Source organism: Mustelus asterias, unplaced genomic scaffold, assembly GCF_964213995.1.
Source record: "Mustelus asterias unplaced genomic scaffold, sMusAst1.hap1.1 HAP1_SCAFFOLD_288, whole genome shotgun sequence".
Taxonomy (NCBI): Eukaryota; Metazoa; Chordata; class Chondrichthyes; order Carcharhiniformes; family Triakidae; genus Mustelus; species Mustelus asterias.
The window spans coordinates 490,985-563,073 of record NW_027590253.1 but is presented as its reverse complement, the minus strand read 5'-3'; the positions used below and the strand labels follow the sequence as shown (position 1 = coordinate 563,073).

At 47.0% G+C, this 72,089-nt stretch overlaps 2 protein-coding genes across 2 annotated transcripts; one reads left to right on the top strand and one right to left on the bottom strand.

Moving 5' to 3' along the window:
- Positions 1-14,814: 14,814 nt before the first annotated feature.
- Positions 14,815-57,110, top strand: LOC144486091 (uncharacterized). Its single transcript, XM_078204201.1, has 5 exons — positions 14,815-14,909; positions 15,059-15,346; positions 16,132-16,185; positions 18,381-18,674; positions 56,968-57,110. Exons 1-5 carry the CDS (start codon positions 14,867-14,869, stop codon positions 57,108-57,110), a joined length of 822 nt encoding a protein of 273 aa, XP_078060327.1. The 5' UTR covers positions 14,815-14,866.
- Positions 57,111-69,268: 12,158 nt separating this feature from the next.
- On the bottom strand, positions 69,269-71,568 carry LOC144486090 (uncharacterized). Its single transcript, XM_078204200.1, has 3 exons — positions 71,557-71,568; positions 70,169-70,896; positions 69,269-69,922 (listed from the first exon to the last, which is right to left on the bottom strand). Exons 1-3 carry the CDS (start codon positions 71,566-71,568, stop codon positions 69,592-69,594), a joined length of 1,071 nt encoding a protein of 356 aa, XP_078060326.1. The 3' UTR covers positions 69,269-69,591.
- Between the last annotated feature and the right edge of the window lie 521 nt (positions 71,569-72,089).

Genomic DNA, 72,089 nt, shown 5'->3' with positions numbered 1-72,089 from the left:
TGTTCACATGTTGCTATTCATCTACTGACATAAATTTGATTTTTTTTCAAAGTTTTTATGAATTACCTTCTTTAATTACCCACATCTCTTTTCCAGCCAGTTCCAGGAAATTACCAATTTCTTTTGTAATGAATTCCTTCCCCCAGCGACACTTCCCTGGAGCATGATATCTATTAAATGAAGCAATAAAACTTTCAGATTCGAGAATGCATTCACCACCATTAAAGTGTAAACAGGTGAATTGAAAATATGACCCCAACGGCTTTGTTTTAAGGAATGGAAATGTGAATGTGGAATGAGTAACAATGGGAGGAGATTATACTGATAATGATAACCAAAAAGATCTCGTTTATTTTTCGGAAAACCATAATCAAAATGTTACTGGAGCAAGAGAGTTATTTGTCTTTGGAAACTAATATTGTGTCATTCAAATGGAAACAGCAAGCTAAAGATAATTCGGGGTCAGGACAAAATGATTGCGAATTCAGAACAATGGTACTTGCACAAACCACGAGCCCCTGGAATGTCGAAGAGTATGCAAGATGGTAGGAGGCTAAGTAAAAGATGTTTATTCAGCTATTGAGAGCTCATTGCCTTAAAATCTGAGCAGAGCAGACAAAGTGCAGGGGGCTGAAAGTGGGTCCAGAAAAGAGAGGGCATGAGGTATATTAGCAAGTCAAACTCAGGGAAACAAAAGTTTATTTTTAAAAGTTCAGCAACTTCACAGCTGCACCTGCTGTTCTGTTGCTGAAGTGTGAATACTGAGTGACATCATCCGTGATTAAAGTTTCCAGCAGGAACTCGCTGGTGCGTTCTCCCTTTTATATCAGCACTGTAGGCTCATAGAATCCCTACAGTTCAGAAGGAGGCCATTCCGTCCATCCAGTCTGCACCGACCGCAATCCCACGTAGGCCCTATGCCCATAACCCCACATATTTACCCCATTATTACCTCTAACCCAAGCATCCCGGGACACAAAGGGGCAATTTACCATGGCCAATGCTCCTAACCCGCACATCATTGGAGTGTGGTAAGAAACCGGAGCACCCGGAGGAAGCCCACACAGAAGATTAGGGCCAGTCAAGGACAGGAGTGGGCCAGTCAAGGACAGGAGTGGGCCAGTCAAGGACAGGACTGGGCCAGTCAAGGACAGGAGTAGGCCAGTCAAGGACAGGAGTGGGAAGTTGTGCGTGGAGTCTGAAGAGATAGGAAAGGCACTAAATGAATATTTTTCGTCGGTATTCACACTGGAGAGGGACAGTGTTGTTGAGGGGAGTACTGAGATGCAGGCTGTTGGACTGGATGGGATTGATGTTCATAAGGAGGAGGTGTTAGCAATTCTGGAAAGGGTAAAAATAGATAGGTCCCCTGGGCCGGATGGGATTTATCCTAGGATTCTCTGGGAGGCTCGAGAGGAGATTGCAGAGCCTTTGGCTTTGATCTTTGTGTCGTCATTGTCTACAGGAACAGTGCCAGAAGACTGGAGGATAGCAAATGTTGTCCCCTTGTTCAAGAAGGGGAGTAGGGACAACCCTGGTAATTATAGACCGGTGTGCCTTACTTCTGTTGTGGGCAAAGTATTGGAAAAGATTTTAAGAGATAGAATTTATAATCACCGAGAAAGGAATGATTTGATTAGGGATAGTCAGCACGGTTTTGTGAAGGGTAGGTCGTGCCTCACAAACCTTATTGAGTTCTTTAAGAAGGTGACCAAAGAGGAGGATGAGGGTAAAGCGGTTGATGTGGTGTATATGGATTTCAGCAAAGCGTTTGATAAGGTTCCCCATGGTAAGCTTTTGCAGGAAATACGGACACATGGGATTGAGGGTGATTTAGTGGTTTGGATCAGGAATTGGCTAGCTGTAAGAAAACAAAGGGTGGTGGTTGATGGGAAATATTCATCCTGGAGTTCAGTTACTAGTGGTGTACCGCAAGGATCTGTTTTGGTGCCACTGCTGTTTGTCATTTTTATTAATGACTTGGATGAGGGCGTGGAAGGATGGATTAGTAAATTTGCAGATGACACTAAAGTCGGTGGAGTTGTAGACAGTGCGAAGGGAAGTGGCAGGTTACAGAGGAACATAGATAAGCTGCAGAGCAGGGCTGAGGGGTGGCAAATGGAGTTTAATGCGGAAAAATGTGAGGTGATTCACTTTGGAAGGAGTAACAGGAATACAGAGTACTGGGCTAATGGTAAGATACTTGGTAGTGTCGATGAACAGAGGGATCTGGGTGTCCATGTGCATAGATCCCTGAAAGTTGGCACCCAGGTTGATAGGGTTGTTAAGAAGGCGTACGGTGTGTTAGCTTTTATTGGTAGAGGGATTGAGTTTCGGAGCCAGGAAGTCATGCTGCAACTGTACAAAACTCTGGTGCGGCCGCATTTGGAATATTGCGTACAGTTGTGGTCGCCGTGTTATAGGAAAGATGTGGAAGTGTTGGAAAGGGTGCAGAGGAGATTTACCAGGATGTTGCCTGGTATGGTGGGAAAATCGTATGAGGAAAGGCTGAGGGGCTTGAGGTTGTTTTCGTTAGAGAGAAGAAGGTTAAGAGGTGACTTAATAGAGGCATACAAGATGATCAGAGGATTGGAGAGAGTGGATAGTGAGAGCCTTTTTCGTCGGATGGTGTTGGCTGGCACGAGGGGACATAGCTTTAAATTGAGGGGTGAAAGATATAGGACAGATGTTAGAGGTAGGTTCTTTACTCAGAGAGTAGTAAGGGCGTGGAATGCCCTGGCTGCAGCAGTAGTGGACTCGTCAACGTTGAGAGCGTTCAAGTGGTTATTGGATAAACATATGGATAATATTGGAATAGTGTAGATTAGAGGGGCTTTAGATTGGTACCACTGGTCGGCGCAACATCGAGGGCCGAAGGGCCTGTACTGCGCTGAAATGTTCTATGTTCTGTGACACGGGGAGAACTTGCAGATTCCACACAGACAGTGACCCAAGCCTGGGTCCCTGGCACTGTGAGGCAGAAGTGCTAACCACTGTCTCACCGTGCCGCCCAAGAATGATTTTTCTCATTATCCATTGGAGATATTGTCAAGTGATTGAAGTTGGAATCACTGTAGACAGCAATCTGTACATTTGATCCAGCTATCAGATTTTGGTCCCAATCGGAATGGAAATGGGTCAATTTTTCTGCCCTCTAATTCTTCTGACAGACATTGTCAATGTTTAATCTTCCATAATGGATGCTGTTAAAGATATTTTAATATTTTCAATTTAGTTGCCTCAATTTCACACAATGGTTCTTTAAAGTTTGAAAACACAATTTTTTAGACACATATTTTATGTTTTATATCTTAACAGCCTTGATTCACATTGTGTCCTTGCTGGGTCAGAAATGAGGGATAAACAAACTACCCAATTTTGCAGCTCTTTGTCTATAATTCTATAAGTTACTGTGAAACCGAGAAAGCAAATTAGTTGCAATCAAAACTTGCACCCAATTACCTCAACAAATTTCACAAGCATTTATCAGGGAATGTTTCACTGTTTATTCCGCAGAAACAGGTGGACGGTTCCCTAACACACAATAAATACAGAGCCAAAATGGTACTTCAATTATTCCTGACTTTGTTAACATCCAGAAGGGATAGGATGGTTCAAGTGATTATGTTCCAAATGACAATATGCTTCTGTTTTACAAACTAAATTTCACACAGATACTGAGAATCATGTGCATAAACATGCGTTCACATTTGTGCATCTCATATTCAGACACACTCTCTGTCGTATTCATGCTGTCGTACACAGACCTGCACACACATATACACACACATGCACACAACCAGACAAAAACAGAAGGAACGCAGAATATCTTACGAATGCACACGCATTTTCGCAAAGACTATCACACAGACGCATACACTCACATCGGCCCTCACACACAGGCAGACACACCGACAGACAAAGACTCCCTGCTCAACACATACTCTCTCTCTCTGTCTCTCTCTGTCTCTCTCTCTCTCTTTCTTGCCCCTTTCCTATAGCACTTCAAACCCATTCTAATTAAAAATCTGTAACCCTCTTCCTTTAATTTGCTCGAAGCCGAATGGGTAATGAATTGCATGGACTCACGACCATTTGAGAGAAGCAATTGCTCCTCATCTCTGCAGTAAACCATCATCTAAAACTAGGATCTCTTGTTCCTCATTGCCCCCTAAAAGAGGAAACATGCTTTGCACGTCTACTTTGACAATCTCTCTGATCATATTGATTACCTCAATTAGATCGCCCTTCATTCTTCTAAACTGGAAGGTGCATAGGCCTAAACTGACAAATCTCTTCGTAGGTCAAACCCCTCATCTCTGGAATCAAACGAGTGAACCTTCTCTGAAGTGCATCCAATGCAATTGCATCCATCGTCATAAACGGGACCAAAACTGTGCACAATATGCTAAGTCCCGTCTCACTAATGCATTGTATAGTAGCAGCACCACATTGCTATTTTTATATTCTATTCCATTAAACTAAATGCCAAGACTCTATTTGCCCTCATTGATAGCTGCTGTACGTGCATATTAGTTTTCTGTGAATCATATACACGAACACCCAGAACCCTCTGCACCAAAACACTCCGAAGTATCTCTCCAATGAGAAAATAATTTGCCTTTGTATATTTTTCCTACCAAGATGGATAACCTCACATTCATCCATGTTAAACTCCATTTGCCAAATTTTGCCACATTAATTTACCCTAAACCTATTCAATTTTTAGTTTCTTATTTAACTGTTACACCTTAGACTCCCACCGATCTTTGTGTCATCCGTAAATTGACGGTGATATCTACAATGCGTGCATCAAATTAATTAACATGGTTCGTAAAGAAATGGAGCTGGAGGACTGATCCCTGTGGCATCCGACTCGATACATCTCGACAACACACAAATAACCCATTTAGACCGAATCTCTGCTTCATGTTGGTTAATCTATCCTCTATCCAAGCTTATAAATCATCCCGAATATCACGTTAAGTAAACATGTGTATTATCATTTTGCATGGCACGTTACAAATACATTTTGGACTTCAGGTCTACATCGACAGGATCTGCATTACCCATTTTACTATTTGCATCTTCGAAGATCTCAAGCAAAATACGGTTTACGTTTCATAACACCGTGCTGGGGCTGGTGAATTGCATTTTCACTTCCTCCACATCCTGCTATTACTTCCTTTAAAATTGATTCGAACAATTTCCCAATGATGGATGTTAAACAAATAGATTCCTACTTTTGCTTCCCCCCTTTTTGAATAAGGATGTTACATTAACATTTTTGATATTCACTGGAACCACATCCACATCCAGTAAATTTGAGAATATTGTAGCAAATGGATGCACTCTCTCCAACGCCATACAATTTAAGGTCATTGACACGAAGGCAGCCAGGCTCTGGGGGCTTGCCTGCCGTCAAGCACAATCGCTCAGTGCATTTTCTCTCGTGACGATGATATAACTTGTTCCCTTTCTATTTTCTCTGCTGCAACTGGACGAGAACATACATGAGATCACGCATAGATTATTCTGCAAAGTTTTTTTTCTCAATATGTGCGAATAAATATACATGCTTTGGTACGGGTTCAGCTAACTTTCACTCTCTTGATCCTCATTTGGGCAAAACGGGTACTCTTACGAAGAACGTTGAGTAGTATGTGCCTGTACTCAGTAGAGTTAGGAGTAATGCGAGGTGCTCTTATTGGACATTGTGAGATTAGGAGGAGGTAAGAAGGGTCCGCTTCTGAGAGGAAGCTCTCAAAGAACAACAAGAACAAAGAACAATACAGCACAGGAACAGGCCCTTCGGCCCTCCAAGCCCGCGCCGCTCCCCGGTCCAGGATTGAATCCTGAATCCAGGATCCCCGCCCAATTTTCCAGCCTATCTACATCCTAATATCCTATCCACCGAGCTGTCCCTCACAGCTACGATGCTTTGTTCATCACAACCTATTAACTCACCCGCACCCCCCAATTCCAGACCATGTGATCTCCAGGGAGAGGCGAAAACCCAGAGTGAAAACCCCAGGGCCAATATGGGGGAAAAAAATCTGGGAAATTCCTCTCCGACCCCCTGAGGCGATCGAAACGAGTCCAGGAGATCACACTGGCCCTGATCAGAAAATGCTTCCCAACCCTATTCATTTCCACTTCTGCTTTACGAACACCATCTGAATTCCCTGCCCCCGAGACAGGTTCCCAACTATCCGCAGTCTCGCTCTGTACTGGCACCAGCAAGATGATCATAGAATGAAGCCTTGAAACGAGAAACAAAGAACAATTAGCCCGCGCCGCTCCCTGGTCCAAACTAGACCACTCTTTTGTATCCCTCCATTCCCACTCCGTTCATATAGATGTCTAGATAAGTCTTAAACGTTCCCAGTGTGTCCGCCTCCACCACCTTGCCCGGCAAAACATTCCAGGCCTCCACGACCCTCTGTGTAAAATATGTCCTTCTGATATCTGTGTTAAACCTCCCCCCCTTCACCTTGAACCTATGACCCGTCGTGAACGTCACCACCGACCCGGGGAAAAGCTTCCCATCGTTCACCCTGTCTATGCCTTTCATAATTTTATACACCTCTATTAAGTCTCCCCTCATCCTCCGTCTTTCCAAGGAGAACAACCCCAGTTTCCCCAATCTCTCCTCATAACCAAGCCCCTCCATACCAGGCAACATCCTGGTAAACCTCCTCTGTACTCTCTTCAAAGCCTCCACGTCCTTCTGGTAGTGTGGCGACCAGAACTGGACGCAGTATTCCAAATGCGGCCGAACCAACGTTCTATACATCTGCAACATCAGACCCCAACTTTTATACTCTATGCCCCGTCCTATAAAGGCAAGCATGCCATATGCCTTCTTCACCACCTTCTCCACCTGTGACGTCACCTTCAAAGATCTGTGGACTTGCACACCCAGGTCCCTCTGCGTCTCTACACCCTTTATGGTTCTTCCATTTATCGTGTAGCTCCTCCCTACATTATTCCCACCAAAATGCATCACTTCGCATTTATCAGGATTGAACTCCATCTGCCATTTCTTTGCCCAAATTTCCAGCCTATCTATATCCTTCTGTAGCCTCTGACAATGTTCCTCACTATCTGCAAGTCCTGCCAGTTTTGTGTCGTCCGCAAACTTACTGATCACCCCAGTTACTCCTTCTTCCAGATCATTTACATAAATCACAAACAGCAGAGGTCCCAATACGGAACACCACTAGTCACAGGCCTCCAGCCGGAAAAAAGACCCTTCCACTACCACCCTCTGTCTTCTATGACCAAGCCAGTTCTCCAACCATCTAGCCACCTCCCCCTTTATCCCATGAGATCCAACCTTTTTCACTAGCCTACCATGAGGGACTTTGTCAAACGCTTTACTAAAGTCCATATAGACAACATCCACGGCCTTCCTTCGTCAACCATTCTGGTCACTTCTTCAAAAAACACCACCAGGTTAGTGAGGCATGACCTCCCTCTCACAAAACCATGCTGACTATCGTTAATGAGTTTATTCCTTTCTAAATGCGCATACATCCTATCTCTAAGAATCTTCTCCGACAACTTCCCCACCACGGACGTCAAGCTCACTGGCCTATAATTACCCGGGTTATCCTTCCTACCCTTCTTAAATAACGGGACCACATTAGCTATCCTCCAATCCTCTGGGACCTCACCTGCGTCCAGTGACGAGACAAAGATTTGCGTCAGAGGCCCATCGATTTCACCTCTCGTCTCCCTGAGCAGCCTTGGATAGATTCCACCAGGCCCTGGGGATTTGTCAGTCTTTATATTCTCTAACAAACCTAACACTTCCTCCTTTGTAATGGAGATTTTCTCCAACGGTTCAACACTCCCCTCCGAGACACTCCCAGTCAACACATCCCTCTCCTTTGTGAATATCGACGCAAAGTATTCATTTAGGATCTCCCCTACTTCTTTGGGCTCCAAGCATAATTCCCCACTTTTGTCCCTGAGAGGTCCGATTTTTTCCCTAACAACCCTTTTGTTCCGAACGTATGAATAAAATGCAACAACTCTCCTGCAACAACTCTTCGCTGCACATGTTCGTTGAGGAAATCTGGAATTAGGGGCACTTTCTAACTATTAATGGAGTGATTCTCTGGGCATGCTCGTCTCAAAATCCAGAGAATCCAGCCAGAGGTCAATGGACCGTTACATGGCCCACCCCCCACCCGCTACAATTCTCCTGGCGAGCGGGATGGGAGAATTCTGGCCATGATGTTTCCATTCAATACTGCGATGAGAGGTACGTTTTTTTCCGTCAGAAGTCCTATGGTCCTTATAATGTTCTTCCTCAAAGAGCAGCCAATGCTGTGTCACTGGATGAATCAAATGCTGAGTTAGACAATTGTTCGAACTACAGGGAATTCAAGTGTTGTGGGGAACACGTGGCAACGTGTAGTTCACACCAAGATTGAAACACCCATGAACTTATTGAATGATAGAGGTGTCTACAATAGCCAAGTGGTTGACGTTGGCTCTTATTTATGTCCATTTGATCCGAATAGCACTTTTCGCTCACCCTAATTTCCTTCCATTGTTGGTAATGTCCAAAGGCCTTCAATAAGAATGTTTCTGTTCTGACTAATTTATAAGATTTCTCAATTTTTCACAAACCTCGACTCTTCATACTTTTCTTGCAACTTCTAGGATCGTTTCCTTCCACCGGCCCACCCCGCCCCACCCCTTTCCCTGCCCCACCGATCTCCACAATTTGAACAGTTGAAATTTTGTTGATTTCCTTTGGTCTGTTTGTGGTTGGATTTCACATCCTATTACCAGTTCCTAGAACTTCTCTTGCTCGTTTTACACGTCACCTCTCCAAACTCATTCGTCAGTTCAGTATTTTTTTAATTTCCTCTCACCTAATATCGCGAGACCAATGTTTACCTGTAAATCCTTTCTATCGGATATGCTTCAGTCAAAATTTGTTATAGATGCCTAACTGTAAGGATGGCTGTCAGCATTTATTTTCCCGAGGAAGTGGTGATGGAAATCCTGCTGCAGCAGCTTCCCATAGTTGCATTGTATTTCGAGTACAGCCAAAGAGCAAATGCTATGGGAAAGTTGATTAACCGCTTGTTTGACTCTCGCTGGAAAACTGAATGCATCACTTTTTCTTCAACAAATTGCTGGCCAATGATCTTCCATCATTCTAAGTCCCTTCACCTTGCTTCATTAGGGAATCCTGACAGTGCAGAAGGAGGCTATTCGGCCTATCGACACTGCACTGACTCTACGAACAGCCCATTCCCCACACACCCCATGCTAACCCATCTAGCTTACAGATCTTTGAAGTGTGGGAGGAAACCAGAGCACCCGGACGAAACCAATGAAGAAATGGAGAATGCGAAAACTCCACATAGAGAGACACCGAGGCCGAAATTGAACCCGGCTCACTGCCGCTGAGCCAGCTCTGTTAACCACTCTGATCTCGAGGGTAAGATCATCGAACTGTAGAAGTTTTGTTTTGCCCTCATCCCCTGGATTGCACTCGCATTGTACAATTTTCTAATAAATGAACTGAAAGTGTGTTGGCGGTTCACGAAGGTCTGATGGCGCCATGTCTCATCGAACTGCGGCCCAGACAGACGGTACTGTGTCTAGTCCAATCTCAGAACTTCATCCCTAACAGGCGGTAAGAACAGGCCATACTGCTGGCCAGCCACACTTGATGCATGAGAGCGCATCACTTGTGTTAGTAGATGCGACAGACGAGTGGCATATCTTCTGGTAGCAGCTGTCAGTGAAATGGGAACAAAGCCATTCTCTCCGGACGAAGGGTTGGAGGGAGTACTTTACCTTGGAGAATGGATTATTGCTAGTATAAAACTTCTCTCAGAAATAAATTTTCCGATATTTTCTTTCTGGTCTGCCATCTGTTTTGGTTTCCAGTGTTCCACTCTTATCAATCATGTCTCTTAGCACCGCCAATAAATTTTCTTATTTATGTTAATTCGGTAGGTTTGATCCAAGAACTACAAAGATAAAATGATCACGCTCAGAGGCTTCAGTAACTCACTGAAATGTTGACTTCTCTTTTGCATTACCGTTCACTCCACTTTTTCTTAACATAAGGATGCAATAATATAATGTCATATAGCCGACCGGCCAAAGGAAAACCCTAAAGCTTTCTATAGGTATGTCAGGAGTAAAAGAATGACGAGGGTAAGATTAGGGCCAGTCAAGGACAGTAGTGGGAAGTTGTGCGTGGAGTCTGAAGAGATAGGAGAGGCACTAAATGAATATTTTTCGTCGGTATTCACACATGAGAGGGACAATGTTGTCGAGGGGAGTACTGAGATGCAGGCTGTTGGACTGGACGGGATTGGGGTTCATAAGGAGGAGATGTGAACAATTCTGGAAAGGGTAAAAATAGATAATTCCCCTGGGCCGGATGGGATTTATCCTAGGATTCTCTGGGAGGCTAGAGAGGAGATTGCAGAGCCTTTGGCTTTGATCTTTGTGTCGTCATTGTCTACAGGAACAGTGCCAGAAGACTGGAAGATAGCAAATATTGTCCCCTTGTTCAAGAAGGGAAGTAGGGACAACCCTGGTAATTATAGACCAGTGAGCCTTACTTCTGTTGTGGGCAAAGTTTTGGAAAATATTTTAAGAGATAGGATTGATAATCATCCAGAAAGGAATAATTTGATTAGGGATAGTCAGCACAGTATTGTGAAGGGTAGGTCGTGTCTCACAAACCTTATTGAGTTCTTTGAGAAGGTGACAAAGAGGTGGATGAGGGTATAACAGTTGATGTGGTGTTTATGGATTTCAGCAAAGCGTTTGATAAGGTTCCCCATGGTAAGCTTTGGAAGAAAATACGGACACATGGGATTTAGCGTGAATTAGTGGTTTGGATCAGGAATTGGCTAACTGTAAGAAAACAGAGGTTGCTGGTTGATGGGAAATATTCATCCTGGAGTTCAGTTACTAGTGGTGTACCGGAAGGATCTGTTTTGGGGCCACTGCTGTTTGTCATTTTTATTAATGACCTGGATGAGGGCGTGGAAGGATGGATTAGTAAATTTGCGGATGACACTAAAGTCGGTGGAGGTGTAGACAGTGCGGAGGGAGGTGGCAGGTTACAGAAGGACATAGATAAGCTGCAGAGCTGGGCTGAGAGGTGGCAAATGGAGTTTAATGCGGAAAAGTGTGAGGTGATTCACTTTGGAAGTAGTAACAGGAATACAGAGTACTGGGCTGATGGTAAGATACTTGGTAGTGTGGATGAACAGAGGGATCTGGGTGTCCAGGTGCATAGATACCTGAAAGTTGGCGCCCAGGTTGATAGGGTTGTTAAGAAGGCATCCGGTGTGTTAGCTTTTATTGGTAGAGGGATTGACTTTCAGAGCCATGAGGTCGTGCTGCAACTGTATAAAACTCTGGTGCGGCCGCACTTGGAGTATTGCGTACAGTTCTGGTCACCACATTATAGGAAAGATGTGGAAGCGTTGGAAAGGGTGCAGAGGAGATTTACCAGGATGTTGCCTGGTATGGTGGGAAGATCGTATGAGGAAAGGCTGAGGGACTTGAGGTTGTTTTCGTTAGAGAGAAGAAGGTTAAGAGGTAACTTAATAGAGGCATACAAGATGATCAGAGGATTAGATAGGGTGGATAGTGAGAGCCTTTTTCCTCGGGTGGTGATGGCTAACACGAGGGGACATAGCTTTAAATTGAGGGGTGAGAGATATAGGACAGATGTTAGAGGTAGGTTCTTTACTCAGAGAGTAGTAAGGGCGTGGAATGCCCTGCCTGCAGCAGTAGTGGACTCGTCAACATTGAGAGCATTCAAATGGTTATTGGATAAACATATGGATGATATTGGAATAGTGTAGATTAGAGGGGCTTTAGATTGGTTCCACTGGTCGGCGCAACATCGAGGGCCGAAAGATCTGTACTGCACTGTAATATTCTATGTTCAATGTTCTATAAACTTCAGCTTCTCACATTCACCCCTATCGATCCATCTCTTCCTCCATCCATCTCACTCTCCCTCCCTCTCTCCATCCATCCCTCTCTCCCCCATCCATCGCTCCCTGCAAAAAAACCATTCACTCAGAACAGCAGCTTCAATCTCATTACCTCAGTCTGTCTTCCAGCCTTTATCAAATCCACTCTGCACCCAGATACTTTACGCCATTAGATATTACAATTCACGCGTTAAAATCTCTCCAATTCTATATTTGTTCAAAGAGATCACAGACAGCTGAGAAATCATCAATTCCAGTCCCATTCTGAGCTATGCGGTATATTTATACTTTTTCTCATTTCACAACAAACCCAACACAACGAGCTTTAGATTTGCTTCTCTTATTATCTTAGTGCCCAGCAGATGGATTAGAGTGAAATTGACTTCAACCCTTCATTGTCTCAGTTTGTCTCTGTGTTTATGAGAGTGCGTTTGATGGTGTGCATGTCTATGTGTTTGTCTGTTTGTCTGCATGTCTGTGAGTGTGTGTCTGTGCTTGTGTTTATGTAAGTCTGTGTTTTTGTTTGCATGTCTGTGTGCGTCCGTGAATGTGTTTGTGTGTGTCTGCCAGTTTGCCTGCAGCTGCTTGTCTGAGATTGTGTATATCCGTATATGTGTTTGTGTGTGTGCCTGTGAGTTTTCGTGTGTCTGTTTGAGTTTGTGAATGTGTTCGTGTGTGTATGTCTTCGAGTTCGCCTATCGCTGTTCCTGAGATTGGTATCGATTCTGTGAATAGGTTCATTTGCATTAAATTGTATTAAAATAAAATAATAGGAACAAGAAAAATATAGCACAATCCTCCAATAAGATCCTTCAGTTGCCTGAAAACATCCCGGTGATTCATATCTCTAAAGCCCTCCCTCATACACCGGCTCTTCAGCCACGTATTCAACTGTATTATCTCCCTGTTGCAAGCCTCACTAGCACGTGGCATGGCGGGGGCGGGGGGGGGGGGGCGGTAATCCTGAGATTACTACCCCAGAGGTCCTGCTCATAGCTCTCAACTTAACTCCCTGAATTTTCTTCACAGGACCTCTTCCCCTTTCCTGCCTCTGTCATTCGTGCCAATATGGACAATGACATCTATCTGTTCACCCTTCCGTTTCAGGATGCCTGTACCTGCTCAGAGACACCCAGGACCCTGGAACCTGCGAGGGACCACAGCATCCTAGAATGTCTGTCGCTGCCACAGAAACGCCTGACTGTGCCCCTGGCTATCGAGTCTCCCACAACTTTAACTCGCTTGAACTTAGCTCGACCCTGCTCTACAGCAGAACCAGTTGTGGTGCCACAGGCCTGGCTACTGCTGGTATTTTCCCCTGAGAGGTTATTCCCCCCACCCCCTCCGCCCCACCACCTCCCCAACAGTATCCAAAACGGTATACTTGTTTGAGAGGGGAAGCGCCACAGGAGACTCCTGCATTATATGCCTGCCTGTCCTGGCAGTCACCCATCTATCTGTCTGGACTTGTGGTGTGAAACCTTCTTGAAGCTAGTGTCTATCACACTCACTTCACCCTGTGTGTTCCGCAGTCATAGAGTCATAGACGTTTACAGCATAGAAACAGGCCTTTTGGCCCAACTTGTCCATGTCGCCCTTTTATTAACCACTAAGCTAGTCCCAATTGCCCACGTTTGGCCCATATCCCTCCATACTCATTTTACCCATGGAACTGTCCAAAATCTTTTTAAAAGACAAAATTGTATCCGCCTCTACTACGGCCTCTAGCGGTTTGTTCCAGGCATTCGCCACCCTCTTTGTTAAAAATTGCCCTTCTGGACCCTCTTGTATCTCTCCCTTCTCAACTTAAACTTATGCCCTCTAGTTGTAGACTCTCCCGCCTTTTGGAAAATATGTTGACCATCAAACTGATCGATGCCCTCGCTATTTTATAGACCTCTATAAGATCAACCCTAAAAAGTCCCAGTATATCCAGCCTCTCCTTATAACTCAAACCATCAAGTCCTGGTAGCATCCTAGTAAATCTTTTCTGCACTATTTCTAGTTTAATAATATCCTTTCTGTAATAGGTTGACAAGAACTATACACAGTATCCAAAATGTGGCCTTACCAATGTCTTGTGCAACTTCAGCAAGACGTCCTAACACCCGTATTCAATGTTCTGACTGATGAAACCAAGCATGCTGAATGCCTTCTTCACCACTTTGTCCACCTGAGACTCCACTTTCAAGGAACTATGAACCTGTACCCTGAGATCCTTTTGTTCTATAGCTTTCCATAACACCCTCCCATTAAATGAGTAAGTCCTGTTCTGGTTCGACCGACCAATTTGGATCACCTTGCATTCATCTAAATAAAACTCCATCTTCCATTCATCAGTCCACTAGCCCAATCCTTGATAACCTTCTTCACTGTCCACTATGCCACCAATCTTGGTGTCATCTGCAAACTTACTAACCACGCCTCCTAAATTCTCATCCAAATCATTAATATCAGTGACAAATAACAGTGGACCCAGCACTCATTAGGGTTAGGCTTAGGGTTAGGGTTATCTCTGCACTTGGACACTGAAAAAAAATAAAAGAATAAGAATCTTACTTGTTTTTGACAAAGAGGGACATTCCCAAACTCTGGGTGGCAACAGCCAGAGGAGTCGCGGGACGAGATTCTCGGGTCGGGAGCTCCGAGGCAGCGATAACTATGGAACCTTGACTGAATGTTCACAGCTTTCCGCCACCTTTAGATTCTCGAGATTTATTTTAAACAATGGGCGTGGCCAAAATTGACGACGTTCGGGCCTGATGTCTTTCAGTTCCGCTCTGAGATCCAGTGTCCCAGAGCAGTCCAGCTCTGCAGTCTCCAGCTCCCCGTCATATCAACCATCAGCTCCGGGCAGCAGAGCGATGGGAATTCTTCTCGTTTTCAGCCTGTGTGTCTATTTACCCAGTGGGTACTGATCACACTAAACTACATTGTGTGGATTGAATATAAAGCTGCCCCAGTCCATCCCAATTACAGACACTGTCTGGGGTTTTAGCCCCGTTGTGTGGTTCAGCTCTGATGATCCTTTAAACTCTCTTGTGTTTAATTTCCAGGATCTTTCAGTCAGTCAGTGACACAGAGCCCGGCAGCGGTGACCAGGAAGGAATGTCAGTCCCTCACCATCACCTGTGTTTTCTATGGTGGATTCTATGCTCGTGCTTTGGAGAGGGCGGAATTCTTCAAACAAACACAGACCGGAACGGAGCGGGAGTGGATCTCCGGCGGAGGGAGATTTGTTGTGTCGGTGAATAAAGCAGAAAAGAAATTTTCGTTGGAAATTCGGGATGTGAGAGTTGAAGACACCGCCACCTATTTCTGTAAAGCTCATTACAAAGGAGACGGCACAGTGATGGGCCTCGGCTTCCCATCATACTAAAACTCTCACTGAAGATTTTCACATAAACAAATGAAAAAGCGGAGTTAATCTTCCCTGAAACCCGCACAGTTCCATCGCACACCGTCAATCCCACAGTCACGTTTATAATGAGGATTTGATTATTACCGTTAACATTCTGAGTGTTTTAAACAAGGAGTGTGTGCGGAAGCTGACATCTTTCCCGGGTTAGGTGTTGATGAATGAAGAATGGAAATGACTGATCCCAGTTACAAACCCAAACAAAAGATGGGATCATCGTCTCTCAGCTGGAACTGGGAACCGCAGTCCCCGCTGTTTAATTAATGTCCCTACATCTCACACAGTATCTGGGGTTTTGATGCTAAATTATAACACTGTGTAAATGGTTAGGAGAGTCACAGTAAAAAGAAGCTGAGCAAATACCTGTGCACAATTACAATATACATTCGCAGGGCCCAGAGAGAGAATTATGGATTGATGTTATTAGCGCTGCAATCTGGATTAATTACATTGCACTTTCCATCACTCACATCTTTCTTTAATATTTTTCTCAGCTAATATGAAGCGACTATCTCCTCCCTGGGGATATTTACTGAGAACGCGGGGCCTCAAAAAGAACAGTTTGAACCGACAGAGACTTCAAAACATTGAATAATATTTATTGATTTAAATCCCCCGAATAATTGGGAACTTCCAAATGACTGTGATGATTTCCCGTCAAGTTGAGTAGTCGGTAGTTCTTGTACGGGGAGACTGAGATCGGTATCACAGTGTACAAATGGTATGATGCCGATGGCTCAGGGACGGTGGTGACTGTCACAGCCGGTAAGTGACTCCAAACCCCGCCGTGTTACAAAATGTCTCGTTTAACGTTCACCGTCATTTTATTATCGTGATCTGTATCGTTTCAGTCCAATGGATACGGATAAGGATCTGTTTACAGATCCGTTACAGATTTTGATTTGGGAGCAGGACGTGATTTAGGAGTCGATCCAGGTCAGCCCTGGGGAAAGCGAATGTGAGACCTGATGCAGAAGGCGGTCAGTGCTGTAGGGATAGTGGTGGTTGTGGGGATGGAAGTGGAGGGGTGGGGGGTGGATGGGCTGTGATGTGAGGGTTGACAGTATTTGGGTCATTATTAGTTTAACGGGCACATCGGGGTTAACATCCATATCAAGGGCTTTCACAATCCTGATAGTTTATAACAAATTATCGGCACTCTGGAATCCACCTTCGGTGTTAATTGTGACCGAAGGAGATCTGCCTGTCTCGAACAGCCCGGCACTGGGATCGCAGAGCTCTCTCCTGGGCAGTAGACTGAAGTCCCTGCCGTGTAATATGAAGAAGCTACCGGTTGAATGAGATCAATGCCACCGCGGACAGTTCATTTAACCGCAGCAGTTCATCCAATAACTGTCCCGGGAGACAAATAGAATAAAAGAGACAACGGACTTCAGACATTAGAGACTCTGTTTAGTTCCAGATTGTATTTTTCAATAGAGAAATCAGTTACTGAAATTAGTGAAATTGTACCTGACATTCCTCTAAACATCCTCCATATAACCAATCACTTTCCTCATTTTCCACCGTCAAAAGAGGCATAATTTAAAATGAAACTAAATCCCCCACACACGAAAACACGTTTGTTTGAAATTAATATAACTGGAGTTTTACCCTTTTTATACTGAAATATTAAACTAAACTGACTTAAACCTATACTTTATTTCTAATGTCCAAAAACACTGAAGAGATTAGTTAAACTACCTTTGTTTCCTGACAGTTGTCATTTACAGAAGAAAATAAATACATCAATCCGAATCAATTCAAAAAGGGAGAGCCAGAATGTGGATCTCGCTGTCACATTGAATGTTTGGAGCAGAGGCGAGTGGTACATTTATGGGAAGACTCGAAAATACTGAAGGGAGAACAGAATAGACCGACAGAGTGAGCTGGATAGAAATGGCCAATTAGATTTCTGAAGGGTGAGGCTGGTCGGGTGTTTCTATGCAGACATCAGTGAGTTAGGCCGAATTGCCTGTTCTTCTGCCGTTTCTATACAATGTAAAATTTAGAGAAAATTCCGCCCAGAGACCGCAGAAGAGAATCAGTTAAAGAGCAAAAAAAGAATTGAACTTGTCAGAGAGCCAGAAGAGGCAGTTCCCAGTGAATAACTGTAAAACCACTGCAGAAACTGAACGGAATAAACCCAACTGACAACTGAGAGACTTTGGGAGAACTTTCCACGATTGCAACGAACCCAAACAGCGCAAAATAAATGTTGAAACCAAATAAAACTGACTGTAAATAGTTCTAAGTAAAGAGAAAAGGAGAAAAAATGTTCCTGATAGTTCGATAGCAGAAGAAAATCAAATAGATGAACAAACAGAGATTCCCGGGAAGTGTTAAACAGATATAAATGAATGACATTTGAGCACCGATGTTCAACATCATTCCATTCCCATTGGAGCTGATGGATGACAGTCATTCCCTGTTGGATCTTGCTGTGCGCTACGACGTAACGCAGCTGGGTTAGTCACTTGGAACGGATTGCCTCACTGATAATAAAATGTTCCCTCGTGTTTGTCTCTTAGGAAGGGAAATAGAAAGTGAAATGTAACATACATCATTGAATCATAGAGTGCAAAAGGGTGACATTCGGCCCCTCGAGTAGATGCAGCCCTTTATAAGTGAAATGCAGTTCTTCCCCTTAGTCATGAATTTTCCCCATAACCCTGTTTTATTCCTGTTCCGGCGCTTGACTATTCCCGTGTGTTTGTCACTGTTGATTCAGCTCCCACCATCTATTCCGACATTGCATTCCAGACCGTTGGATCTTGTTGTGTCAAGAAAACCTCATTTTCCACTGGTTTACAATAATAATAACAGTGAATACAGTTCCATCAGATTTAAAGTGATAATAACACCGAATAAAACTGAGCTACTCCCGCAATTGACACATTCCCCTGGTAAACAGTGACTGAACCACAGAAGAAAACGCTGTTTCTTTTTTTATCCTCCAGATTCTAGTTCCCTGGTGTCGAAAAATCCGCCTCTCCAAACCTCTGCTGCTGGTGACACGGTTGCTTTAAGCTGTGAATATTCAGGTCTCTGTCAGTACACAGTACACTGGTACAGTCAGCCCCCAGGGCAGGCTCTGAAATACCTGCTTCAGACACTCACTTCAGGAGAGGAGAATAAAGAAAATGCTGCCGGGGGGAGAATTTCTGCTTCTATCGATTCTGCCGAGAAAATCAGCTGGTTAAAGATCTCCAAACTGGAACTGAGCGATTCCGCTGTGTATTACTGTGCACTGAGTCAGAGCACAGCACAGTGATACAGAACATGGAGAGAGCTGTACAAAAACCTGGACATGGTGAGTATTACAGACACAGTGATACAGAACACAGAAAGAGCTGTACAAAAAATGAACATGGTGAAAATCACAGACATAGTGATACAGAACACAGAGAGAGCTGTACAAAAACCTTAAAATGGTGAGGTCTGCAGTGAGTAAACTGTTAGAAGGTATTCTGAGAGACAGGATCTACAGGCATTTAGAAAGCACGGACTAATAAGGGACAGTTACCATGGCTTTGTGAGTGGAAAATCATATCTCACGAAATTGATTGAATTTTTTGAAGGAGTAACCAAGATGGTAGATGAGGACAGTGCAGTGGATGTTGTCTACATGGACTTTAACATGGTACCACATGGTGCATTGCTGCATAAGGTTCAATCTCACGGGATCCACGGCGAAGTAGCCAATTGGATGCAAAATTGGCTTGATGAGAGAAGACAGGGGGTGGTTGGAAAGGGTTGTTTTTCAAACTGCAAAATAGTCCAGAGTGCATTTTTCTCACTCAGAGGCTGGTGAGTGTCTGGAAAGATCAGCCAGAGGTAGTAGTGGAGGCGGGGACAATTTTTACTTTTAAAAAGCATTTAGACACTTCCATGGGTAAGATGCGTATAGAGGGATATGGGCCAAATGCGGGCAATTGGGACTAGCTTAGTGGTAAAACCTGGATGGCATGGACAAGATGGGCCGAAGGGCCTTTTTTCAACGCTGTAAAGCTCCATGACTCGAGAGCATTAACACCCCAGTACCGCAGGAGGAAACTGTTACATTGGTACCAACTCATCCTGAACCAGCGTCTTGGCAAATCACATAGCGAGGGCTGCAGATATGGCATTTAACTGAATAATGGGGCAGGGGGAGACAAGGACCTGTTGCATGAAAATTTTTTAAAAATCGACGATGAAGGAGAAGGTTGGACTGCAGGTGAGCGAACATGAAGGCACAGAACATGTGAACATCATATTGCACCAAAATCGTGCAAGAATAGGGAAATTTGAAAACAGAACAAACTTCAGGGCTTTGTATCTTTGAATGCATGAAACATTCTGAATAAAATTAATGAGTTAACAGCACAATTAGAGACAAATGGACATGACTTAGTAGTGATTTCTGAAGTGTGGTTGCAATGAAAACCAGATTTTGGAATTGAAGATCCAAGGGCGCTCAATACTTCAGACGGATAGACAGAAAGGAAAATGAGATGGTGGAATAATGTATATGTCCCCAAACAGTCGGTCTGTAGTTGGGCACAGGAGAAATAAGGAAATTTTGGGGGCTTGTGAGAAAGGTATTGCAATAATTATGGATTATTTTGATATGCATATACATTGGATTTAACAAATTGGCAAGGCTAGCCCCGAGGGAGAGTTCACAGAATGCATTAGGGATTGTTTGCTGCAACAATATGTTGTGGAACCAATTAGAGAGCATTCCAATCGTGGATTTCCACCCTCTGTGGTGGACAGGGCTCTTAGCCATGTCCGACTCATCTCCAGGGCTACTGCTCTCAGCCTCTCTCCTCCCTCCCAGGACCAGGATATTGTCCCCTTTGCCTTCGCTTTTCAGCTCATCAACCTCCTCATTAAAAGAATTATCGTCCGCCATGTTTGCCAGCTCCAGCATGACGCCACCATTCAAGCTATCTTCCCGTCACTCTCCCTGTCAGCACTCCACAGGCACCGTTGCCTCCGGGACACCCGTGTCCACTTCTTCATCACACCTAACAACTCACCTATCGCCAATGGCAATCGTAGAAGATGCTGCGCCTGCCCCTTCACTGCTACCTCCTCGGCATCCCAGGGCCCAAACATTCTTTTCAGGTGAAGCAACGCTTCATATGCACTTCCTTTAATCTGGTCCATGGCATTCGCTGCTCCCGATGCGATCTAATCTACATTGGAGAGTCAAATGCAGACTGGTTGAACGCTTTGCAGAATACCTATGGTCAATCTGCAAGCAGGACCCAGACCTTTCTGTCGCTTATCATTTGAACACACCATCCTGGTTGCCTCTCCACAGGTCATTTCTTTGGTTTGCAAAATTCCAGTGAAGCCCAATGGAAACTGGACGAACAGCATCGCATCTTCAGATGAGGCACTTTACAGACTTCTGGGACTGAACATTGAGTTCCACAAATTCAGAGCATGACCTTTCGCCTCCACCTCCACTCCCTTTCCATTTATTTTATCTAATTTCTTCTTTTCATCATACTCGTCCATTTTTATTACTTTATTTTCTTATTTTTAGTTTTCAACTTCTGAAATCTCGTTTTCAACCCTGCTTCATCTCTCCCCCAAACCCATCCTCCCCATCCCAATAGGGACAACAGTTGCATTCACATACTCTGCAATCTCTGTTTTGCCATTTATCCATCGCAATCTCTTAATGGACGCTCTCAGCACCATTCTCAGCCTTTATCATCACATTTACATTCACTTTGTTATTCTCTCTATGCCATTCGTTTCAACTACATACCCCCGCCCCCCTCCCCCCTCAAGACAGATTCCTGCGGGACACAACTTAACCTGTATTATTCAGCAATGTACATCTAATCTATAATTCGTTGCACCTTAAATTTGGGCACTTTCTGCAGAAGGGGATGTGGTCTTATATTTATGAATGTGAATTCTTTGTATATTACTGTCATAAATCATACCTGACAGCGATATATTTACAGTAACTGTAATTGCAGAATTTTGCCAGCAGATGGAATTGGCACCTTGATGGTTTACATTACATGAAGAAGGCACTGCCTCAATAAATACTACACTGGACCCTAACTTTGCAGTTCTGCCACATGCAGTCCTGAATGGTGATGGACATTTAAACAAGTAACTGCAGCAGGAGCCTCAAACGAAAAGGAAAAGAAACAAGACTGAAACAATTGCTCCTATGTTCAGGCAGAAGATGTTCCATCTCTGCCTTCCCCTGATGCCCCGAACATCACAGATGCCAGTCTCCAAGGAGGTCAATTCATTCAACATGCTACGAGAGGACACAGGTTTAAGGTGCTGGGGGGTAGGTACAGGGGAAATGTTAGAGGTAAGTTTTTCACACAGAGGGTGGTGGGCGACTGGAATCGGCTGCCGTCAGTGGTGGTGGAGGCAAACTCAATAGGGTCTTTTAAGAGACTCCTGGATGTGTACATGGGACTTAATAGGATGGAGGGTTACAGGTAGGCCTAAAATATAGGGATATGTTCGGTACAACTTGTGGGGCTGAAGGGCCTGTTTTGTGCTGCAGTTTTCTATGTTTCTATAACATTGAGGATAGGAACAGGAGTAGACCATTCAGCCCCTGGAGCCCGCTCTGCCATGCAATATGATCATGATTGATCTGTGGCCTAACCTTGTGCTGAAAGCATTGGATACTGCAAAGATTATGGATCCTGACAATATTTCAGCAATAATAATAACGGTTTGTGCTCTGGAGCTAGCTGAGCCTTAGCCAATCTATTCAAGTATAGCTACATCACGGTCACATACACAACAGTGTGAAAATTGGCAGACGTGACCTGTTTCTGAAGGCAGGACAAATCCAACCCGACCAATTATCGCCCAATGCGTCCTCACTCGATCAACGTAATGGTAAGTATGAAGGATCATCTAAAAAAATAATAATAATATAATAATATCAATACTGCTACAACTACAAATAATAGTAATCTGCTCAATGATGCTCTGTTTGGGTCCCACTCGGAGCACTCAGTTCCAGAAATCATTTAAGCTTAGTCCAAATCTAGTGGAAATAGCTGCTTTAATGAGGTGAGGTGAGAGTGCCGGCCCTCGACATCAACACAGCACTTGACCGATTGTGGCATCAAGAAGCCCGAGCAAAGCTGCAGTCAATGGGGATCCGGGGAAAAAAAACATTCCACTGGCTTCAGTCAAACCGAGCACAGAGTAAGATGGCTGTGGCTGTTGAAAGCCAATCATCTCAGTCACAGGGTATTTGCTGAAGAAACTCCTCAGGATAGTGCCCTCGGCCTAATATTCACGCTTCAATACAAGCTCAGAAGTGGGATGTTCACTGATGATTGCACGATGTTCAGCACATTTACAACTTCTCAGATACTGAGGCAGTCCGTGTCCGTAAGAAGAAAGACTTAGAAAACATTCAGGCTTTGGCTGTGAAGTGGCATGTGACATTCACGCCACCGAGGTGACAGGCAATGACCCTTTCAAGTAAGAGAGATTGCAATCATCTCCGCTTGCCATTAATTGAATGACTACAGCTGAAACCCCACTATCATCATTCTGGGAATTGCCATTGATGGAAAATTGAACTGGGACAGCCATGTCAATAATATTGCGACAAAAACAGGTCAGAGGCTGGGAATTGTGCGTGGAGTAACTCACCTCCTGACTTCCCAAACCCTATCCATCATATAAAGGCAAAAGTCAGGATTGTGATTGAATATTCTCCACTTGCCTGGCGTGTGGTACTGAAGCAACACCCAAAAAGCTCGAAACCACCCAGCAAAAAGCAGGCGGCTGGAAGAACACCCCACCAACCACTTTAAACATTCACTTTCTGCATCACAGATGTACAACTCTAGCCGTGTGAACCATATACAACTTGTATAGCAGCAACATAATCCTTTGGTAGCAACTTTCAAACACATTAACTCTGATACTAAAATGGCAAGGGCAGCAGATGCAGGAGAATACAATTACCTGCAAATGCCCATGAAACCTCCATACCGTCTTGACTAGGATCTATATCACTATTTGTTCAGTGTCAATGGATGAAAATCTTGCAACTCCCTTCCCATCAGCACTGTATGTGTACTTACTCATATGGAATGCAACGATTTAAGAAGAGGGCTCACCAGCACATTCCCAAAGGAAAAAATAGAAGTGGCAACAAATCCTACGTTACCAGTGACAGCAAAACCTCATTAAATGATTTTGAACAGGTCATATCTCTGGAACGTTCAACTAGCCCCCACGTCTGTTTGTATTTCAACAGGCCATGTCCCAGCCTCATTACAGCATGTCCTGTCTCTGTTATTCCTCTACTCGGCTCATTATCAGTTGTTCATAAGTGAAGCCAAAGCCTGTTTACACGATGGTTTCTGAATTATGACTGTGCTGAAATGTGTTTCAGTTAATCAGGGCGGCACGGTGGCACAGTGCCAGGGACCCGGGTTCAATTCCCAACATGGGTGACTGTCTGTGTGGAGTCGGCACGTTTTCCTTATGTCTGCGTGAGTTTTCTCCGGGTGCTCCGGTTTCCACTCACCGTCCGAAAGAGGTGCTGGTTTGGTGCATGTTGGCCATGTTAAATTCTCCCTCGGTGTACTCAAACAGGCACCGGAGTGTGACCACTCGGGGTTCTTCACAGTAACTTCATTGCAGTGTGAATGAAAGCCGACTTATGACACTAATAAATAAGCTTTAAATCTTTAATCTGGGAAGAGACTGTGTCTCAATTCCTACTGCAACAGAACCTTTATCTGTGACTCCCATACTGGAGCAACATCCGTCTTGCGTTACACAAGTTTCGGTCACTGTCATTACTCTAATGGTTCATTAGATCTAATAAACTCGACCCTGTTTTAGTTAATGCTGCACAAGTGCATGTATTTGTTTACTCAACACCGTGCCCTGCCTCTGTTATTATTGCATCATGTGATCATTCTAATTTGCTGCATTGTCCATATCTCAGTGTCTATCAGTCTAGATCACATATTAGTAATTATTCCCAATGCGCTAGACTCTTTCTGAGTTTATATCAGTCTAAATATCGTATCTCTAGTCATTAATAACACACTAAATCCTGTCTCAGTTTTTATCAGTCTAGGTACTGCATCAGTAATGATCATTAACACACTGGACTCTGTCTCAGTTTATGTCAGTCCAGATTCTGTATCAGTAATTACTGGTAATGCGCTAAGCTCTACCTCAGTTAATATCGGTTCAGGCCTGTATCAGTAATTGACACGATATGTCTCAGTTTATATCGCGCAAGTAACTGCATTCGGTTAAATTGCACTCGACACCATCTCAGTTTTTCTTGTATTCGTTGATGTCATTCATATTTTTAAAATATTTATTTCATGGGATGTGGGTGTCTCTGGTAAGGCCAGTATTTCGCCTTTAACTTCCTACAAGGCACTCGGCACGACCTCATTTCTATTTCACTGCATCAGGCCTCTGTTTATATTAAAATAGATCCTGTCTCTGTTAATACTCCGCTTGACCAGAACTTAGTTTATGATGCACTAGACCCAATCCCTGTTTATATGACATTTGATCCTGACTCTGTCTATAATTCGCGAGACCAGGTCACTGTTATTACTGCACTATAGTATTCCTCTGTCTGAACTATGGCTACATGAACATTACTCAACGGTTCTGTGAGGTAGAGAGATAATATAATGCATAAATATGCTGGGCTATAAACATCTGTATTCAGCAGGATCTTGAAACGGAAAATATTGGATCGACAGTGTATGCTGCGCAGGGTTTGATATCTATTTTCAATGCATCAGTAGAATGAGCTTTCAAATATCACTTCTTCTTTTCCAGTTCCCAAGACTTGTCTCCATCCGTCAGAGTTGTATCTGTAGGAGGATGCAGAGAATCGTGTTCCCATAGCCACTTTTCACATTATTGCGCATTGTCTAGTGCAGTAATAACTGAGTCCGTGCCCAATATAAAATGAACATGGACATGGTCAAGTGCATCCAGTTTAGTACAGAGACAGGTCTACATTAATAAAAGCAGAGTCATTGTCGATCTCAATATGAACAGAGACATGGTGATGTGTAATATGAACAGAGAGAGCATCTAGTTTATTATAAACAGAAAGTACGTCCAGTGTAATGTGAACAGAGACAAAATCTTCTTTCATATAAACCGAAATAGGGATTAGTTAATTTAACATCAGCAGAGACAGGTCACAGATGAGTGCAATATCGAGACAGGGCCTAGTGTCCCATCAAACATTCCAGGTGTAGCATGTGTTTAGGCACCGAATGTAAAGCTCCCTCCACAGTGCAACATTAAACATTCCCAAGCAGGTGTAGCACGGGATAGATAAAAAGTGAAACTCCATCCACACTATCTCAATCAAGCATTTCCAGCAAATGAAGACTGTTTAGAAACAGTAAAAACCTCTCTACACTGTCCATTGAAACAATTGGACGCTGGGACAGAAAGGGTTAGGTACAGGGAATGATCAAGATACATATTGGAGAAAAGCTCTCTCTATAGATTGAATTAAATCCATTTAGTTAGAGGCCTGAAAATAGACCTGAGAGAATACATTTGCTGGCGTTTGACTTGATGTTGTTGAGTAAAGACAATGACCCATCGTGGAGAGACAAAACAAGACACAGAATCAGAGAGGAGAAAGACAAAGAGAGATAAAGCACATTAAATCGCCGCGTCCTTTTATTTTGTGATTAGAGGGAATCTTTCCTAATTTTGAACGTTGATAATCATAGCTTGGTTTGTGCATATAACTGATGAAAACATATGCCCAAAAAACAATCACAACTGGAATCCAATGATTGATTTGCATGTTCGCCTCTATTTCTGTGCTGTGTTGATGGGGAAATATTTGTTGCGTTTTTGTCAATCAATAAATCTAATCTGGGATTTCTATTTCTGTGTTTATTCCCAATAAACACCTCACTGGTTACAATGAGATGTTCATGGCAGCAAAACCAGATAAACCGTCATTTATTCATTAGTTTCAATTCAAAATAGCGGTTTCTTTTAAGTATATTGACAGCAGGTTCAAAATCAATAGAAACTTCGTGAATACCCATTAGACCAGACGCTATTTAATTCAAATAAAAAAATACCCTCTAATCAAGAATTTGTTCTGAAAGTTCTGATGTCAGAATAAATAAAACATGTCTGAAAAGACTGGTATTCCACTGAATGTCAATTTGATTGATGATTTAATCTACTAAAACTAGACACGTTAAAACATCAGGCAGAGGAGTGACGATAATCGCATTAATCTCAGAGCTTTTAACATATCAATTCTTGCATTTTATCATATTAACATTTGGAAAGGCCTTGCATTTTCATAACGCTTTACCTGACGTTAGGTCGTCCCAAACCATTTAAAACTCACTGATATATTGTCGCTGAAGTTATTCACTGCTGTAATGTTGGACATACAACAAGGATTTGGTGCACAGGAAGCTCCCACAAAGCGAGATGTGATAAATGAACAGTAATTTTGTGATTTTAGTTGAAGAATGAGTGGCCAGGATACTGGGCAGAACAGTCCTGTTCTTTCGAATTTTATCAATGAGATTTTACATTCTGTCATCGGCCTGAAATGAGAATCTGTTTCACCCACTGCTAATGCCCGCTGACCTGCCTTTTTTGTTGTATTACTTTTAGATTTCCGGAAGTCGCAGTAGTTTGCACTGTTCTATTCATTCTCTGGATATGGGCATCACTGACAAAGTCAGCATTTATTGCCCATCCTGAGAAGGCGGTTGCGAACTACCTTTTTGTAATAATTGCCCTCTGGTCGGTTTTATTTATATTTGACTTTCTGCAGCAGCTTTGAAACACCTGAATGGCTGTTTTGTCAATTTCAGAGGCACGTAAGGGTCAGCTTCATCACTGTGGAACTGGAGTCACATGTAGGACAGACAGGCTAAACATAGCTTTTTTTATTGATTCGTGGGACTTGCACATTACTGGCTGGCCAGCATTTGTTGCCCATCTCCAGTTGCCCTTAGAGGGCAGTTGAGAGTCAACCACATTGCTGTGACTCTGGAGTCACATGTCGGTCAAACAAGGTAAGAACGGCAGATTTCCTTCCCTAAAGGGACATTAGTAAACAAGATGGGTTTTTACAACTATCAACAATGGCCTCATAGTCATCAATAGATTCTTAATTCCAGATAGTTTTTATTGATTTCAAGTTCCACCATCTGCCGTGGCGGGATTTGAACTCAGGTCCTCAAGAACATTGACTGAACATTAGGTACATAGAAATTAGGAGCCGGAGGAGGCCAGTCGAGCCTGATCCAACAGTCTTCATGATTATGGGTTATTTCCTATCTCAAGGCCACATTATTGGATTCTGCCCACACCCCCTGATACCATTAAGATCTAATCACAGATCGATTTATTTCTTGAATCTATTCAGTGGCATGACATCCAAAGCCGTCAGTGCTAGAGCACTCCGTATGTTCGCTAGCCTCTGAAGTGAAGAAATGTTTCCTAATTTCTGTCCTAAATTGGCTACCCTATGTCTTGAGACTGCATCCCTGGTTTGAGACTCCCTAACCAGCGAAAACGTCCTTCCTTCATCTCGCCTGCCCAGCCCTGTTAGAATTCGTTTAATTATTCATAACTTCATTTATTATAAATGCACAAATAGACATATACTGCAATGAAGTTACTGTGAAAGGGCCCATGGCCACACTCCAGCGCCTGTTCAGGTACGCTGAGGGAAAATTTAGCATGGCCAATGCACCTAATCAGCACGTCTTTCTGACTGCGGGAGGAAAATGGAGCACCCGAAGGAAACCCACGCAGATAGGGGGAGAATGTGCAGTCTCTGCACAGACAGTGACCCAAGGTGGGAATCGAACTCAGGTCCCTGGCAATGAGAGGCAGCCGTGCTAGTCACTGTGCCACTGTACCGCCCTCATTTGTTATGTTTTGAATGTTTCAATCACAATTTTATGTATTTCAATCAGATCTCTTCCCATCCGTCTAAACTCGAGTGAATACATGAGGTGGAGATGCCAGCGTTGCACTAGGGTGGGTACAGTAAGTCTCGCAACGCCAGGTTAAAGTCCAACATGTTTATTTGGACTCACGAGCTTTCCGAGTGCTGCTCCTTCATCAGGTCAGTCTAGTGAATACAGGCCCGGTCGAATCAATTTCGCCTTATAGGACAGTCCCACCAATCCGGGTATCAGCTGCACTCGCCAGAGTCCCTTTCTTAGGGAGGGAGATCAAATCTACACGCATTACACCAGATGTGGTCTTATGAAGACCCAGCATTACTGCAGTAAGACTTCCCTAATTCCGAACTCAAATCTTCTTGCAACGAAGGCCTTCCTAATTGCTTGCTGCACATACCTCTCCGATTTCATTGGTTGGTGTACAAGGATACCCAGATCCATTTGTACATCACACTTCCAAATATATATTGTTTTGTGCATTACACAAGTATATAACTGTACATTGAACCACGTTGTACTGCAGCTGCCACATGTTCACCCATTCACACAACTTGTCCAGATCACATTGAAGCCCCCCTGCATCCTCCTCACAGCTCACAAGTCACTGCACCCTCCTCATAGCTCACAGTTATATATCGCCAGCCGCTGAGGACATGTTACATTTGATTTCATTATCCAGATCCCACGGTGGCACGGGGTCGGGGACCGGGTTCGGTTCCCGGCTTGGGTCATTTTCTGTACGGAGTCTGCACGTTCTCCCCGGGCTAACGTGGATTTCTTCTGGGTGCCCCGGTTTCCTCCAACAATCCGAAGGACGTGCAGCTTTGGGACATTGGCCATGCTAACCTCTCCCTCAGTGTACCCGAACAGGCGCTGGAGTGTGGTGACTCGGGGTTTTTCACAGTAACTTCATTGCAGTGTTAACGTAAGCCGACATGTGACTAATAAATAAATAAAATAAGTCGGGATCCTGAAGTACCCCATCACTCGCTGACTGCCACTCGGAAAAAGACCCATGTATTTCCATTCTCTGTTTCTTATCTGTCACCGAATTCTACACCAATGTCAATACATTATTCCCGATCCCACGTGCTTTAATTTGACCTACTAATATTGTACGAGGAACCGTCTCAAACGTCTTCTGAAAGTACAAATGCACCACATAGCCTGGTTCCCTCCCCCCTCCCTATTCTATTATTTACAGCCTCAGAAAACGCAAGTATGTTTGTTACGAATTACATATCTTCCTTAAGCCCATGCTGGCTTCACCAAATATTTTGCTATCATGTCTTTGATAACAACCTCCAACATCTTCACTGATGCTAAAGTCAGGCTGTAATTCAACATTATTACTCTCCCTTCCTTTGTACATGTTGGGATTTCATTTGTCACCCTCCAATCTTTAGGAACTGATCCAGAGTGTATAGAATTTTAGAGGATGACACCAATGCACCCAATATTTTCAGGGCCATTTCCATTCATACTCTGGGATGTAGATTCTCAGGGCTTAGTGATTTATCAGCATTTCACCCCATTAATTCCCCCAGCATGATTTTGCTACTAACACTGGTGTTCTTCAATGCCAACTAGCTCTTGGTTCCCTCACATTTCTGGGAGGATATTTGTGTCCCCTTTTGTGAAGATGGAGTCAAGCTTTGTGTTCTATTCATCCAACATTTCTTTGTTCCCCATTATAATTTCCCTGTATTCTGACTGTAAGCTACCTAATTTGTCTTAACTAATCTTTGTCTCTTCAGATATTCAGAGAAGTTTTTACAATTAGTTTCTATGCTCCCTGCCATTTTCCTTTCATATTCTATTACCCCGCTCGCACATTGTGTCTTCTTTTGTTGAATTTTAAAACGTTCCAAACCCTCAGGCTTGTTCCTTCTTCTGGCAATTTTATATGTCTTACAAGTAAGAAGTAAAATTTCCTCTCCTAAAATACATCAGAGAAGAAGATGAGCTTTGGCGAAATATGATTGTTATTAATTAGACAACGTTGTTTGATTCAGCTTAATCAATTAATTGGGCTGGTTAAATATAGAGGGACAGGGTCTGAAGCTAAGTTTTGGGTAAAAGATGGCAGTAATGTTGTGACATTAATTTAGCTTCAGATAGTTGCTGGGGAGGGGGATAGAGAGGTTGGGGAGTGTGTTTGTATTGGGGCAATCTCTCTCTCTCTCTCATCATGTATATATATGAATCCATCTCTCACTCTCTATCTCTCTTTACCCATTGTGTCCAGAGTCTTGTGAAGGTGCAGGCCGGTGGCAGGTTCTGTTTCCTGAAGGACATTACCGAACCTGTCAGATTATTGTGACAATCCAGTAGTTTTCATGGTCACTTTTTCCTCGCGCCGGCCCCACAAATGATCAGATTCATTCAGCTCAATTTCACAATCTGCCTTTGTGTTTTTGTGGGTTCTCTCTCACTTCCTTTTTTCTGTTCGAACTCAATTTCCCAGGGTTTTAGAAGAGGAGGATTTGCAGTTGGGAAACTGAAACCAAATATGATATCGAAACCTGCTGGAGTTAGCCAATTTATTGTAACCTGAATATCATTGTGTTTTGAACATGGAAGGAAAAAGCACCATTTTTAGGGGAGAGAACCTGTACACGTGTTCTGTGTGTGGACAGGACTTCAACCAATCATCCAGGCTTTCGGAACATAATTGCAGTCACAACAGGGAGAAGCTGTGGAAATGTGGGGACTGTGGGAAGGGATTTGATTACCCACCCCAGCTGGAGATTCATCGGGGCAGTCACAGCAGGGAGAGACCATTCACCTGCTCCCAGTGTGGGAAGGGATTCACTCAGTCAAACAGCTTACATATACACCAGAGAACTCACACTGAGGAGAGGCCATTCACCTGCTCCCAGTGTGGGAAGGGATTCATTACCTCATCCCATCTGCTGAAACATCGGCGAGTCCACACTGGAGAGAGGCCGTTCACTTGCTGTGTGTGTGGGAAGAGATTCACTCAGTCTTCAAACCTCTTTATATGCCCTGTTTGCCCTGTCTTTATATGCCCTGTTTGTGAACAGAATTCCCACTCACCTGAAGAAGGGGCTTGAAGCTCCGAAAGCTTGTGTGGCTTTTGCTCCCAAATAAAGCTGTTGGACTTTAAGCTGGTGTTGTTAAACTTCTTACTGTGTTTACCCCAGTCCAACGCCGGCATCTCCACATCATGTTCTGTCTGAGTCAGAGGTGGGAGAAGATTCCATCAAGAGGAAATTGAATGGGAAGCTGAAGGGAAAATATTGACAGCGTTACGGGGAGAGGGTGGAGGATTTGGAATACTGCGTCCAGTTCTGGTCGCCACACTCCCAGAAGGACGTGGAGGCTTTGGAGAGAGTACAGAGGAGGTTTACCAGGATGTTGCCTGGTATGGAGGGGCTTGGTTATGAGGAGAGATTGGGGAAACTGGGGTTGTTCTCCTTGGAAAGACGGAGGATGAGGGGAGACTTAATAGAGGTGTATAAAATTATGAAAGGCATAGATAGGGTGAACGGTGGGAAGCTTTTCCCCGGGTCGGTGGTGACGTTCACGAGGGGTCATAGGTTCAAGGTGAAGGGGGGAAGGTTTAACACTGATATCAGAAGGACATATTTTACACAGAGGGTGGTGGGGGCCTGGAATGTGTTGCCGGACAAGGTGGTGGAGGCGGACACACTGGGAACGTTTAAGACTTATCTAGACAGCTATATGAACGGAGTGGGAATGGAGGGATACAAAAGAGTGGTCTAGTTTGGACCAGGGAGAGGCGCGGGCTAATTGTTCTTTGTTTCTCGTTTCAAGGCTTCATTCTATGATCATCTTGCTGGTGCCAGTACAGAGCGAGACTGCGGATAGTTGGGAACCTGTCTCGGGGGCAGGGAATTCAGATGGTGTTCGTAAAGCAGAAGTGGAAATGACTAGGGTTGGGAAGCAGTTTCTGATCAGGGCCAGTGTGATCTCCTGGACTCGTTTCGATCGCCTCAGGGGGTCGGAGAGGAATTTCCCAGATTTTTTTTCCCCATATTGGCCCTGGGGTTTTTCACTCTGGGTTTTCGCCTCTCCCTGGAGATCACATGGTCTGGAATGGGGGGGTGGGGGTGAGTTAATAGGTTGTGATGAACAAAGCATCGTAGCTGTGAGGGACAGCTCGGTGGATAGGATATTAGGATGTAGATAGGCTGGAAAATTGGGCGGGGATCCTGGATTCAGGATTCAATCCTGGACCGGGGAGCGGCACGGGCTTGGAGGGCCGAAGGGCCTGTTCCTGTGCTGTATTGTTCTTTGTTCTTTGATTGGGAATAGTGAAACTGCTCTTGCAGTGTGTCGATCCAGGCTTGACGGGCTGAATGGCCTCCTGTGCTGTCCCCATTCTATGATTCATACACAAGTTAACTTCTCAGTGTCTATTAGGCCCCACTCGTTCCTCCATGATCAGTTCCAGCATTTCAAGTTCAGATCCCAGTACTTTTTAGTTGGGGGATTGAGGAGTAAAACAGAAATAGGAATGAGAGTGTCGGTGCGCTTATGTTTTTGTATTTCTGTGTGTGTGTGTGTGAGAGAGAGAGACAGTTTCTAAGTGTGTGCAAGTGTCTATTTCAATGTGTGTTTCTGTGTGTGTGATTGTGTTTCTCTGCGTGTGTCTGTGAGTGTGTGTCTGTGTGTGTGTCTCTCTCTGGGTCTTTGTGCATGTGTGTCTGTGAGTGTGTGTTTGTGTCTCTCTGCGTGTGTGTCTGTGTGTCTCTCTCTTTGTCTATGTGTGTGTGTCTATGAGTGTGTGTGTGTGTCTGTATCTCTGTGAGTGCGTCTGTGTGTGTGTGTGTCTATGAGTGTGTGTGTGTGTGTGTGTGTGTTTGTCATGATCTGTTTGAGTGGGGGAGCAGGCTCGATGGGTCAAATGGCCTCCAACTGCACATATTTGAGATTCAAATACATTGACACACATGCATGCTCACACACACACACACACACAGACACACACACACAGACACACACACACACACACAGACACACACACACACACACAGAAAGATATACACAGTATTGACATATTTATTGACCATTTAATGTGACTGAATGCTACACATCCTGGTTTGCCGATGACACAAAACATTAGACAGCATTGTAAGCAGCGTGGCTGGAAACATCACATTGCAAAGAGTTATTCATATTTTGTACATGGACAAAACTGGTGGAGAGGTTTCAGTGCAGGGAAATGTAAACTGACACAACTTAGATTTAAAAGGGATAGAACAACGTACTTTAATAAATGATGAAATGACAGAAACAGTGGAAGCTCCAAATGTCCAGATATTTCACAGCTGAATTCACACAATACACACAGCAATGGATCTGATATTGCGGAATTGTTGTAAATGTGGTTAATCTCAGTACGGAGGCTGTCTTCATGTTACAATGTTAATCTGATCACTCTCATCAAAACAGGATCAACATTTCTGTACAATGTGAGTGAATCATCAGCTCAAATAGTTCAGGTTCAATGTTTAAAATAACCAGTCACTTTTCTGTGGCTGCTTTGGGAATGTCTCTCTACACCCTACCTATGACTGCAACACTACATTCTGCACCCTCTCTTTTACTTCTCCCCAATGTACTCTATGAACGGTATGTTTTGTCTGTACAGCATACAAGAAACAATACTTTTCACTGTATCCCAATACATGCGACAATAATAAATCAAATCAAATCAAAATCCTCCCAATTCTTTCCTCCACGATAGGTCGCAGCATTTAAAGAACACGCCCAGGGCCCAGTGCTGAGTCTGAGGGTATGTGACTACAGTAAGGTGAGTGATACAGGAGGGTCTCACTGTCTGAGGGAGGTGAGTCTTAGCCGGGGGGGGGGCGTGAGTGACCCAGGTTAATCTGACACTCCAGGGACAGTTGGAATGGAGCTTTCCCCCGGGCTGTCCCCTCCCCGTGTCTGCGTGGGTTTCCTCCGGGTGCTCCGGTTTCCTCCCACAGTCTGAAAGATGTGCTGGTTAGGGTGCATTGGCCGTGCTAAATTCTCCCTCAGTGTAACCTGAACAGGCGCCGGAGTGTGGCGACTAGGGGATTCTCACAGTAACTTCATTGCAGTGTTAATGTAAGCCTACTTCTGACACTAATAAATAAACTGAAACTGAAGGTCAAGGTGCTGCTGTGACAATGCACTCTTGTTTAAACACTCTGCAATGCTGAGACTGGGAGAAGTGACCAACAGGGGGCAGCATTGCAGCTTCTGTCCCCCTATTGAAACTGGGATTGTTGCTCCATCTGCTGCACAATCCCAACCCCATCCACTGGGGGCAACCTGGACAATGGCTGCAGACAGACCTCACTGCGCGTGCGCCGCAATGACACCCACCGCCGGCGGCCATTTTGCGTTGCCAAGGGAGACGGCCAGCGGCCATATTCCGTTGCCAAGGGAGACGGCGGCGGCGACCATCTTGCGTTGCCAGGGGAGACGGCATCAATGCGGCGGCGTCCCGCGCGCTGACCTCTGGGAGCATTCCCGTCCCGCACATGCGCACAGGTCGCCCCGCCCCCTCGACAGACCCCCCTGCTGTCCCGCCAACGAGCATGGGCCGGAGTGGGCAAGAGGTGACACTGGGAGGAGCAGCCCCCGGGAGCGTCACAGCGACACCTGGTGGCCAGGAAGGGCAATAGCAGCAGCACAGTCTCTGCCCAAAGGCTTCCCCAGTTCAGCTGCTCAGAGACACTGGGAATGTCTTCAAGTGGAAACTTCAGCTTCTCACATTCACCCCCTGTTTCCTAGACAACCTCTGTAGTGACATCACTAACAACTTGTTCACACTGAAGGCCATGGCAATCTGGACCATTCGGCTTCAAAGCCATTGAGCTTTGAAATTTCAATTGAAATGTTGGAGATGAGAGTTTATCGATGCAAGTCATGTTGCATGTGGAACGCTCATGATGCCACAATTAGAGCGGTGCAGACATCTCACAGGGTTGTGTGACTGGAGGAGATGTCAGAGACGGGCTGGTTAAATATAGAGGGACAGGGTCTGAAGCTAAGTTTTGGGTAAAAGATGGCAGTAATGTTGTGACATTAATTTAGCTTCAGATAGTTGCTGGGGAGGGGGATAGAGAGGTTGGGGAGTGTGTTTGTATTGGGGCAATCTCTCTCTCTCTCTCTCATCATGTATATATATGAATCCATCTCTCACTCTCTATCTCTCTTTACCCATTGTGTCCAGAGTCTTGTGAAGGCGCAGACCGGCGGAGAGGGGGGCTGTGGACGCCGGGGTGACCAGAATCGGGGACGTGCTCGATGAGAGAGGGGCGGGCTGGATGAGTCCCCGCGTGCTGGCTGAGCGCGCGGGGATGTCCGTCTGGCGCGCGGCCAAAGCCATCCTAGACCTTAGGACGGTCGTGCTCGGCCCCGAAACTGCACGCAAACTTGAGACGGCGCAGGCGTGCGGTGGGATCCCGCCTGAGCGTTCCCCTGTTCGGGCGGAATTCCACATTGGCCCAAAGCCTCAGCCCCCTCCCCTGGGTGAGGTGCCCCACAGCCTGAGCCGCCTCGCGGAAATGCCCTCCGTGCCTTTTTCTACCGCGCGGAGGCGTTTCCTGTGCGGGCTGCTGCTGCACACCCTCCACTACCGCCTCCTCGCCTGTCGCCCGGATACACCTTGGCGGGCCTTGTTGCCGCCGGGCGGCGGAGGTCCCCGCTGGAGGTCCCTCTACGGAGGGATCTCCCCCAATTACGTCGGGGACCTGGGGTGGAGGGTGATGCATGCAGCAGTTCCGCACAACCGTAGGATTCACTGGTTCACGGGCTCCGAAGACTGCCCTTTCTGTGGCCTTGTGGAGTCCGTGGACCATGTCTATGTTGAGTGTCTTAGGCTGCACTCCCTTTATGTTTTTCTAAAGATCCTTTTATTGATGTTTTGTTTGCACTTCAGTCCCACGCTCCTGATCTACGGACACCCGGTGCGGAGAGGGGAGGGTCGGGATGGCGACCTCCTCGTGAACCTGCTCCTGGGCCTGGCCAAAAGCGCCATTTACCGGTCCAGGCAGCGGGCGATCGAGGGGGCCGTCCATCCTGACTGTCTTCCCCTCTACCGCGGCTACGTTCGCGGCCAGGTGTCCCTGGAGAGGGAGCATGCGGTGTCCACGGGCGAGGTTGACGCTTTCCGCGCCCGCTGGGCACCGCAGGGGTTGGGGTGCATTATTGACCCTAATAATCACATTTTAACTTGATGTTTTTAAGTTTCCTTTGTATTTTGATTTCTGTTCGGGCTGTTCCCCCTCCTTTTTGGGGAGCTGCCCCTTTTACTTTGTCCTGATTTAATTTGAGTTTGTTTACTTGGTTTGACCTAAAAAGAGGTCTCTCTGAATGAGAATTGAGCTTCAGACGGCCTGAAACGTGCCTCCTCTGGGGCAGCGCCTGCACTTTGTTTCCGGGGTGGGGTGAGTTCACGTTCGCCCGAGTAGCGGGGGGCCCCGGGTCGGAGCCTGCCTACCTGCCGTCTGGCCTGCTTACCTGCCTGCCGTCTGGCCTGCTTACCTGCCTGCCTGCCGTCTGGCCTGCTTACCTGCCTGCCTGCCGTCTGGCCTGCTTACCTGCCTGCCTGCCGTCTGGCCTGCTTACCTGCCTGCCTGCCGTCTGGCCTGCTTACCTGCCGTCTGGCCTGCTTACCTGCCTGCCTGCCGTCTGGCCTGCTTACCTGCCTGCCTGCCGTCTGGACTACCTGCCTGCCTGCCGTCTGGGCTGCCTGCCGTCTGGACTACCTGCCTGCCTGCTTGCCGTCCGGCCTGCCTGCCGTCTGGACTGCCTGACTGCCTGCTTGCCTGCCATCCGGCCTCTGGAGGGTGCGCTCTCCCCGGGGGGAGGGAGGAAGAGAGGACAGAGAGTGACTGGAGGAGAAGGGGGGGGGGGCGAAGGCGTTTGGACTGTCTCTTCTCCATCTGCAGTGGGGGGGGTGAAGACCTTTTTCCTAATTCCCCTACCCACTGCTGCTGCCCCCAAGATTGGTGCACCCCCTCCCCTTTTTCCCTCCTGACTGGGGCACCGGCCTTGTGCCTCATCTCCCTCCCACTGCTCCGACCTCCTCTCTCCCTCTCTCACTCCGGGGAGAGAGCACCTACACCCCTACCCACCTACCCCACCCTCCCTTATTTTTCCCTCCACATATACGCCCTGCCGTACATCTGGGCAGTCTCGGGGTGGGTGTAGCACTCCCTTGATACCATGGCGACATCACCAGCGTCGCCGGTGGCAGGGCCTTCTCGGCCCACCTATGCGGGCGTGGCGGCTGCCAGAGCCCCCGCCGCTCCCAAGGCCCTGCCGCCATTCTCCCTAATCACGCGGCAGCTCGGGGTGAAGTGCTACGCCCACCCCGACATGTCTATCGAGGCCTGCGTTAAGGCAATGGCTGGGGTTGTCGGCCCCTCAGCCATTGTCGCGGCCTCAAAGATGTACGGCCGGGCTGTATTCTTCCTGAAGGCCGAGCGGGCGGTTCGCCTCGCCCTGGAAAAGGGGCTCACGGTGGGCGGGACGTTCCTGGCGGTGGACCCATTGGGGGCCACCGCCCACAAGATAGTAATATCGAACGTCCCGCCCTTCCTACCGAGTGAGCTCCTCCTCCCCCACCTCCATCTACTGGGGGAGGTCAGGTCCGGGGTGCAGCCGATCCCGCTCGGCCTTCGGGACCCCTCCCTCCGCCACATATACTCCTTCCGGCGCCAGGTATTTGTCCGCCTGGCCCGGGAGGAGGAACTGGAGGGAGGGTTCAATGTCCCCCACGAGGGGACCACGTACCGGGTCTTTTGGTCCGCGGACGGTGTGCGGTGCCATGCCTGTAAGGAGGCGGGGCACGTGAGAAAAAACTGCCCCGTCTCCAAGGCCGCCGACCACCAACCCAAGGCGGCCGCAGCTGGCACCGCAGCCCCCTCTCCACCCAAGCGAGTACCATCTGCCCCCCCGCGAGGGGAGGCCACGCCGGCAGCAGCTGCCACCTCAGCTGCCGGCGGGGGGGGGAGCGGAGCCCCCGCGCGGCCAAAAGGCCCATAAGGGACCTACAAAAAAGAACCGGAACCCCGGCCCCCAGGGAAAACACCCCAACCACCCCGGCAGCCGGCTCGGGGACCGCCTCAGTCTCCACCTGCGCCCCCCCCCCCCCCCCACCACCACCACCACCTGCCGGGCCCGTGGGCTCTCCGGGGCCTAGTGCTGGGTCCGGCGTCCGGGATCATGGGCCCGAGCATGGGGGGGTAAGCGACCCCGAGCCGGCAAAACTGGCGACGCCGCCACCTCGGGGGGAAGTGACGGGAGAGCAGGGGGGGCGCGGCAAGGCCAAGAGGGGCGGAGGGCGAGGGGCCTCGCCTGCCCGAGGGCAGGTTAACAAAAAGAGGCGGGGCCCCTCGGGCACCGTAGAGTTCGAGGTCTGCGTGCCCCTCCCCCCTTGTGAGTCATCTCCTGCCGTGCCCCTACCTGTCTTTGTGCCTTGTCCCCTGAAAAAAGGGGGCAAGGCACCCTGTAAATCCAAGCATGTGCTGCCTCAGTCCCCCGGCGAGGAGTCTCCGGGGCCGGGTGGCAGCGGGGCCCCCACGGTTCCGTTCCACCCGGCCGGTTACAACCCGGAGTTCTTCTTCAGTCTGTCGGGGGACTGGGGCGACACTCCAATGTTCATGTCCTCGTGCGGCGGCGGCGAAGAGACGATCCACTCGTCCTCTCCGTCCCGACCTTGGACGCTGGACATCCCCAACCTCAGTCCGAAGGATACACCGGACCTGGGGGGTGTCCAAGCGTCTGGGGCGGGGGGGGGGCTGGGCCGCCGTCGCACGGGGGCCCGCAATCCGGGAAAGGTGAGCCCGGGGGGAACCCCTCCTCCACCGATCCTGGGGGTGGGATCGGGGAGGGGCTAGGGCTAGTTGGTGGCTCCGTGCCGCCCGCCGTACGTCCTGCGGCGGGGGACTCGGAGTCGAGGGGCGACCGCCCTGAGGAGGTCAGCGGCTCGGTGGAGGGCACGGGGACACTTTCAGAGTCTGCCCAGAGCGAGGCGGGGGGCTCCCTCGTGCCCCCCACCGAGTCGTCCCTCATCCCCTCCAAGGACCTCAGGGTCTTTATCCGTAACCATTCCGGTCGCTCCGACATAATCCGGCTAGCCCTCGGCCACTGGCCGGACCTGGCGCGGCTCGTCCGGTCCGTGAAGGCATGCTCGCATGCCTCCGCGGGCCTGGAGAAAATAGAGCGGCGCTGGGTACTGCGGTTCCTCCACAGGCTCGAAAAAGTGGGGGGTGGACTGGTGAGAATTGCGCCAGCGCCCCCCCACACACCTAGTTAAGTGGTGACGGTGGCACAAAGCTGCTGACATGAAGGTGACCATAGCCAGCCTCAACATCAACGGCAGCAGTGGGCCACACCGCAGGTTCCAGAACTTCTCGGTCCTCCGTGACGGGAAGTATGCGGTGTGTTTCCTGCAGGAAACCCACACCGTTCCGGGAGACGAAGCCCAATGGCTCCTGGAGTGGCGAGGGGGGGTCTACATGAGCCACCTCACGCTCGCTTCTTGCGGGGTGGCTATCTTGTTGGCCCCGCGTTATAAGCCGGAGATCTTGGGGGTCAAGGAGCCGGTGCCAGGCCGGTTGCTGCACTTGACGGTCCGTGAGGGGGGCGTGGTCATTCACTTGCTGAATGTCTACGCCCCGACCGCTGGACCGCAGCAAACGACTTTCTACGAGAAAGTGTCCGCTCACATCGACACCATCGCGGGGGGCGAATGCATTATCCTCGGGGGAGATTTCAACTGCCTCCTCGAGGCACGGGACCGCACCGGCCCCTGGCTGCGCACTCCGGCGGTGGTGAAGTTGCGGGACCTGATCGGGTCCCACGACTTGGTGGACGTCTGGAGACATCTCCATCCTGGCTCCAGCGCCTTCACTTTCGTGAGGCCTGGAGTCGGAGCGTCCAGGCTCGACCGCCTTTACATTTCGAAGGCGCACGTGTCCGGCGTGTCCTCGGTCTCCATGCGGTCGGTGTCGAGCACGGACCACAGCCTGGTGTGGGCGGACTTTGCGCCGTCTCGCATCCGGCGGGGGTCCGCGTACTGGCACTTTAACAACATGCTGCTGGAGGACGAGCGCTTCCTGGACTCGTTCCGTCGATTCTGGGCCGGCTGGAGAAGGAAGCGGGGAGGCTTCCCCTCCTTGAGGCTCTGGTGGGATGTGGGCAAGACTCACGTCCGTACCTTCTGTCAGGGGTACGCGAGGGGGTCGACAAAGAGGCGGAAATCCAGGCTCGAGGAGTTGGAGAAGGAGGTGCTCGACCTGGAGGCACGTCTCAGTCGGCCTGACGCGGACCCGGCCCTGCGTTCGGAGTACAGGGAGAAGAAGGACGCGCTGCGGGACCTGCAGCTTGCCAGGTCTCGCGGCGCGTACGTGAGGTCACGGCTCCAGTTCCAGGTGGACCTGGACCGCGGCTCCCCCTTCTTCTACTCGCTGGAAAGAGGGCGGGCTAACCGTCAGCAGCTCCTTACGCTGCTGGCCGACGACGGTTCCCCCGTCTCGGATCCGGAGGGCATCCGGGCCATTGCCCGGGAGTATTACACCTCCCTCTTCTCTCCGGATCCGTCCAGCGAGGATGCCCGCAGACTTCTGTGGGCCGCAGGTCGGCCCGGAGGGCGTCGGCAGGCTCGAGGCCCCTACCACCATGGCCGAGCTGACCGGCGCCCTAAATGGCCTCAGCCGGGGCAAGGCCCCTGGGCTGGACGGGCTGACAGTAGAGTTCTTCAGGGCGTTCTGGGATGTCCTGGGGAGCGACTACGCGGGGGTCCTGGGGGAGAGCGTCGCTACCGGGGAGATGCCCCTTTCGTGGCGCAGGGCCATCATTGCCCTGCTGCCCAAGAAGGGGGATCTCCACCTGCTCAAGAACTGGCGCCCGGTCTCCCTCCTCAGCACGGATTATAAAATCTTTGCCAGGGCTATGGCTTCACGCCTTGGATCCGTGCTGGACCACTTGATCCACCCTGACCAGTCCTACACGGTCCCGGGCCGTTGCATACATGACAATCTCCACCTGGTCCGGGACCTAATCCATCACACCCAGAGGGCTGGTCTGTCGGGCGCCTTCTTGTCATTAGATCAGGAGAAGGCGTTCGACAGGGTGGAGCACGAGTATTTACTCGGGACTCTGCGGGCATTCGGGTTCGGGACGCGTTTTGTCGCCCGGATCCGATTACTGTACTCTGCCGCAGAGTGTCTGATTAAGGTTAACGGGTCCCTGACGGCGCCCCTTCGCTTCGGGAGAGGAGTACGGCAGGGCTGCCCCTTGTCCGGCCAACTGTATTCCGTATGCGTGGAGCCATTCCTGCGCCTCTTGCGGAGGAGGTTGTCAGGTTTGGTCCTGCGCGGACCGGACGTAGGGGTGGTCCTGTCAGCTTACGCCGACGACGTGCTCCTCATGTTCACGGACCCGGCTGACCTGCGGAGGATGCGAGAATGCCAGGCGGTGTACTCCGCCGCGTCCTCCGCCAGGATCAACTGGGCCAAGTGCTCCGGACTCCTTGTCGGTCCTTGGGAGACGGACCCCCTCCCGGAGGAGCTCAGGCCTTTCACCTGGAGCAGGACCGACCTCCTCTACTTGGGGGCCCATCTCTGCCCAGCCGAGGAATCCTGGCCGGCGAACTGGCGGGAGCTGGAGGCCAAAGTCTCCGCCCGCCTGGGTCGCTGGACAGGACTGCTCCGAGTGCTGTCCTACGGGGCGCGAGCTCGCGTCATAAACCAGCTGGTCGCCTCCATGCTGTGGTACCGGCTGGTCCCTTTGACCCCTCCCCCTGGCTTTGTCACCGATATCCAGAGAACCCTCGTGCGGTTCTTCTGGGGCAATCGACTGCACTGGGTCCCTGCTGCGGTCCTGTATCTCCCGCTTGAGGAGGGCGGACAAGGTCTGGTGTGCCTCCGCACTCAGATAGCGACCTTCCGCCTCCAGGCCCTGCAGAGGTACCTTTACGTTGAGCCCCCTCCACAGTGGTGTGCCATGGCGACGTATTTCTTCCGCCAGTGGCACGGCCTCAATTATGACGTGCAGCTCCTGCATATCGAACTGGGGCGTGCTTCGACCACCCTGCAGGAGTTGCCCGTCTTTTACCAGGACCTCCTCACTGTCTGGAACAAGGTCGTCTCGCGACGCAGCTCTCCCCCGTCAGGAGTAGCGGCTCTCGTGCGAGAGCCGCTGCTCAGGAATCCGCTCCTCCAGCCATATAACTTCAGGTGGCTGGCGGAGAGGGGGGCTGTGGACGCCGGGGTGACCAGAATCGGGGACGTGCTCGATGGCGGAGGAGCGGGCTGGATGAGTCCCCGCGTGCTGGCTGAGCGCGCGGGGACGTCCGTCCGGCGCGCGGCCAAAGCCATCCTAGACCTTAGGACGGTCGTGCTCGGCCCCGAAACTGCACGCAAACTTGAGACGGCGCAGGCGTGCGGTGGGATCCCGCCCGAGCGTTCCCCTGTTCGGGCGGAATTCCACATTGGCCCAAAGCCTCAGCCCCCTCCCCTGGGTGAGGTGCCCCACAGCCTGAGCCGCCTCGCGGAAATGCCCTCCGTGCCTTTTTCTACCGCGCGGAGGCGTTTCCTGTGCGGGCTGCTGCTGCACACCTTCCACTACCGCCTCCTCGCCTGTCGCCCGGATACACCTTGGCGGGCCTTGTTGCCGCCGGGCAGCGGAGGTCCCCGCTGGAGGTCCCTCTACGGAGGGATCTCCCCCAATTACGTCGGGGACCTGGGGTGGAGGGTGATGCATGCAGCAGTTCCGCACAACCGTAGGATTCACTGGTTCACGGGCTCCGAAGACTGCCCTTTCTGTGGCCTTGTGGAGTCCGTGGACCATGTCTATGTTGAGTGTCTTAGGCTGCACTCCCTTTATGTTTTCCTGAAGAACCTTTTATTGATGTTTTGTTTGCACTTCAGTCCCACGCTCCTGATCTACGGACACCCGGTGCGGAGAGGGGAGGGTCGGGATGGCGACCTCCTCGTGAACCTGCTCCTGGGCCTGGCGAAACGCGCCATTTACCGGTCCAGGCAGCGGGCGATCGAGGGGGCCGTCCATCCTGACTGTCTTCCCCTCTACCGCGGCTACGTTCACGGCCAGGTGTCCCTGGAGAGGGAGCATGCGGTGTCCACGGGCGAGGTTGACGCTTTCCGCGCCCGCTGGGCACCGCAGGGGTTGGGGTGCATTATTGACCCTAATAACCACATTTTAATTTGATGTTTTTAAGTTTCCTTTGCATTTTGATTTCTGTTCGGGCTGTTCCCTCCTCCTTTTTGGGGAGCTGCCCCTTTTACTTTGTCCTGATTTAATTTGAGTTTGCTTACTTGGTTTGACCTAAAAAAGAGGTCTGAATGAACATTGAGCTTCAGACACAGACTCAAACCTTCCTCCAATCATCAACATCTGTGAGTAAAACACTTTCTTTTCTCCCCCTTTCCATTTCTTTTCTCATTCTGGGGAAAATGGGGACTTACAGCAACTGAAGGGAAACGGAGTGAATCCAGGGAGGGTGCCGACTCTGGAAAGGTTGGCCCAGGTTTCTCTTTCTCTTAAAGACATTGACATCCTTTGCTCCCTCAGCTTGACACATTGATTTGTCTGGCTAAAAGGTCCCTTTCCTAATGTTCACAATTAAAGGGCTGGTTTCCCCAGGTGATGGCTGACATTTAAAAGGACAATAAATTAATATATAGGGCAGAGATATGCCTTGTGTTGTTATATTGTAGATTTGGTGTAATATTTATGGTTCTGTAACAAAGTACATTTATTATTATTATTTCTCGCTTTGTAATGTAGCACTGAAGCTATGTTATATATTTTCACTCATTGAGTCATTACAGCGCAGAAGGAGTCCATTCAGTAACTCGAATCCATGCTGACTCTCTGTAGAAGAATCCAGTCAGTCCCATTCCCTTTCTATATTCCCTTTCCCCTGCAACTTTATTTCCTTCATGTGCCCATCTAATTTCTGAAATATATTAAAGGGGACAGGAAACTAATATCAGACAGAGACGTGTCTGATGTTTTTTTTTAATTCATCCTTGCGACACGGGCATTGCCGGCTGGGCCAGCATTTATTGCCCATCCCTAATTGCCCTTGAACTGAATGGCTCGCTGGGCCATTTCAGAAGCTGGTTAAGAGTCAACTACATTGCTGTGGCCTCTGGAGTCACATGTAGGCCAGACAAGGTCAGGACGGCAGATTTCCTTCCCTAAAGCACATTAATGAACCAGATGGGTTTTTCTGGTCAATCGACAATGGTTTCATGGTCATCAGTAGATTCTTAATTCTAGATTTTGTTTTTAAATTCAAATTCCACCATCTGCCGTGGCAGGATTCGAACCTGGGTCCTCAGAACATTAACTAAGTTTCTGGATTAATAGTCCAGCGATAATACCACGAGGTTATCAGCTCCCCTGTTCTTATATGGTACAGATTAGATATATTATTTATAGCTCTGTAATAAAATACACTTATTATATCTGGCTGTGTAATTTTGGACTGCAGCTATATTGTATATTTCCAACAATCTCCTCCCTCAGAGAATTGTTAGTATCTAGATTTCTCTTGCATAGGGACCAGTGGAGGGATTGAATATATTCAAGGATGAGTTAGACAGTTTTTGAATGACGAGGGAGTCAATAATTATTGGGAACAGGCTGGAAAATGGAGAGAAAGCTCAGATGAGGAAGGATTTCTTCACTCAAGGATGTGGTGATGTTTTGGATTCTCTACCGCAGAGGACTATAGAGCCTCAGTCATCAAGAATTTTCAAGAGAGGGATTGATAGGTTTCTAGATATTGAAGATATCGATGGATATGGGGGACAGTGTGGGGAAAATAATGCAGAGGTAGATCAACCAATAATCTGAATGAATGGTTGAGCAGACTCGATGGGCCGAATGCTGACTGCAGCTCCTATTTGTTCTGATTTCTGTGCTGGACAGGAAGCAGTGAGCATGGATCTGTCAATCAGCCTCAATCAGCACCTTCAGGAGAATTGGGAGGGTGAATATTAGATACAGCAGAGTGAGAATGGAGGGAGAGTGTGCGGGATGGAGGCTCACGTCTTTTGGGGAATGGGAGAGGAAAGAACGTTCATTAGAATCATAGAATTGCTGCATCTTATCAACCGCCCTGAGCTTTCACAATGAATCCCACTTCTGAGGACACCCTTATCTCTGACTTGTCTGTACTGCTGGCAGTCTCACAAAGCAGCTGCCTGTGTGCTGATACGGGAGGCCCTGCTGGGCAAGTTTAATGCTCCATGACTGTGTCTTTAATGAACGCTCCATAAACTAGCAATGTAGATTTGAATATTGATCGTATTCTGAATTGTGATTTTTTTTCTAAATTGATTTACAGGATATTAGACAAGGAGAAATCAGACAGAAATCTCCAACATCACATCGAGATCTGACAGAGTGACTCGACTTCTTGAGACCTGAATATCATCGGCCTTTGACGCTAGCAGGAGAAATGTTTGTTTGGCCTCTTGGCTTCAAAAGATTGTAAACATCACTTTCACTAGAAATGCAGTGAAATACACACACCCGAGTGAGAGTGTTCCAGTGCACTGAGTGTGGAAAGAGCTTTAACCAGTTACACAGCCTGAAAATACATCGCAGCATTCACAGCAGGGAGAGACTGTACCCGTGTTCTGTGTCAGATTTAACTGATTGTTTAACCTGGAGAGTCACAAGGACACCCGCACCATGGAGAAACCATGGAAATGTGGGAAGAGATTCATGTTCCCATCTCTTCTGGAAATTCATCAACGCAGTCACACTGGGGAGAGGCCATTCACCTGCTCTGTGTTTGGGGAGGGATTCACTGACTTACCTAATCTGCAGAGACACCAACGAGTTCACACTGGGGAGAGGCCATTCACCTGCTCTGGGAAGGGATTCACTCATTTATCCAGCCTGCAGAAACACAATCTCACTCACACCATTGAGAGACCATTTAAATGCTCTGACTGTGGGAGTGGCTTCAAAAGCTCTGGGGAACTGGTGTCCCACCAGCGCACTCACATTGAGGAGAGACCGTTCACCTGCTCTCACTGCACAAAGAAATTTAGAACTTCATCCAACCTGAAGATACACCAGCGAGTTCACACTGGGGAGAGACCATTCACCTGCTCTGTGTGCGGGAAGGGATTCACTCAGTCATCCCATTTACAAACACACCAGGGAGTTCACACTGGGGAGAGACCATTCACCTGCTCTGTGTGTGGGAAGGGATTCACTCAGTTATCCCACCTGCTGAAACACAATCTCACTCACACCAATGAGAGACCATTGAAATGCTCTGACTGTGGGAGTGGTTTCAAAAGCTCTGGGGAACCGATGATCCACCAGCGCATTCACACTGAGGAGAGACCGTTCAGCTGTTCTCACTGCTCAAAGAAATTTAGAACTTCATCTGACCTGCGGAGACACCAGCGAGTTCACACCGGGGAGAGACCGTTCACCTGCTCAGTGTGTGGGAAGGGATTCACTCATTCATCAAACCTGCACACACACAAAGTCACTCACACCAATGAGAGACCATTTAAATGCTCTGACTGTGGGAGCGGATTCAAAAGCTCTCAGGATCTGGTGTCCCACCAGCGCATTCACACTGAGGAGAGACCGTTCAGCTGCTCTCACTGCTCAAAGAGATTTAAAAGGTCATCCAGCCTGTGGGAACATCAGCGAGTTCACACTGGGGAGAGACCATTCACCTGCTCTGTGTGTGGGAAGGGATTCACTCAGTCATCCAGCCTGCAGAAACACAAAGCCACTCACACCAATGAGAAACCGTTTAAATGCTCTGACTGTGGGAGTGGATTCAAAAGCTCTCAGGATCTGGTGTCCCACCAGCGCATTCACACTGAGGAGAGACCGTTCAGCTGCTCTCACTGCACAAAGAGATTTAGAACATTATACAACCTGCAGACACACCAGCGAGTTCACACCGGGGAAAGGCCGTTCACCTGCTCTGTGTGTGGGAAGTGATTCACTGCTTCATCCAGCCTGCTGAGACACAAAGCCACTCACTCCAAGGAGAGCCCCTTTAAATGCTCTGCCTGAGAGGCCGGCTTCAGAAGCTCTCAGGAACTGATGATCCCCGAGCACATTCACACCGGGGAGAGGCCGTTCAGCTGCTCTCACTGTTCAAGGAGGTTTAGAATATCATCAACACTGCTGAAACACCAGTGAGTTCACACCGGGGAGAAACCATTCACCTGCTCGGTGTGTGCGAAAGGATTTACTCGGTTATCCAGCCTGCCCAGACACAACATCATCACACCCAGGAGAGACCCTTTAAATGTGGGCGTGGCTTCAAAAGCTCTTGGGAACTAATGTCCCACCAGTGAGTTCACACCAGGCAGAGGCTGGTCACCTGCTCTGACTGGGAAGGGATTCACTGAGTCAGCAAACTTGGTGAAACACCAGTGAGTTCACAAGTGATTACAGTTCTGGGATTATTCTTGTGAATCTTTCTTGCCCCTTCTCCAGTGTCTCTATTTCCTTTTTCTAAATGGAGATCACAAATAGAACGCCACTAGTCACTGACTTCCAGTCAGAAAAACACCCTCACCACTACTCTCTGACTTCTATGGGCAAGTCAATTCTGAATCCAAGTGGCCAAGTGACCGTGAATCCCATGCATCTTAATCTTCTGGATGAGCCGACCATGAGGGACCTTGTCGAAAGCCTTACTAAAATCCATGTACACAACATCCACTGCTCTACCCTCATCGATCACCTTCGTCACCTCCTCGATAAAATCGATCAAGTCAGTAAGATGTTGACGGTGCTCCCACTGCAGTCCTGTGATGAAAATATAGACTGGTTGGTGAAATGTAGATAACAGGTAGAATTGATATCTAATGAGGACTTTATACTTTAGAATTGAATACAGGGCTCATTGTTACTAACGGGGAAAGAAGGGTTAAAACCCTTACCCAGAACCCTTTTCACACACACGTGGACATCTCTGAATCTGACGCACACCAAATGGAACGTTACACAAGGGGCTGGAATTCACTGGAATTTCTTAACAACCTTTCAATAGAAATGTCCTGGTACCGACTGTGACAAAGGACACAACAGACAGCAAGAACCAGGAGGAACTTTTAACCCAGAGAATGTTAATAACCTTGTTCAGGACACTGGTGCCAGGCACAGGAGGATCCCAGGAAAAACGGAACATTCAATTTCTGTCTGTTTCACAATTCTAAATGACTAATTCTTTAACAAAGGAATGTTTAAAAACAGCATTGTGATATTCCAAGGTCAGTGCGTCTGGGAAAGGGGCACACTGATGTGTTTTTATTTTAAACAGGAGGATCCATTGAAAAGCAGCTCTGGACGATACGAGCACCTCCTGACCTACTTTCAATTCATTTCAAATCACCCATCACTTTCCGTGGAATATTCTTTATTCTCTCCTGGGATGTGGACACTGCTGGCAAAGCCCCAGCACACGTTGCTCAGCTCCAAATTGCCCCTGAACGGAGTGACTTGCTCAGCCATTTCAGAGGGACAGTTAAGAGTCACCCACATTGCTGTGTGGGTCTCGATTCACATGTAGGCCAGACCGGGTAAGGATGGCAGATTTCCCTCCCTAATAGGGAGCATTAATAGGGTGAACTGGATGGGTTTTTACAACAGTCGATAGTTTCATGGTCACCGTTTCTGAGACTAACTTTATATAATTCCAGATTGATTCACTGAATTCAAATCCCACCAGCTGCCTGTCCCCGGATCCTTTGCTGGGTCTCTGCATTACTCGGCCAGCGACATTCCCACCACCTCCCCCCGAATGGAATATTCCACACAACCCTTCGTTAAACGGGAAGGAGAAAAGAGAAAGGTTTGACCTTTGGATGACCTCATCACCAACTACAGAAACCTTAAAGCTGACCATTCTGTAAAAGTTTATAAACTTTATTTTTATAAAACACAGAGTGAGAAACAGGTGAAAAGTAACGATGGACGTTCCGACTGACATCAGAAACATTGATTGACCGGATAAACACTCACTACATCACAGAGCGATCCTCAACCATTAAAGAATTGACCCACAATAAGGAATGAGAGAGCCTTATAAAAAGGGGCAGGAGTTTACACAGAGAGGTGACACCCACAGCTGCTCAGGATAATGGAATTCAGTTCAGGAAGGGGATAAAGTGAGAAGCTTTTGTGATTCAAGGTAGAAGTATTGAACAATCTGGAATCAGTGCTTCTCGAGTTTGCTGACTGGCCGAACACTTCAATTAATCTCATCATAAAAACTCCCAGTGTAAATAACATGGATTTGACTGACAAATGTTGAAGTGTTGATTTAGACCCACAAGTTTCAACTTCCCATTTGAGCCTGGGGTACCTTTCTGTCTCTGTTGCTCGTGTCAATGACAGCCAGGCGATGGAGCTGAGGGCAGCATTTAGCTGAGAATAACGGGGCCTGCGCCCCAGTTGGGAAACTGCCCTGGGGGTCGCACTAATAGAGAGACAGGAAGGTACTGGAGAACTGACTGGGAAATGGGCCTCCAACCAATCAAGGCACCAGAGGAGGTGACCAGGGCTGATGGTGACCCCCCAGGGTTCAGTGTCCCTGTGTCCAAAGCGGGGAGTCACAGGAACAGGGGACAGAGGAGCTGAAGAGAATCCAGTTGTGTCCAGAACATTGTGAACATCCCTTTACTCTGGTTGTCTTTGATCCTCAAGTCACTTTCTGTTTGTTTTAACCATGTTCTGTTTCATTAATAAACTTTTATCAGTAAAAATATTTGATTGTACTGGACTTTTCCTGATGAGATTGATGCACTTTAGGGAAAGTGGGTGAGAGGGGTTGGCAGGCTCTTTAACAGAAAGTGAGCCTCTCTAAGCTAATTGGCAAAGGAGTCAGAGGGGGAGATGGGATTTTATTTTTGACTCAGTGATGTTAGAAAATGGGCTTCAGGGAGTCAATTAATCCTTTCTCCCCTTTTCCCAAACTCTGAAATGATTGCCAGTGATAACCCTTATTGGTGACAGTGGTTAGATTTTATTCAGTATCAATAAGAGCTGACACAGGCTAATGTCTGAGCAGTCGTATCAAGGTGCAGCAGCATTACCATTACACTCTGGGTAGAAGCAGCATCTCCACGGAAATGCTCCCTGCTCTGCCCCAGATGCCATGGCACCAGTCAATGCAAAATGTAAAACCTCGACTAATCTCTGTGCTCGGGGAATCCCTTCTCATACTTTTTTACATCACAAAGTCTATGGAGACTGATTTAACCCAATCATTGCCCAGCTAACATTTGAACGGACCAATTACAAAACCTGTCATTGAACCATCTGTACCTGCCCAAGCCACGTCAAACTCTCAAACAATTGTCTTCCCACGCTCCGTCCCTGGTACAGGGAGTCAGCATTCCCATGCCAAACAGTGAAAACATGGTGGCCGTGACACCCTGGTGTCATCCAGGATTCAAGGCACTCTTGTTTTCTCTGTCCTCTGGGAGCTGTTTATCTCCCTGTTCCCACACAGCAAGTCGTCTGTTCTCAGCTCTGCTGGATTTCTGCTGAAGTTTTGCCCCTTTTACACCTTTCGGATCAATAAAACATTTGGTCAATGAAGATCCAAACCACAATTTCCCATCCTGTCACCTGTCAACCATCCTTACCCAGAGTGTAATCACAACAGGAATAAAAACAGGAGAAGTGTCACAATCAAATTCAAAATCAATGCACAGCCAGTCATAGAATCTAATATAATATTCACTAATTAGCAAGAAAACCCAAAGTAGGGGGTCCCCCAGGATTCTTACAGTCCACACCTTGAGGGGGGAGGAGAACTCTCTCTCTGACACTCACTCAATTTCAATCCGTTATTTTCCAGTTCTGTTCTGGCCCTGCCTGGGGTAACATCTAATCGGTCTTTCCAACTCCTGAAGGAGCACCGTGAGTTCCAGGTTACTTGTACAAAAGGACAGATGCTTCAAGCAACAGATCAAGCATGGATGCAAAAGATTCTCCAGCTCTCTCTTTACCCCTATCCAACTTGTGGACAGTTCTTACTCTATTATTTCTCCCAAGCGGTTAATTGTCCTAATCTATAATATTATCCATTTTATTTTAATTTTCCTCACTGTGTGCCCATGTGCAGTGTGTTTAATTGGACCCTGATTGTTTTGAACTCAGTTTCTCTCTGGAGTGTCAGTGCCTTGATGATGTCACAATGTTGTCTCAATCCCCTGGCCACATTAACCATTTCATCTCCTGCTGTGTCTCAAGTAGCTGTGTGTGTTTGGGACCCGCTCCTCACTCCATCTCACCATGAATTTAGGCTTGCTATTTTTCACATGTAACAAATCACATCTGCACACTCACTCCGGTGTCCCAAAATCATGTCACACATTCTTAACTCTCAGATATGTTGATGAAAAGATCAATATGTCTGTCTTTCTTATCTTCCCCTGTTATAGTGCTGATATTTCATATAATGGCTGGGCTTCCAAATGTGGATTTCTTTTTAACGGAGTTCATGGACAATGATGTTAAAAGTTCCAAGAGAAAATATCCACCTCTTCATCCCATCTCACGTTTTAGAGGTGTTGATGGAAAGGAGGTCATTGATATTGTTAAATATCATAAGAATAAAAAAACTACAAATTCAGACAATACTGAGATGTCAATCGTTAAGCAGGTTATTGATTGTGGAGTAAAACCATTGACATATTTGCAACCGGTCTTTTCAAACTGGGCTATCTCCCTGTAAAATGAAAATTGACAAAGTTACTCCATGGTTTAAAGCTGGAGACAAACGTGATTATACTAATTACAGGAGAGTGTCCTCACTTTTCTCATTTTTCAGAGAAAAGAGAAGTCATTTGCTAAATGGTCTGATAATTCCATTGCTCAATGTAACTGACTGTGTAATAGTCAGACCAAGTCGGTCTATCTCATTATCACTGATGGAATTTGTGGAGAATTTGGGGCGGCACGGTAGCACAGTGGTTAGCACTGCTGCTTCACAGCTCCAGGGTCCCGGGTTCGATTCCCGGCTCGGGTCACTGTCTGTGTGGAGTTTGCATGTTCTCCTCGTGTCTGCGTGGGTTTCCTCCGGGTGCTCCTGTTTCCTCCCACAGTCCAAAGATGTGCGGGTTAGGTTGATTGGCCAGGTTAAAAATTGCCCCTTAGAGTCCTGAGATGCATAGGTTAGAGGGATTAGCGGGTAAATATGTGGGGGTAGGGCCTGGGTGGGAATGTGGTCGGTGCAGACTCGATGGGCCGAATGGCCTCCTTCTGCACTGTAGGGTTTCTATGACTTCTATGATTCTAAATGACGAAAGACAATTTACAATAGAGGTTTCTACTGATCTTACACAGATTTTGATACAATTGGCCATGGAATATTACTTAAAACACTGGATACAAGGGATTAGGGGAGTAGTGAATAAGTGGCTCAGAAGTTATTTGGAAAATCTCAACAATTTGTAACAGTCGATGATGTGAATCAGATTTTGTGAATATTCTGTGTGGAGTCTCACAGGGATCTGTTTTGGGCCTTAAATTGATTATTTTATATATTAATGACATTTGGAATGTATCAAAGTTATTACAATTAGTTTTGTTTGCAGATGATGCCAATATTTTTTATTCTGGGTGGGATCTTCAAGAGCTTATTGAAATTGTTAGTGCTGAATTGGAGAAAATAAAAAATATTGTTTGTCAAAAATGAATTGTGACTGACTCTGAGTGGAACGAAGTTTATGTTATTTGGTGAAGTAAATCCCTTGGTTAATATAATAAACAATGGCAACATTCACAAAAACAGAAGAGGGGTCAGACCCCTCTGATGAAGGGTCATCTAGACTCGAAACGTTGGCTCTATTCTCTCCCCACAGACAATGTCAACATTTATTTATTCATGGGATGTGGGTGTCACTGGTGCAGCATTTATTGCCCATTCCTAATTGTCCTTGAACTGAGAGAGCAATGAAAGGCAGCCATGTTGCTGTGGATCTGGAGTTACATGTTGGTCAGACCAGATAAGGTTGGCAGATTTGCTTCCCTAAAGGACATCAGTAAACCAGATGGGCTTTTATGACAATCGACAATAATTTCTAATCATCATTAGACATTTAATCCCAGATTTTCATCTAATTTATATTTCACCATTTGCCACAATAGGATTCGAACCTGGGTCCCCGGAGCATTACCCTGAGTCTCTGGGTCACTCGTCCTGTGACACTGCCATGACACCATCGCCTCCCCCATATGGAAATATAGTTCTGGGTGTTCTCCTAGACCATACCTTTTGTTGGAAACCACATATACAATATATATTAAAACAAAATGATCAAAGAGTATTGAAATTCTGAGTAAAACTAAATTTATATTGGATCTGCAGTCCTTGCATATTTTGTATTGTTCATTTGAGATGATTCTTCAGAGGTTTGGGGAAACGTTATAAAGCATGAATATTTGGGCGACATGGCGGCACTGTGGTTAGCAGTGCTGCCTCTCAGTGCCAGGGACCCGGGTTTGATTCCTGGCTTGGGTCACTGTGTGGAGTCTGCACGTTCTCCCTGCGTCTGTGTGGATTTCCTCCGGGTGCTCCGGTTTCCTCCCACTGTCCGAAAGACGTGCTGGTTAGGTGCATTGGCCATGCTAAATTCTCCCTCAGTGTAGCCAAACAGGTGCCGGAGTGTGGTGACTGGGGGATTTTCATTAACTTCATTTCAGTGTTAATGTAAGTCTACTTGTGTCACTAATAAATAAACATCAAACTTTAACTTTATTAATCCGATCTATATGTTACAGAAAAAAGCCAAATTAATAGTAATAAAGTGAATTTTCAAGAACTTAGCAACAAATTATTTCTAAAATGTCCAGGTTTTAAAGTTTAGGGAGTCCGTTGAACTGAAAACTGCAATGATTTTGGATGAAGCAAAAAATGAATCATTGCCTGAAAATTTGCAAAGAAACTGTTGACTTTAAGGGATGATGATCATGTATTAAATAGAAAAAAACAAGTTTAAAAAATGTTATGTTTGTACAACTTTAAAGTCTGTGTATATTTCAGTTTGTGGATGAATCTTTGGAATGCTTTGGGTGAAGATTTGAAAATATGTGTAAATACAGTTTTAAAACAATGTATAAGCTTCAAATGTTAGTTTATATGACGTCATGGAATAAAATAATGGTATTATCTATGAGTTTAATAGAGATACTATTTGAATAATCAGAACATGATAATGAGAAAATGATGTGACTGGGAACTGGAAATGATGAAGTATTTGATCTGTATTTGTGAAAAGGAGTTGAGATTTATAAGTTTGTACTTTTTCCTAGTCCTTTTTGATCAGGTGTTTATTTTATTTCTGGGCAGTGCAATAGAGTATCTGAGTGCGGCACGGTGGCACAGTGGTTAGCACTGCTGCCTCATGGCACCAGGGACCCATGGTGAATTCCCGGCTTGGGTCACTGTCTGTGTGGAGCCTGCACGTTCTCCCCGTGTCTGCGTGGGTTTCCTCCGGGTGCTCCGGTTTCCTCCCATAGTCGGAAAGACATGCTGGTCAGGTGCGTTGGCCATGCTAAATTCTCCTTCAGTCTCCCCAAATAGGCGCTGAGTTGTGGCAACTCAGGGATTTTCACAGTAACTTCATTGCAATGTTAATGTAAGCCAGTTTGTGACACTAATAAATAAACATACTATTATAGTGTCATGTTCAAAATAAAGAAATCAGTTCAGTGTAACTTAGGTAAGGGGCCCATTAAATACTCCCACAAGAGACCTCATACCTTTACCATTTCTTATCTCGACCCAAACCGATCCTTCATCCTGATCTTTCAGGCTAAGGTGGTAGCTCTGTACTGAACTAATGTCATTGTTAGTTAATGGGAGAGATCCTGTCACCTTTTCCTAGCTTCCTGCCATTCCATTATGTCAAATACCCTTCAATATTTAGATCCCAGCCTCCGTGACATTTCAACTAAGTCTCTGTAATGTCTATCAGGACACACACATTTATCTCTACCATGCTGACAATTCATCCTTTTTGTTACAAATGCTGTGTGCATTTTCAGAGATTCAATAATCTAATAGGGATTTAATGTGAAACCTCTTTACCAGCGAGTGGTGAGACTGTAGAACTCACTACCACAGCGAGTGGTTGAGGTGAACAGCATGAATACATTGAAGGGGAAGCTAGATACATACATGAGGGAGAAAGGAATAGAAGGATATGCTGATGGGGGGAGATGAAGAGGGGTGGGTGGAGGCTCATGTGGAGCATAAATACTGACATAGACCATGTGAGCCGACTGGCCTGGCCCTGTGCTGTAGACTCACTGGTACAGAGACAAATGTATTTATTTTAGATCTACCTGCAGTGGTAGGAAAAACACTATTTACTATCCAGAATAAAATAAATAACGTTCATCAGCTTTTGTGGATCATTTCAGTGGAAATGTGCTCTCCCAGGTTCAAAGAGCATCAGCCCACTGGAAACAAAGCTGTGAGATCGGCCAGTCCAGCAGAAAGAAACCCTCCGACCCTCCAACTTCACAAACTGTCAGAATGAACGTGGTTCAGTCCTGGGTGTGATTAAGCAGAATCCAATGTTTGTAATCGCTTATGAACTTGCTGGTGTCTCAGCAGGTGGGATGATCGTGTGAATCCCTTTCCACATTCATTGCAGGCAAACGGTCTCCCCCCAGTGTGAAGTCGCTGGTGTGTCAGCAGGTTAGATAATCGACTGAATCCCTTCTGACACACAAAGCAGTTAAATGGCCTCTCTCCAGTGTGAACTCCCTGGTGTGAAATCAGGTTGGATGAATCACTGAATCCCTTGCCGCACACTGAGCAGGTGAACGGCCTCTCCCCGGTGTGGACTCGCTGGTGTGTCTGCAGGCGGGATGCCTGGCTAAATCCCTTTCCACACAGAAAGCAGGTGAATGGCCTCTCCCCAGTGTGAGTTCGCTGGTGCGAAAACAGGTTGGATGAATCACTGAATCCTTTACCACACTCAAAGCAGGTGAAGGAAGCCTCCCCAGTATGAAGTTGCTGGTGTCTCAGCAGGTTGGCGGAGTTACTGAATCCCTTCCCACACACAGAGCAGGGAAACGGCCTCTCTCCGGTGTGAACTCGCTGGTGTGAATACAGGTTGGATGACTGAGCAAATCCTTTACCACACATGGAGCAGATATATGGCCTCTCCCCAGTATGAACTCTCTGGTGTGTCTGCAGTGTGGATGAATCGCTGAATCCCTTCTCACACACGGGGCAAGTGAATGGCCTCTCTCCATTGTGAACTCGCTGGTGTATCAGCAAGTGCGATGATTGAGTGAATCCCTTCCCACAATCAGAGCAGCTGAATGGCTTCTCCCCGGTGTGAACTCGCTGGTGTGTCAGCAAGATCGATAACCGAGTGAATCCTTTCCCACAATTGGAGCAGGTGAATGGCCTCTCCCCGGTGTGACTGCGTCGATGAATTTCCAACACCGATGGGGAACGGAATGACTTTTCACAGTCCCCACATTTCCATGGTTTTTCCATGATCTGAGTGTCTTTCTGTCTCTCCTGCAGTTTTCACAATACGTGCATTGGAACACCGTCACTCGGGTTGCACGGGCCTCGATGCTTTTCTGTTCACACCAATGGTTCACCCAACTCAAGCTGAGAAACGTTTCTTCTTCCAGATTCAAACCGATGACATTCAGCTCCCATGAATTGAGTGAATGTTAGATCTTGACATTTCTATCAGCAAATCAACTCCTTCTAATATCCTGTAAAAAGAATTGACAAAAGTCATCGCTGTCAGAACAAGATAGAAATTCAAATCAGACAATTCTAGTTCCTGTGGAACATTGCAAAGGATGTCAATGTCTTTAAGAGAGAGAGAAACCCGGGCCAACCTTTTCAGAGTCTGCAACCTCCCTGGATTCACTTCCTTTCCCTCCAGTTGCTGCAAGTCCCCAATTTCCCCCAGAATGAGAAAAGAAATGGAAAGGGGGAAACATTGATTTCCTCCCAGATGTGGCCCAGAGGCGGAAGTTTCACTCTGAAGCTCATTGGCCAACTTCCGCATTGTGACGTCACAATGGAGCCCTGCCGCGAATCAGCCAATAGGAATCAGTCTCTTCCACAATGACGTCCTGGAGTTCCAGTGCGCAGGCCCGGGCGCACAGACACGGAAGCCCCGCCCCCACCCATTGTTCCCCTCCCCCTGCACCTCCTCCAGCCAAGGTTTCTAGGCAACCGGCTGGCGGCTCCGGCCACAGCGAGAAGCCTCTCGGTGATCGCCCCCTCCCCCTGGCCCGGGACTGCGCATGTCCAGTGGAGAGGGGACACTGCGCATGAGCGGGGCAGCCCGCCTTCTGACCTTCGTGCTGAGGTGTTGACCAATGGGAAGAGTTGGAGGACCGGAAGGACTCTGGTCCTTCAGCCAATCGGGCTTTGTGATACTCAGATTGAGCTTCAGACAGACTCAAACTTCCTCCTGTCGTCCACATCTGTGGGTGGGAAAGATTGGATTGTCCAGCCAGTCCACCATATTGGCCGTTCGCTTTGCGTGTTGGCCAGTATAGTGTGCTCCAGGCAGGGGGCGGGCAGAGGATAAGGAGTTCAAGGCGGGCTTAATGCGCGCCTTGCGGTGAGCTTTTGGAAATGTGGCCGCTGGGAGGAACGCCTTGGTCGGCGTGAAGTTTCTGTTTCAAGTGCTTGGGTTCGTGACTTGTGCAAGAACTTTTTGTTTCGGCTGGGGCTTGTTGAATGCTGCTCTCGCTGGGATTCCTGTGCCTTGAAAGGCGTGGCCCGGGTGGATGCAATCTCGGAAGACCCAAGCCAGGGAGGAGCCATTTGGGAACTATGGTTTCGGAAGGTTCAGCTGCGGAAGGTGTGACCCCAGACGGTGCAGCCCCAGTGGGTGTGATTTTGGAAGTTCTGGCCCGGAGTGGTGGACTTTGGAGGACTGTATTTGAGCGTTGTCGACTTCGGACGGTGGAATGTTGATGGGCGAAGCTCTGGAAGGCGATGCCTCCGAAATGTTTCACAATTGTATGGTTGTTCATGGACTGTTTGTTATTGTAATATGTGGTTTTCTTGTTATGACAGTTGGTGGTTTGTTCCGGCCCCCGTCTATTTTTCTTGCGTTATTTGTGGCCTGGGGGGCATCCCCCCCTGGATGGAGTCACCCCCGGGGGGTGTGACATCCACTTGGGGAAAGTTCTGGGTGGTGAAGCCCCGGACATAGTAACACCAGAGGGATTTTTATTCTCCGGGAGAAAAATTGGGAAGGCAGGCCCGAACTGAGTACCCTGGAGAGACTCTCCCACCGCCCCGGCTGAAATTCCGGAAGGCATTCCGGATTGAGTAGGCGGGGTGGTTTCCCCATGGCCCCCCTCCGGCTGAACATCCGTAAGGTGTAACCCCCGGATATGAGTACTACTGGAGGGTTGCATCCCCCGGCAGGTGGACAAACCCAGGGGACGGTGCCCTTATGCTTCAGTGTTTATTTTTTTGTTGTGTACAGTTGTAGTGTTGTTAATGTTTGTCGATTTGTAGATTGTGATTTGTAAATGGAGGTGTATTTTGAGGGCAATGCCCTGGAAAACTGTAATTGACGATGAACCCTTCCGAAATGGAAGGTAGTAACTGATAAATGGATGGCGTTAGCCATTGGTAATGTATTTTTTTCACATTTGTTCTTTGTGTATTTGTAATTGTTTTGTATTAACGTATTTGTAATAAACAAAAAGAAATCCACCATATTGGCCGTTCGCTTTGCGTGTTGGCCAGTATAGTGTGCTCCAGGCAGGGGGCGGGCAGAGGATAAGGAGTTCAAGGCAGGCTTAATGCGCGCCTTGCGGTGAGCTTTTGGAAATGTGGCCGCTGGGAGGAACGCCTTGGTCGGCGTGAAGTTTCTGTTTCAAGTGCTTGGGTTCGTGACTTGTGCAAGAACTTTTTGTTTCGGCTGGGGCTTGTTGAATGCTGCTCTCGCTGGGATTCCTGTGCCTTGAAAGGCGTGGCCCGGGTGGATGCAGTCTCGGAGGGCCCAAGCCAGGGAGGAGCCATTTGGGAACTATGGTTTCAGAAGGTTCAGCCGCGGAGGGTGTGACCCCAGACGGTGCAGCCCCAGTGGGTGTGATTTTGGAAGTTCTGGCCCGGAGTGGTGAACTTTGGAGGACTGTAGTTGAGCGTTGTCGACTTCGGACGGTGGAATGTTGATGGGCGAAGCTCTGGAAGGCGGTGCCTCCGAAATGTTTCACAATTGTATGGTTGTTCATGGATTGTTTGTTATTGTAATATGTGGTTTTCCTGTTATGGTAGTTGGTGGTTTGTTCCGGCCCCCGTCTATTTTCTTGCGTTATTTGTGGCCTGGGGGGCATCCCCCCCTGGATAAAGTCACCCCCGGGGGGTGTGACATCCACTTGGGAAAAGTTCTGGGTGGTGAAGCCCCGGACATAGTAACACCAGAGGGATTTTTATTCTCCGGGAGAAAAATTGGGAAGGCAGGCCCGAACTGAGTACCCTGGAGAGACTCTCCCACCGCCCCGGCTGAAACTCCCGAAGGGATTCCGGATTGAGTAGGTTCGGGGTGGTTTCCCCATTTCCCCCCTCCGGCTGAACATCCGTAAGGTGTAACCCCCGGATATGAGTACCACTGGAGGGTTGCATCCCCCGGCAGGTGGACAAACCCAGGGGACGGTGCCCTTATGCTTCAGTGTTTATTTTTTGTTGTGTACAGTTGTAGTGTTGTGTTAATGTTTGTAGATTTGTAGATTATGATTTGTAAATGGAGGTGTATTTTGAGGGCAATGCCCTGGAAAACTGTAATTGATGATGAACCCTTCCGAAATGGAAGGTAGTAATTGATAAATGGATGGTGTTAGCCATCGGTAATGTATTTTTCAGATTTGTTCTTTGTTCATTTGTAATTGTTTTGTAATATCGTGTTTGTACTAACCAACGGAAAATCTTTGCATTGTTTGTGGCCTGGGGGGTATCCCCCACCCCCCTCCCTCCTGGATAGAGTGACCCCCGGGGGGTGTGACATCCAGTTGTGGAAAGTGTCCGGGGCACCCAGAGGGGTAACACCGGGGGGGGTTTTGTTCTCCGGGAGAAAAATTGGGAAGGCAGGCCGAATTGAGTATCCCGGAGAGCTTTTCCCACCGCCCCAGCCGAAAATCCGGAAGGCAGTCCGGATTGAGTAGGTTCGGGGTGGTTTTCCTGTCCCCCCGCCTCCAGTCGAACATCCGTCAGGTGGAACCCCCGGACCTGAGTACCTCTGGAGGGTTGCATCCCCCGGCAGGGGAAAAACCCGGGAGGCGGTGCCCTGGAGGGCGGCGGATATGCTGCAATGTTTATTCTTGTTGTGTTGTACTAATGTTTGTCACTTTGTAGATTATGATTTGTAATTGGAGGTGTATTGAGAGGGCAATGCCCTGGAAAACTATGACCGTTAGTGAACCCTTCCGAAATAGAAGATAGTAACTGATAAATGGATGGCGTTAGCCATTGGTAATGTATTTTTTGTGTATTTGTAATTGCTTTGTATTAACGTATTTGTGATAAATAAAAAGAAACCAACATCTGTGAGTAAAACACTTTCTTTTCTCCCCCTTTCCATTTCTTTTCTCATTCTGGGGGAAATTGGGGACTTGCAGCAACTGAAGGGAAAGGAAGTGAATCCAGGGAGGCTGCAGACTCTGGAAAGGTTGCCCCAAGTCTCTCTCTCTTAAAGACATTGACATCCTTTGCTCCCTCAGCTTGACACATTTATTTATCTGGCTAAAAGGATGGTCTCTTTCCTGATGTTCACAATTAAAGGCTGGTTTCCACCGGAGATGGCTGACATTTAAGGGAACAAACTAATAGAGGACAGAGATATGTCTAGTTTTGTTCTATTGTACAGATTAGATTTTATTTATGGTCCTGTAATAAAGTACATTTATTTGGAGAGAAAGCGAAGATGAGATGGGATTTTTTCACTCAAGGATCTGGTGAAGCTTTGGAATTCTTTACCTCAGAGGACTGTAAAGCTCAGTCATCAAGAATTTTCAAGTAAGGGTTTGATAGGTTTCTAGATATTCAAGATCATAGAAACCCTACAGTACAGAAAGAGGCTATTCGGCCCATCGAATCTGCACCGACCACAATCCCACCCAGGCCCTACCCCCATATCTCTACATATTTACCCACTAATCCCTCTAACCTACGCATCTCAGGACACTAAGGGCAATTTTTAGCATAGCCAATCAACCTAACCTGCACGTCTTTGGACTGTGGGAGGAAACCGGAGCACCCAGAGGAAACCCACGCAGACACGAGGAGAATGTGCAAACTCCACACAGACAGTGACCCAAGCCGGGAATCGAACCCAAGTCCCTGGAGCTGTGAAGCAGCAGTGCTAACCACTGTGCTACCGTGCCGCCCATGATATCAAGGGATATCAAGGGATCCAGGGGATACTGTGGAGAAAATGGTGCTAAGGTACATCTGGGCGGCACGGTGGCTCAGTGGTTATCACGGCTGTCTCACAGCGTCACGGACCTGGCTTCCATTCCTGGCTTGGGTCACTGTCTGTGTGGAGTTTGCATGATCTCTGCGTGGGTTTCCTCCAGTGCTCTGGTTTCCTCCCACAATCCAAAGATGTGTGGATTGGGTTGATTGGCCATGATAAATTGACCCTTAGTGTTGGGGGATTCGAAGGGTAAATATGGGGGGTTACGGGGATTGGAACTGGTTGGGATTGTTGTTGGTGCAGGCTCGATGGGCCTAATGCCTTCCTCCTGCACTGTAGATTCTATGATTCTATGAATGGTTGAGCGGACTCAATGTGGCGAATAACTGATTGCAGCTGCTTTGAGTTATGATTTCTGTGCTGGACAGGAAGCAGTGAGCATGGATCTGTCAATCAACCTGAATCAACACCTTCAGGAAAATTGGGAGGGTGAATATTAGATACAGCAGAGTGAGAATGGAGGGAGAGTGTGTGGGATGGAGATTTACAGCTTTTGGGGAATGAGAGGAAAGAATGTTCCACAGAAACTAGAACTGTGTTCTGAATTTCTATCCTGTAGTGACAGTGATGGTTTTTATAAACTCCTTTTACAGGATATCAGAAGGTGAAGATTTACAGACAGAAATCTCAAACCAAATATCTGACAGACTCACTCAATTCATCTGGACCCGAATATCATCGGCCTTTGAATCTAGAAGGAGAAATGTTTCTCTGTTCTGTCTGCTACAGAAGATTTTAAACATCAGCATCACTGGAAAAGCACCGAGACACAGACACACTCAATTGAGAGTGTTCCAGTGCACTGAGGAAAAAGCTTTAACCAGATACACAGCCTGAAAATACATCGCAGCATTCACAGCGGGGAGAGACTGTACTTGTGTTCTGTGTGAGTTTTAACTGATTGTTTAACCTGGAGATTCACAAGGACACCCGCACCATGGAGAAACCGTGGAAATGTGGGGACTGTGGGAAGGGATTCAAAGCTCCATCTGATCTGGAAATTCATCGACGCAGTCACAATGGGGAGAGGCCGTTCACCTGTTCGGTGTGTGGGAAGGGATTCACTTTGTCATCCAGCCTGCGGAGACACCAGCGAGTTCACACTGGGGAGAGACCGTTCGCCTGCCCTCAGTGTGCGAAGAGATTCAGTCAGTTATCCAGCCTGCGGACACACCAGCGGGTTCACACTGGGGAGAGGCCATTCACCTGCTCTCAGTGTGGGAAGGGATTCACTCGGTCATCCAACCTGCGGACACACCAGCTTGTTCATACTGGGGAGAGACCGTTCACCTGCTCTCAGTGTGGAGAGGGATTCACTCAGTCATCCAACTTGCGGACACACCAGCGAGTTCACACTGGGGAGAAACCGTTCACCTGCTCTCAGTGTGGGGAGCGATTCACTCGATTATCCATCCTACGGACACACCAGCGAGTTCACACTGGGGAAAAACCGTTCGCCTGCTCTCAGTGTGGGAAGGGATTCAATGACTTATCCAACTTGCAGAAACACCTGCGAGTTCACACTGGGGAGAGGCCGTTCACCTGCCCTCAGTGTGGGAAGAGATTCACTGACTCATCCAGCCTGCAGATACACCAGCGAGTTCACACAGGGGAGAGGCCATTCATTTGCTCTCAATGTGGGAAGGGATTCAGTGTTTCATCCTCCCTGCTGAGACACCAACAAGTTCACGAATGATTCAAGGGGTTGGATTCTGCTGTTGTTGTTTCTGCTCTCAATTACATCCAGGACTGCATTTTGTTCATTCTCACAGTTGGTCAATGGGGAGGGTCGGAGGGTTTCTTTCTGCTGGACTGGCCGGTCTCACAACTGCCTCCAGTGGGCTGATGCTCTTTGAGTCTTGTTGCGAATACCCGGTTTTAAATTTCACACGGATCACAGAGTGACCGGGTGTGAGGAAGTTCAGAGATATTTAGTCAGCATTTCTGTTTGAAACCCCCCAATGCCCATCCAATTCCCTTTGTAATTGTTTATTGTCTCCACTTCCTCCACCCTCGTAGGCAGCGAGTTCCAGGTCATTACCATTCGCTGCATCAAAATATTCTTCCTCACATCACCCCCCTGCATCTCTGACCCAAAACCATAAATCTGTGTCCCCCTCGTCCTTGTCCCGTCAGCGAATGGGAACAGCTTTTCTTTGTCCACCTTATCTAAACCTGTCAGAATCTTGTCCACCTCTATCAAATCTCCCCTCAACCTCCTTTGCTCCAAGACGAACAACCCCAGCCTGACATTGACAATAAAGAACAAACTAACAGAATATGTTACTGCCTGAAATCAAATGGGAATGTTTAATTTCTGTTTTAAAGATATTGTGAATATATTGTCCTGGACAATAAAGGAATTGGAATAACTCACCTTGGGTGTGGTTGAATGAAATGTATCAATCTGATATCCACCTACAGTCCAGTGAAAGTCTGGAATGTGTAGCTGGAAATCCCTCCCTAACAGCACTGTGGGTGTACCTACACCCCAGGCATTGTAGCAGTTCAGGAAGGCAGTGTTGGGGTTGATCACGGCCGGGGCAGCTACATACAGCCACATATTCTGTTATAATTGAAGGACTGCAGATTATAGGACTGGACTATTTTGACCACATTCCTGTGATTGCTCAGTTTCTGCAATCACGGACCATTAAAGCTGCTTAGCAGGGCCCCAACAGAGGACCTGGTGAGAATATTTACTCAGAATGAGTTCGAGTTAAATTTATTGAAGGACCATCTGGTGTTCAGCAGCTGAGAGACCCGAATCTGTGAACAGGGGGTCTGACCAATCGGCAAACAATGGTTGGTAGTTGGTCAAGAAATTAAGAAGTGTTCTCAGGCATGTTTAAATTAATTTATCCTAAATTTGTGATAAGAACTGTGAGGGATTTGTGACCCAATAGTCGGTGAAGTGACGGTATACTCCAAGTAGCACTGGACTGAAAAGCGGACCTCTGAGAGTAGATTCTAATGGTTATAATCTTACCCAAGCATGGCCAGTGAAAAATCAGAGCTCGAGTGGGGACCGGACAGGTTCTTACCTGCCATTTGGAAACTAAGAAAAAGAAACTTGTTGATAAAATGATTTGAGAATAGAGCCAACGTTTTGTGTCTGGACGACACTTCATAACTTCGAAACATTGGCTCTGTTCTCTCTCCGCAGATGCTGTCAGACCTGTTGAGATGTTCCAGCATTTTCGATTTTTGTTTCAAATTCCAGCATCCACAGTATTTAACTTTTAGGATAAAATGTTTACGCAAAACAGAGGGAGTGGTGGCAAAAAGAGAAACAGGGTAAGGATGATAAAGTCTGGGTTCTGATTCTCTGAGCCCATGTAGAATTTTTTTAAAAGAGTGAACTAGTTTATAAAGAACGGAAGTTACCCATCCCTAACAAAAACTGATCAAATTAAAATAATTACGTTGAGGAATATAACAAAAAAACTTAATAGATGAAGTTTAAAATCAAGTTTGTTTTATTGTTAGAGAAGTTTTTTAAACTTGTGTAAAGTGATGTAATTGTGTGCCAAGTTTTTGCTGCTCACTCCCCCCCCCTTTAGGTTCTGTAGGAAAGTTAACCTTTTCAGCAGACAGTTCATTTGTTTTTAAATCGCCTGAAAATTCATATTTATTTTAGTTTATAATTGAAGATTTATGGGAATTTGCTAAGGTGGGCGTTTGACATTTTTAAAGAATAAAGAAGGGGTCTTGAGAAGCCAATTTGGTAGAGAGAGATGGAGGGAGAGATGTTTACAGAGAGGTGTTGAGAGCTGTTGGTTTTACAAGTTACCCCCGTTTGCAGAGCCGTCGCTTCATGCCCTGGTCTGAGAAGGAGAGAAGTTTGTTCAATTGTTAAAGTGAAGCTTTCTCCATTAAGTGTTAATCGATACTTTGCTTTTTATCTTTCTGACTTGTCACATTTTTAATGGTTAATAAACTTTCTGAATTCACCATTTAAAGTGTTTTTTCTTGCCAGATGGTTAAGTCACTAGAACCTGGTGTGAATTACAATTAGGGAGATTATTGTAAACAAGAGAACCTCCATAAATTGATGACAGGAAGGCTATGGCAGGTGAGAACCTAGAAACTATCATTATCATGAAAGAGGTAGTGTTGGGCAAGTTAATGGTGCTAAAGGTAGACAAGTCTCCTGGTCCTGATGGAATGCATCCCAGGGTACTAAAAGAAATGGCGGGGGAAATAACAAATGCACTAGTGGTAATTTACCAAAATTCGCTGGACTCTGGGGTGGTTCCCGCAGATTGGAAAACAGCAAATGTGACATCACTGTTTAAAAAAGGAGGTAGACAAAAGGCGGGTAACTATAGGCCGGTTAGCTTAACTTCTGTAGGAGGGAAAATGCTTGAATCTATCATCAAGGAAGAAATAGCGAGACATCTGGATATAAATTGTCCCATTGGTAAGACGCAGCATGGGTTCATGAAGGGCAGGTCATGTTTGACTAATTTGGTGGAATTCTTTGAGAACATTACATGTGCAGTTGACAATGGGGAACCTGTGGATGTGGTGTATCTGGATTTCCAGAAGGCATTTGACAAGGTGCCGCACCAAAAACTGCTACATAAGATAAAGGTGCACGGTGTTACGGGTAATATATTAGCATGGATAGAGGATTGGTTAACTAACAGAAAGCAAAGAGTGGGGGTAAATGGGTGTTTTTCTGGTTGGCGATCAGTGACTAGTGGTGTGCCTCAGGGATCAGTGTTGGGACCGCAATTGTTTATGTTTTACATGGATGATTTGGAGTTGGGGACCAAGTGTAGTGCGTCAAAGTTCGCAGATGACACTAAGATGGGTGGCAGAGCAAAGTGTGCAGAGGACGTTGAAAGTCTGCAAAGGGATATAGATAGTCTCAGTGAGTGGGCGAGGGTCTGGCAGATGGAGTACAATGTTGGTAAATGTGAGGTCATCCATTTTGATGGAAATAACAGCAAAATTGACTATTATTTAAATGGTAAAAAATTGCAGCATGCTGCTGTGCAGAGGGACCTGGGTGTCCTAGTGCAGGAATCTCAAGGAGTTGGTTTGCAGGTGCAGCAGGTAATTAAGAAGGCAAATGGAATTTTGTCCTTCATTGCGAGAGGGATGGAGTTTAAAAACAGTGAGGTTATGTTGCAGCTGTATAAGGTGCTGGTGAGGCCACACCTGGAGTACTGTGTACAGTTTTGGTCTCCTTACTTGAGAAAGGATATACTGGCTCAAGAGGGGGTGCAGAGGAGATTCACTAGGTTGATTCCAGAGTTGAGAGGGTTGGCTTATGAGGAGAGACTGAGTAAATTGGGGCTATACTCATTGGAATTCAGAAGAATGAGGGGAGATCTTATAGAAACATATAAGATTAAGGGAATAGATACGATACAAGCAGGGAAGTTGTTTCCACTGGCGGGTGAAACTAGAACTCGGGGGCATAGCCTCAAAATAAGGGGAAGCAGATTTAGGACTGAGTTGAGGAGGAACTTCTTCACACAAAGGGTTGTGAATCTGTGGAATTCCCTGCCCAGTGAAGCAGTTGGGGCTACCTCATTGAATGTTTTTAAGGCAAGGATAAATTATTGAACAGGAAAGGAATTAAGGGCTATGGTGAGAGGGCGTGTAAGTGGAGCTGAGTCCACAAAAAGATCAGCCATGAGGCTCGAGGGGCCAGATGGCCTACTCCTGCTCCTGGTTCTTATGTTCTTCCCACAATCCCCACATTTCCATGGCATCTCCCTGTGACTGCAATTATGTTCCAAAAGGCCAGATGATTGGTTGAAGCTTTCACCACACCTGACTAAACCTCTGACTAACCTGACTAAAACTGAGGATGAAGTATTGGTGTCTGTAAGGGCTAAAATAATACCCTTGGCTTCCTTGTAGATCTGTGGCACCAAGTTCAAGACTCCTTCATGAATCATCCTCTTGGCCTCTCGCCTGTCAACTGTCCATGAGAATCTTACATGTTTCAGAATGTTCACTGCTCATTCTTCCAAACCTAATGAGTATAGGTGCAACCCTTCCCCAAAAGACGAGTTGGATTCTGCGGCCTCACTTGCCCCGAGGTCAAAGGACCTTTGTGTGGTCCACCCCCTGGCCTGCTACGATTCCTGTGGTGGGTGGGATGGGAGAATTCTCCCCTACACCTTCACAACCTTTCCTCAAAAGTCAACACCTTCATCTTAGGAATGGGCCTGGTGAACTTTCTCTGAACTCATTCCAATGAAAACATGTCATTCCATAAGTAGGGAGACCAGAACCGTACACAGTATTCCAGCTGCTATCTCAGCAATGTCCTGTGTCGGTGCAGCAAGTTCCCTTTTTCAAACTCCACCCCCTTGCAGTAAAGTCCAACACTCCATTTGCCTTCTTCTTTACTTGCTGTACCTTCATCCTATTTTTTCACGATTCATGTACAAGGTCACCCAGATTCCTCTCTACGGCAGTATTCTTCAGTTTCTGTATATTTAAACAATTTTTTGCTTCTCTATTCTTCCTGCCAAAGTGGAAAAGCTCCCACTTTCCCGCACTATACTCCATCTGCCATTTTTCTGTCCATTCAGGTAACTTATCTGTGTCCCTTACAGATTTTTTGTAACACCCTCACAACTTGCTTTTCTACCTATCTTTGTATCATCAATTCTGGCTTCATCCAAGTCATTGATCAAGGTGGCTGTTTTTCTCTCTCTCAGTTGTGGGTGATATTTGTCTCTATTCTCCTGGAAACTGAATGAATCTTGTTCCAAACTGGGTTCAATATCAGACATTTCAGGGAGTCAGGAATCATTCGCCCCTGAACCTACACTGGTAAAACCCCAGGCAGTTCCTCAGTAAGGAGTTTTCTGGTTCCTCACCATATATTAGTCAGGATACTGAAACCCAGCTTTTTTACAGTCCACTCCTGGAGGTCCCACTCCCTGAGCCGACAACATTCAGCAGTGTCAGTGCTGAAGTTTCACAGTGGGAGTGATTCCCAGAGTAACTGTCAATCAGATCACCATTGATGTCCAGGTTTGTGTATTTTTAGTTATCCTGATGTCTAACACACACACATCAATAAAACAGGGAATTCCTGCAAACAAACTGCAGCTTCTTCTCTATCTGGAGATCCAATGTTTGTTGAATAATTGTCCCAGCGGTTAACAGGCTCCTGTGAACTCATCCAACTCGTATTTTAATACTGACTTTAACAAATATATTTTAAATAGGTTTATTTTAAATGAGTTAAAACCAGCCTTAAAATGGTAGATATAGTATAACAACCATAGTACTTTTCAGACTGGAAACTTTAACCTGCTGTTTCACTTTGATTTAGGAGCAGATCCCAGTTTTACACCAATCTCTGATTCATGTGTCCAGCATTCACCGTCATTCTAAAAGCAGAAGTTGCTGCAAAATCTCAGTACGTCTGACAGAATCTGTAAAGACAGGAACAGTTAATGTTTCCAGTTGAATGTGACTCTTCTTCAGTGTCAAAACATTAGCTCTGTTTCTCTCTCCAGAGATGCTGTCAGACCTGCTGAGTTTTTACAGCACTTCTTGTTTTTATTTACGAGTTCAGGACTCAGACAAGACAATCCACAATACAAATCTTACAACTGGGCCAGGGTTTATTAACATCAGCAGAAACAGACACCAATGAAAATGGTTGGGACCTCGATGTGATTAACAGCAAAATTCAGTCCTTGCAGTCACTCGTGAACATGATGGTGTTTCAGCAGGTGAGGTGACTGAGTGAATCCCTTCCCACACACGGAGCAGGTGAATGGCCTGTCCCCAGTGTGAATTCGCTGGTGCTTTACCAGGTTGGATGATTGACTGAATCCCTTGCCACAATCAGAGGAGGTGAATGGTCTCTCCCTGGTGTGAACTCGCTGGTGCCTCCGCAGGCTGGATGAATCAATAAATCCCTTCCCACAACTGGAGCAAGTGAATGGCCTCTCTCCAGTGTGACTTGGCTGGTGTTTTAGCAGGTTGAATGACTGAGTAAATCCCTTCCCACACTCGGAGCAGATAAATGGCCTCTCCCTATTATGAATTCTCTGGTGTTTCAGCAGGTCGGATGAATCAGTGAATCCCTTCCCACAATCAGAGCATCCTCCCCATTGACCAACTGTGAGAATGAACAAAATGCAGTCCTGGATGTAATTGAGAGCAGAAACAATAACAGCAGAATCCAACCCCTGGAATCATTCGTGAACTCGTTGGTGTCTCAGCAGGCTGGATAATCGAGTGAATCTCTTCTCACATTGAGAGCAGGTGAACGGCCTCTCCCCAGTGTGAACTTGCTGGTGTCTCAGCAGGCGGGATGAATCACAGAATCCCTTCCCACACTGAGAGCAGGTGAATGGCCTCTCCCCAGTATGAACTCGCTCGTGTGCCCGCAGGCTGGATGACCGAGTGAATCCCTCCCCACACTGAGAACACGTGAACGGCCTCTCCCCAGTATGAACTTGCTCGTGTGTCTGCAGGCTGGATGACCGAGTGAATCCCTCCCCACACTGAGAGCAGGTGAACGGCCTCTCCCCAGTGTGAACTCGCTGGTGCCTCCGCAGGTAGGATGAAGAAGTGAATCCCTCCCCACACTGAGAGCAGGTGAACGGCCTCTCTCCAGTGTGAATTCGCTGGTGCCTCTGCAGGTGGGATGAAGAAGTGAATCCCTCCCCACACTGAGAACACGTGAACGGCCTCTCCCCAGTGTGAACTCGCTGGTGCCTCCGCAGGTGGGATGAAGAAGTGAATCCCTCCCCACACTGAGAACACGTGAACGGCCTCTCCCCAGTGTGAGCTCGCAGGTGTCTCTGCAGGTTGAATGACTGAGTGAATCCCTTCCCACACTGAGAGCACGTGAATGGTCTCTCCCCAGTGTGAACTCGCTGGTGTGTCTGCAGGCTGGATGACTGAGTGAATCCCTTCCCACACTGAGAGCACGTGAATGGTCTCTCCCCAGTGTGGCTGCGCCGATGAGCTTCCAGCTCAGTTGGGTATCTGTATCTCTTCCCACAGTCCGCACATTTCCACGGTTTCTCCATAGTGCAGGTGTCCTTGCCTCTCTCTTGGGTGGACAATCAGTTGAAGCCTCGTCCACACACAGAACACGGGTACAGTCTCTCCCTGCTGTGAATGGTGTGATATTTATTCAGGCTGTGTAACTGGTTAAAGCTCTTTAGTCAGTGCACTGGAAGACTCTCACTCGAGTGTGGCAGTGTGTTGGTGCTTTTCCAGTCACACTGATGTTTGAAATCTTTTCAAATCAACAGACTGGACAACAATTTCTCCTTCTAGATTCAAAGGCCGATGATATTCAGCTCCCAAGGAATATGACTCTGTCAGGTCTGACGTGACGTTTGAGATTTCAGCCTGTGATTCCTCTTTCAATATCCTGTAAAATGAGTTTACAAAAGTCATCAGTGTCAGTACAGGATAGAAATTCAGAACAGACAATTCTAGTTTCTATGGAACATTCTTTCCTATTTCAGTCCCAAAAAGCTGTGAATCTCCATCCCACACACTCTCCCTCCATTCTCACTCTGCTGTATCTAATATTCACCCTCCCAATTCTCCTGAAGGTGCTGATTGAGGCTGATTGACAGATCCATGCTCACTGCTTCCTGTCCTGGACACAGAGACCATAACAACTAGGAGTTGCAGTCGGCCATTTGGCTCATCGAGCCTTTTAAACTATTCAATGAGATAATTTGTTCATCTACCTCAGCATCATTCTCCCCACACTGAACCCATATCCCTTGATATCTTCAATATCTAGAAACCAATCAATCTCTCTCTTGAAACTAGTTGATGGCTGAGGCTTCACTGTCCTCAGGGGTTGAAATTCCAAAGCTTTACCACATCCTTGAGTGAAGAAATCCCCCCACATCTTAGCTTTTGCTCCATCTTCTTGTCTGTTCCCCATAACCCTTGACACCCTTGTCAGTCAAAGATCTGTCGAACTGGAATATATTCAATGATCCTCAGCCTCCACTGGTCCCTGTGGAAGAGAAATCCAAAAGACTAACAACCCTCTGAGGGAAGAGAAGTCTGGAAATATATAACGTAGCTACAGTTCCATATTACAAGATATTCAGATCCCAAGGAATATGACTCTGTCGAGACGTGACAGTTGAGATTTTTGCCTGTGATTCCTCGTTCAAAATCCTGTGAAATGAGTTTGCAAAGGTCATCACAGTCA

What these genes read in the sequence shown, in the direction of transcription:
- LOC144486091 (XM_078204201.1), top strand. Translation starts at nt 14,867, where the DNA reads ATGGGAATTCTTCTCGTTTTCAGCCTGTGTGTCTATTTACCCA. An exon ending in CCTGTGTGTCTATTTACCCA is followed by an intron (nt 14,910 to 15,058) that starts GTGGGTACTGAT and finishes TTTAATTTCCAG; the next exon opens with GATCTTTCAGTCAGTCAGTG. An exon ending in TGTGTATTACTGTGCACTGA is followed by an intron (nt 18,675 to 56,967) that starts GTCAGAGCACAG and finishes TCTCTCCTGCAG; the next exon opens with TTTTCACAATACGTGCATTG.
- LOC144486090 (XM_078204200.1), bottom strand. An exon ending in CAAGTTCACACTGGGGAGAG is followed by an intron (nt 69,923 to 70,168) that starts GCCGTTCACCTG and finishes TAATAGGGAGAG; the next exon opens with GCCATTTATCTGCTCCGAGT.